The sequence below is a fragment of the Lynx rufus genome, unplaced genomic scaffold, assembly GCF_022079265.1.
Source record: "Lynx rufus isolate CCGP_SWC_20201006 ecotype Redwood Valley unplaced genomic scaffold, mLynRuf1.p SCAF_7, whole genome shotgun sequence".
Taxonomy (NCBI): domain Eukaryota; kingdom Metazoa; phylum Chordata; class Mammalia; order Carnivora; family Felidae; genus Lynx; species Lynx rufus.
The window spans coordinates 132,341,112-132,410,354 of NW_025814889.1; the positions used below are offsets into that span (position 1 = coordinate 132,341,112).

General features: G+C 56.0%; 3 protein-coding genes across 3 annotated transcripts in view; all 3 read right to left on the bottom strand.

The window, feature by feature from the left end:
* Positions 1-1,158: 1,158 nt before the first annotated feature.
* DNAL4 (dynein axonemal light chain 4) lies at positions 1,159-12,916 on the bottom strand. Its single transcript, XM_047066986.1, has 4 exons — positions 12,828-12,916; positions 5,221-5,431; positions 3,474-3,557; positions 1,159-2,253 (listed from the first exon to the last, which is right to left on the bottom strand). Exons 2-4 carry the CDS (start codon positions 5,287-5,289, stop codon positions 2,089-2,091), a joined length of 318 nt encoding a protein of 105 aa, XP_046922942.1. The 5' UTR covers positions 5,290-5,431; positions 12,828-12,916; the 3' UTR covers positions 1,159-2,088.
* A 12,306-nt stretch (positions 12,917-25,222) lies between these two features.
* On the bottom strand, positions 25,223-48,355 carry NPTXR (neuronal pentraxin receptor). Its single transcript, XM_047065787.1, has 5 exons — positions 47,744-48,355; positions 35,068-35,296; positions 32,543-32,790; positions 29,814-29,993; positions 25,223-29,473 (listed from the first exon to the last, which is right to left on the bottom strand). Exons 1-5 carry the CDS (start codon positions 48,353-48,355, stop codon positions 29,249-29,251), a joined length of 1,494 nt encoding a protein of 497 aa, XP_046921743.1. The 3' UTR covers positions 25,223-29,248.
* Positions 48,356-65,842: 17,487 nt separating this feature from the next.
* CBX6 (chromobox 6) overlaps positions 65,843-69,243 on the bottom strand; it is a 7,253-nt gene continuing 3,852 nt past the window's right edge. The window contains exon 5 of the mRNA XM_047065788.1: positions 65,843-67,978. Within this exon, the coding sequence (XP_046921744.1) occupies positions 66,977-67,978 (1,002 nt within the window). The 3' untranslated portion in view covers positions 65,843-66,976. The remainder of the gene's footprint in view (positions 67,979-69,243) is intronic.

Consider the following 69,243-nt stretch of genomic DNA (forward strand, 5'->3'; position numbering starts at 1 on the left):
TCACTTGCTGGCACCCGCGGGTGTGGATTCACGGAGAGAACAGACGCAAAGCGGGCGGTTAGCAAACCACGGCTATTCCAGGCCTCGGCGCCCCCTCTCCCGTCACTCCTCCCTGTGTGCCCCCAATCTCTCCAGCCTCAGAGGGGGGACCTCAGCTTCTAGTTCAGGTCTGCCTGTCGTCAGCCCGGGACCCTGCGAGGCACCAACTCAGCCAGAACTTAGGTCCACGAGTGACCACTAGTCTCTGCCCAGCCGCCCTGGTCTGTGTGAGCAAACCTTGGCTGCCTGAAGCCACGATGTCCCGCATGTCTGTTGACAGATCTACTCACGACTGGACTCAGCCTCGGAAGGGCATGGCTGGGCCAGGAGCCGAGACTCCCGGGACCCCAGTGTCCCGCGTGGGCCAGCCCAGGAGGCCCCGCAGGGTGGGGAACAGAGGCTGCAGGGAAGAGGGGCCTGCTCTCCCCGGGGCCAGTGTTTTAGGGTCTGAGACTGGAATTGAGGGGCCAGCCCGAGCCGAAGGGGCTTCATGGTCCCACAATGTGCCCCCCCATCCTCAAATCACTTTTGCCTCCGTGTCTCTACTCCCATCACCCCTCGGTCTGGAGCAGCCCCTCCCCCAGTAAAGCCCCCTCTCCCTCAAGAGTCAGCTTTCAGGCCTCGTCGGCCAGAGGCCCACCTCACTCCCTGGGCTGGGACCAGAAGCGCCCCTTCTCCTCCTGGGGTGCCCTGTCCTATCTTTCACATCTGCTTGTAACGACTGGGTTCAAGTGTTCCTCCACAGGAGACTGTGGGCTCACTGAGGGCAGGGTCTGTGGCTTTTCCATCTCCGGGACCCTGCCCCTGGGCCCTGGCATCCACCAGCTGTTGAATCAACACCTTTAAACTGAAACCACGTTATGCGAGACCGACGGCTTTACGGCAGCTCGGTCTGGCCATCGAGGGCGTCTCAGTCAGCGTCCGTGTGGCCCCAGCGACCGCACTCAGCCCCCACCCGGGACGGAACGGTGAACGGCGGGGCCTGGGCGAGCGGGGCTGTGTCTGGGCCCAGGTTCCCAGGAGCCTCGCTATTCAGCCAGAAGTCTCTCTGGGCTCCCGGGACCCACCACAGCCCGAGGATACCCAGCCCATCTTCCCCTAACCTCAAGAGACTGTAGCTCAAGGTCCATTTTTGGTCACTTTAATTGTAAAAACGAAGACATTTATATAAATAAGACCGCTGTGTAAAATAGGATTCACCCTTCTACTAAAACCCTTCTCCCCACGCTCAAAAAAGAATATAGAAAAGCCAGCAGAGATCAGAAGTACAAATCAGCATGCGGTCCCTGATGAGAAGTAACTGGCAGGCCAGGTTTCCCTGCCGAAACAGGCCTCGTGGTGAGCGCACTCCTGGCCCAGGAGCCTCGCCGGAGGCTCAGTGACACCCACGCCCTCTGCCACGGGAGCCCAAGTGCACAGGTGGAGGCGGTACAAAAGGTTCGCGGCCTGGCGGCTGGGGAGGGAGGACAGCACGTGGGGAAAGGCTGTCGGTCCTCGCGCCAAAGCCGGGGACGACGGAGCTAGCGGTCCGATGAGAGGCAGCGGTTTGTTCAGCCTGGGGTCGGGCTGGGGAAGGGGCTTCTGGAGGGTCACCTCTTCTCCAGAGGACGAGGGGAGAAAGCTGCCAGTGTCCCTTGAGAGGACAGGCTCCTCCTGGGGCCAAGTGCATATGGCCGGTGAGGACAAGGACAGTGCAGGCCGACCGCAGCGCGGCGGGGGGGCAGCGGGGGCTCCCGGGAGGCGAGGGGAGAGCGGCCCCCAAGAGAGGTGGGGCTGGCGTGTCCTTGTGCGAAAAATCCCACCTCCCCACCCTCCTACCCTGTCACACCTCCCACCCCTCCCCTGCGTCCAGAACGCGGCCTGCTCTCCCCTTCGCGCGCTGGGGGCCTGGGGAAAGGTGTCCACGCGTTCACCCGCTGGGCGCGGCTCGGGAAACTGTCATCAAAGGGCAAAAGGAAAGACCCCAGGCTCTCCTTTGCAAAGCGAGGGCCTGCCTGGGGCCGCTCCCCATCCCTGCAGGGGATGGGGGCAGGGGTGGGGGGGACGGTGTCAGGAGCACTTCCAGACACACACAGCCAGGGTCCCCCCGAAGTACAGGTACAGGAGGTTCTTCACCTCGTGTGTGATCTCAAACCCAAAGCCCTCGCCGATGACCACGTGCCAGGAGGAGCCGAACTTCTTGTCCATCGTCTCTTTGATCATCTTGGCAGCGCTCTGGAACAAAGGGGACGCTCATCAGATGGGAAAGCCTGGGGGGGGGGGGCACGAGCCAACCCCCGCCTCCCCCTGGGAAGCCGAAGTCTTGGCGGGAGAAGAGCCCACGCCCCACTCTTCTGCCTCCTGCCAGGGGCTGGGACACAGGGACGGAAGAGCAGACCCTACCCCACCAGTCAAGAAGACACTGGCGAGGCTGGTCGAGCAGGCCCTGGTCTGAAGAGGGAGCCCCGGGTCGGCGTCCGGGCTCCGCCGTTCAGTGCCCGTGTCTGGGGTCGGCACCGCGAGGCTGCGGTGGGGACCAAGCGCGGTAACGTGTGACAGCACTCCGCACGCCGCGTGCGGTCCTCGTCACTGCGAGGAGGTGTCAAGTTTGTCTCCAGGGAACAGAAAGGCTTTTCCCTAATGGGTCCGGGGAACTTCTGGAAGGGGAGTTGGACTGCTTCCCTCAGTTACGGCAACAGCCCCCACTCCTTCCTGTGCTGGCTCTTTCAAGAAGCTTCTTCTGAGAAGAGGCCTAGGGAGGGGCAGAGGACCCAGCCTCTGAGGGGGAGTCCGTGCCAGGCGCTTGGCCCGCGTCATCTCAGCACACACGTTCTCACGGCCACCCGGTGGGGAGGCGGCATCTGACTCCCCGTTACAGACTAGGAGACTGGGGCTCAGAGATGAGAAATGGCTTATCCGGGGTTAAAGAGCTCGGAAGGGCTGGAGACAGCATTTGAACTCGGGCCTGGGTCTGCCTCCCCACTGGCTGGGCTGTCGTGATGCTGACTTCTTTCTCACTCATCCCCGGGCTGATGAACGACATTCCTGCGTCACTGCCTGTTGGCCCGGCACCCAGAACAGTGACTGGCACCAGGGATGGCGTTTAACATCTTTTTTGGACGGATGGATGGATGGGTACGTGAATGAATGCCTGGGCCTCTGTTCTCCCCTGGGACGGAGCCAAGGGGGAGAGGTGCCCTACCCAGCAGACCCCGGAGACAGGGAACACAGGCAGGGGCACCCGAAGAGCCCTCTAGGGCTGGGCATGACCACCATCAGATCAGTGCCCCAGAGACAGCACCAGCCTCTTCCCTCGCTGGCTTTCCTCGGGCTTCGAATGCTTCCAAGGAAGGCGCCAGCCAGGCCCCAGTAGGACTCTCTGGAGCCGGCCGTGGGGACCGGGGCCACTTGATTCACCCACGGGCGTCACCGAAGGCACAAGGGGCCGCCTGTACCTCATTGTTGTTGGAGAATTTCTCACAGGCCGTGACACATAGCTCCATGGTCTCTACTCGCATCTCCTCTGGCATGTCCGAATGCTAGAGACAGGGCAGGGAGACAAACAGAGAGAGGCTTAGCCCACGAGCTGGCCTTCTGGGCTGGCTTCGCCGTCCCAAGCTTAAGGCATGGACATTGGGTAGCTGCCCTGGCACGGCCCTGGGCAAGCCCATCTCCTGACTCGGGGCGTGCGGCTGGGACAGAGGGCATGGGATCTGGCGAAGCCGAGTGGGCTTTAACGCCCGGGCCCCTCTGCAAGGGCCCGAAGCTTCCGGCATCACGTTCCAGCCAACAGACACGGGGAGAAGGCTGGCCCGGGCAGGAGAGGATGCCGGTTGCGGAAACAGTTTACATCGGCCCCAGAGCACAGCTGGATCTCAGCCGGAAGGGCCTGGAGAGACAGCTCCGGGTTCTTCCTAACTCTGACCGCTCTCTCTCATCCACTTGGCCGGATCCCCCTCCTCCTGATTGCGGGAGGGCCCTGGGCTTCGTCCCTACCCTGTCTCTTCGCCAGCAAGCTCCTCTCCAGGAGGTCCCACCCTGTTCCGTGGCGTCATGTATCTTCTACGTGAGGGTTCTTACATTTTCGCTCCCAGCTCTAACCTTTTTTTGTGGGAGGCTCCGGACTCCTATGGCCAACTCTCTACTTGACAAGCTGACTTAGACGTCTAAAGGATAACTCGACTTTCCCCACAAACCTACGCTTCCTCCTCCTTCCTTTTCTTGGTAACTGACACCATTTTCTCTCCTGAGTTCAGGGAAAAAAAAAAAAAAAAAGTCCTGGGAGTTATCCTTGACTTTCCTGTCCTCACACCTGGCACCCAATGCGCCAGTGAGTTCTACGGCCTCAACCTCCAAGATGCGTCCTGAGTCTGAACGTGTCCACTTCCACTCCGTGACCTGGGCCTAGCCGCCCCCTCGTCTCCCTGGGCCTCTGCAGTAGTGTCCTCACGGGTCTCCCCACTTCCACTCCGGTCCCCTAAAAATCCATTCTCCTTACAACAGCTGGAGCGATCCTTCGAAAACATCAAACGCGTCCCATCACTCCTCGGCTTAAAACATCCGCTGCTCCCTTCGGGCCCGGGAGAGCGTCCACACTCTTCACCATGACTGTCACAGCGCCTGGCCCACCTGTGAGGTCTGGCCTGCTGTCACTCTGGCCCTCACGTCCCCCCACCCGCCTCGGCACTCGTCGGCCTTCCTTCCGTTCCTCCAAAATGCCGAGCTCACTCCCACCGCGGGCGTTCGGGGCTCACCATTTCCCCTGCTTGGCACGTGCTTCCCAGACCTTGGCAAGGCTGTCTCCCTAACTTCATTCAAGTCTCTGACCGGAGAACTCTGTCCAGAGACTAACCCCTACTCTCTAGCCCCTGACACCTACTTTCTCTCTCTTGATAGCACTATTTACCGGAATTACGCTCCTTGAAACTTTTCTTCCTGTGGCCCAGGCCTTTGCCTGTCTTGCTCGCTACTGTACCCACAGTGCCTAGAAGAGAGCCCAACGTACAGTAGGTGACCTAAGTACTTGTCGAGTGAATGAAGGAACGAAGGAATGGAGCACTGTCAACTCTCAGACCTCCAGAGCTGAGCCAGGGGAGCCCTTAACTTCCTCCTCCTGCTGTCCTGCAGGGACCGAGCTCTCTGCCTCGCTTCGAGGCGGTGTGGGCCCTGCTGGCCGCCCTGCCTCCCTGCCCCGGGGCTTACCCTGACCAGAGGGAAGGTCTGCAGTCGCTTATAATCAGCCTCATCTTTCTTCCCTTCTGTTTCTCCCATGATCCTTCCACCGTGACCCCCGGAGGGAGAGAGTGGGCTCTCGGGAGGTGCTGGCGCTGGCAGTGAAGACCACACCCCGGGGATTCAGGAAGCAGGCCCTGCCAACTGGGTGGGAGCAGAAAATGTCTTTCCTCAAGGGGTGCTGTGGAAAACAGGAAAAACCAGGAGAAAGAGTTGGCTTTCAAACCATACATCACAAATTAGAAATGTCTCACTGACAATTTGACACCTCCCCGTCTTAACTCCTCCGCATCCTTTTCCAAATGGCCAGCAAGTCTGCAGACGGGAGGATGAGTCAACGCGAGATGCTGGGACCCGGCGGTTAAGAACACACTGGTATGCGGCTACAAGCCCACACTGTCATTATCAAGACAAATACTGAGTGCGGGCCAGGCCGAGGGTGGAGCCTGGAGCTTGCAATTAACACGCGCAGCTTCTCTGCATGCACACGTATGTACACGGTCCTTACTCCCCAGCACACGTAGCTGGAAAGGGAAATGTCGGGTCAGGGTCAACAATCCCGGGCTTATGTGCAAGCCGGAGCCTCTTCCACGGGTCCCTGATCTGCGGAAGGAATGGGAACAGTGATGGTCCGTGTCCTCCTCGGCTTGCCCGGCTCCCAGCACTTCCTGCCCCCTCCCCCTCAGGCCTGCCTGGTCCAGAAGCTGTAAGGCCTGGGCCTCCTGGTTCTACTGTTCCCCAGCAGTGTGGCCTTGGGCCTCAGGGTCCTCACCAGGAACCTGGGGGCAGCCACATCTATCTCGTGGGGCTGTTACGAGACTCAGATGAGAAGGTACGGGAAGCTAACCCAGGGCCCAGCACATGGCCACATACACGAGAGACTGTGTGTGGATATGAATGGAAAGTTATAAAGCCTAATACATATGTTTGGATTTTTTTTCTTTCCAAATCTAGCTATGTAAAAACAGATGGGACTTTTCCTAAAGAGAGGAGCTGGGTCCTAATGTCTGTGAGCACTGCTGGAAATCCTGGTTGTTTCTCCTTATTCTCCAATTCAATCTAGCCTGTAATTCAAGAGACTTTTTCTCTCGGAAGAAGGACTAACACAAGTGCCTACAACCCACCGTGCTGCGAACCCTGCTTAACCATCCACATTGGACACCTACAAGCAAATAATGTTACGCCAGCGTTTCTGACGTTTCCAAACTGGTTTGTTTTCATGGCACGGCCACCAAAGCCCGAAAACGCCTAGCGTAGCAACTAACGGGCAGTCGTGACAGGTGACGTTTGTCAGGTTTCCTGTCCCTAGTGCCCCACTGCTACAACGCCCCTGCGAGTTAGGGCCTGCACCAAAGGAGGCGTAAAGCTGCTACTCCACCGGCCTGAGGTCTCAGCCGGTGAGCAGCAGACCTGGGGTTTGACTCTGGGCGCGGTCTCCGGCGTGGGCCCCTCTCTCTCCTTCTCGTGGCACCGACACAAGGTAGGCGCCCAGTGTGCCACCCCCAGCGCGGGCCGTGTGATCCCAGCTGCGAAATGCACGTTTGACGTCTGACCGGTCGGTGACAACCATTCTCATGTGGACTCGACCGCGTGTGGCCAAGCACCGAGCCTTCCGCGTGCTTCTTCCGGGCTGTGCTCTCAACCGTCTCCGTCTCTCTGGTGCTTCAGAAGCCCTCGGCGCCACCCCATTTGGTGGGCTCCCTCGAACGAGGCTGGAAGCCTGCCGCCGACTCCACCATCCCGCGACACTGGTATTTTCTGGTTTCCCGGTGGACAGACGGTTCCTCTGAGCTCGTCAATTCTGGGCACCTGTACCACTCAGATATTAGCAGTTCTGGTTTGTCTCTACAGAGAAGTTGGCGAATGACCAGGCACGATCTCACTGGACTTTCTGCTAATGTTTCTTATTTCACAGAATCCAGGGAATCGTCTTGTCTCTGCTCGTTAATGTTAAGGCCCATCTCCAATCCCATCCTGTCCTGGCTTTCATAAAGGCCACTTGCTTGCTGCCTCCTCCCCGTTATCAAGGTGCAACAGAGGTGACGATCGAAGGATACGGGCTTTAAGGTGTGTTTACCTCCCAAGATTCTCAGCTTAAAATGCTGAAGCAGTCGCTGAGGCATTTCCCACCTAAATACTGAATTAAATATTTCAATCCGATCCAGTGCATCCTCGGGGCTCAAGAGTGCTGGCCTGGCGTGGCCTGGAAGGGAATTCAGTCAAGGGTGTGCCTGCCTGCCCTTGGGGAGGGCGGGGGCTGGGGCTGCTGGGATTCTGTTTCAGCATATGGAACCCTGATGAACCAGACTCAGAGGTCAGAGATATTACCAAAGTCCATTCTTCAGGAACAAAGGGGAAAAAGCCACCGGGACAGGTTTTTTTTTTTTTTTTGGACGGGGAAGGGCATGGGGAACCGAGAGGTGGGGTATTTAGGCTTGAAGACCAGTTCTATAACCAAAATGAATTTTGTTCCCTCCGTGCTTTGCAGCCCTGGGCAAGTAATTTAACCCGAGCCTTGGTTTCCGCCTCTGTGCAATGGGATGAACCCGTCTTCTTATTCTCAGAAAGCCACTGCAAGCACCAACGGTATGTATGTGAGGGTGTGGAAACCGCAAAGCTCTGTGCACTATTCTCATCGCGCTGCTCGCGCTGCCACCCTGCCGTCGGCCAGCACGTCTCCAACATTATTCAACCGCGCTTATTAAGGACCACGATTGCGAATGCCTTTTCCTAACCACTGCCGGTACTTCTGGGGATCCAAAAGGGATGAGACTTGCAGGATAAAAAAGGAACAGTTATAGATGACGTGCTTCCAAATACAGAAAGGTAGGAGAATCTTTTATGATGCTGTATCATTATAGTACAGCTACAGTCATTTGGCCACGATTTAAAGCCCGCCTGGAAGAATGCTGCCAAAAATAGCAGACCCAGAGGTTTTAATAACCTTATCAATCTCCCGTGCGGATGAGTGTGTGTCTGACAGCTCCAGGCCAGAAAGAAGTCCCATCAGGCCTAAAAGAGTGCCCTTTAATAATGTAAGTGTGACCACGGCCAGGGTACTTGAATCTGCTGGGCACCAAAGCTCAACCTGTCCTAGGGACGTCCTGGTGCACAAAGCCAGTGGCGGCCTCGCCCTGTCTCCCGTCCCTTGTTCTCCTCGCCCAAGGACGCCTCCGAACGCTTGGCACAGCCTCGCCCCTGTCTACTGCGAGGCTACGCCCGGGGAACGGGAGGAAAAGACAGGGCTCCTTCTGTCATCACCTTGAAAGACCCAGCGCCCCTTGTCCTGCTGTCTGTGCCTCATTCTTTCGGACACTGACCTCAGTCACCGTGTATTGTTTTGCTCCTGAAGCACTTGGGAAGAATCCTTAGGAGGGTTAAGCGGATGTGAGAGGGGTGGGGGGAAAATGAAGGACTCTGGGAATTAAGGCCGAAAGTGTCTGCCAGTGCCCCAGAGTGGGGGTGGGGGCAGCCACTCAATGCCTGGAACACTCCTGGCTTGTGCATCTCGGAGCACCCCCGGTCACCACCACCAGGATCCGAGAGGTGGGAGGGCACACTCAGAGCAGGGCATGGGGGTTGGTGGGTGCAGGCTCCGCGGGCAGGTCTGAATTCACATCTCGTGCCTCAGACAAGTGTTTCTCTCTCGGAGCCTTCGTTTATCTCGTCTGGAAATTGGGACGAAGAACAGACTACCTCACAACAAGTGTCAGCTCTTGTTACCGGTGCAGTGAGAGGGGGACCTGCGATGTCCTTCTTCATATACCAGCCCACTAAACACCTAAACGTTCAGCCAGACAAACCAATAGTTACTGAGTCCCCACTCCGCAAGCCACGCTGTAAGCACTGACGGACAAAAGTCACAAGGCAAGTCTGTGGAACACAGCTGGGGCCAGTGGTAGTTGGGGGGGGGGGGTACACCAGGTTTTCATTCATTGTCTCCTTTCATCCAGTAACAACCTGTGAGGGCAGCATCCACTCCCAGTCCTCAGATAAGGCACCCGGGGCTCAGAGAGGTTTGGGGGCTGGCCCAAGGGTACTGAGCCAGCAGGGACAGAGCCAGGATCCAATCCCATATCTGCCCTTCTAATTCTACCTTCTATGCCTCTTCCCCGGTCACAAGCAGGTAGGAGAAAGACAGAAACACAAGTAGCTTCAATTCTCGGCATCTGCCACCTGCCCGGGCACGTCTCCTACTTCCAGACACGTCGGGGGGACACACTGGGTGCCCTGGTCATACCCCCCGCCCTTCCCTGCCACGTCGACCCTCTGCCTTCTGGCAAACACAGAGCAAAGCTGGCAAGGTGAGGAGCAAGGAGGCTAAGGGAGTGAGGGCATTCATCCAAGATGCTGCGGGTGAGGTCAGGAGACAACACGGGAGACCCGGATTTCACAGATCAGTTTCAAAGGGGGGAAGCAAACACAGGATTGCGTTTTCAAGTTACGCTGAGAACAGTAAACACATCATCTACTATAAATGAAGGTTTTAATAGTTAGAAGGAGATGGTTGCAGAATAAAGGACAGTCCTCAGAAAAGACAGTTACTTTCCTCTCTCTCTCTCTCTCTCTCACACACACACACACACACACACACACACAGGAAGTTGCTGCTGTTAGTGTTGTTTTTAACATTGTCCTCGTTTTTTCTCGTTTTACTGAGGTCTAGTGAAGACTTCTGATGTGCCTTAGACCATGGGGAGGGAGGGAGGGAGGAAGAGGTGGGGGAGGTAAAGACATTTTCTTTATGTGTAACACGACATACTAAACAATATTGACTCACGTGGTCCCCCCCCACCCCCGCCACCACCACCAACATACCCGAATTTGGATGAAATCCCAAACCTTTTGTTCAAGATACAAAGTACAACAAAAAGTCACGGCCGTCACAGCTATTAGCTCCAAGCGAGCACAGATGCTCACCACACACAGCCGACTACGCAGTTTGCCGCCCCTCTCCTTCCCGCTCAAGAGAACAGATTTGAATGTGAGGGACGAAGAAGGACATTATTCCAGAAATAAATTGGAGTTGGCGCTGATTGGTTATTATTATTTTCTTTTAACCATTCGCAACTGCGAATCACTGGTGGCATGTCACAACCAGCCACGACTGAGCAGTTGTGTCGCGAGTCCAGACAGTCACCTGAGGCTGAAGGGTCTTCTCTCTTCCCCTGTAGATGCCCCAGGGCACTAGTCCAGTGTCTGCCACATGGCAGAAGCCCAACAGATATCTCTATTGTCGTTAAATTAGATTTCATTTGCTCCCTGAGAAGCATCAATCCATTTGAGTATCAAATTCATTCGATCGGATATATTGAGCACTGACCATAAGCAAGGCAACAGGACGGGTGTTCTACATCCAGGATCTCACTTACTGCCCCCTGTCCCCAATAACTCTGCTACACAGGTGCTATTATCCCTACTATTCTCATGGCCACGATGGCCGAGAAAAGGAAAGTGACTTTCTACCCAGCTAGTAAATGGAGGAGCTAGGACTCCCTCAGTATATAGGACTTCAAGATTAGGCTTTTTCGATGACTCCACTTTAAGCAGGAGACAGTCTCTGCTTTCAAGGGGGCTTATGATCTGAGAGACCACCACATACACAAGGAACTGACTATGGTTCACGACAGAAAGCAGAACATGCCACAAGGCAGATGCAGAGATAGAGGCAGGAGGAGAATTCTAGAAGGGGCAGGGGAGAGGATGGCAAGAAACGCTTGGTGGCAGGGGCAGCCTCAGAGTGGGAATCCTGACAAGCGGACAAGGTGAGGAAGCCGTTCTGGGCAGAGAGATGAACAAACACAGTGACTTCAAAGCAGTAAAGCTCAAAGCATTTTCTGGGAAAGTCCAATGGTCCAATCTGGCTGGGGACAGAACCTGGCACAGGAGAAGGGAGAAAAAAGGCTGGGAAACAATGCTGGGGGTGGGTTTGTGGAATCATAGAAAGGCCCTATAACCTAGGCCTGAGAAGCGTGGACATTTTTAGTGGGGAAAGAGAAACGCTTTGGAAGTCTCTCAGGGGTTGGTGACATTGCAGTGTTTTCAGGCAATTATTCTGGTGGGCTGGGTAAACAGAAGAGACTGGAGGTAGGGACACCAGTTAGGAAGTTACGACACTGGCTCAGGTGATCTGAACCAAACTGGCCGCTTCTGGAATGGAGATGTGAGATCCTCAAGGAGGCAGAATCAAAGCAACTTGACAACTGCCTGAGTGGGATGGGACGGCAGAGTGAGGGAGGATGGCCATGCCACTGAGAAAGACGGCATGTCGGGTAGGACAGACGGATGGTGAAGAAGCGGGCCGGTCTGATTTTAGAACTACGGAGTGTAAGTTGCTCGTAAGACACGGCGAAGAAAAGTGTCTCGTCAGGAGTAGGTAATCACCGAATCGCACGTCATCAGGCACAGAAGGGAAGCTATTGAGTCCAACCACCACAGCAATATATCACGCACTACCCTCACCCCCACTCCAAAGCATCCCGAACTATGAAAGCCCAGGAAAAAGTTCGGAGCACGGGACCTGGATTTCATGAAGGAATGACGGCTGATAATAAGGGAACTGATGACACTTCTCAGAGGGGGAAAATGTGGGGAAGAGACCAAGGAAGTGAAGTCACAAATGCTGAATCTACATTGGACCAGACTCTTTAAGAAACAAACAAACAAACAATTCAGTTTATTTATTTTGAGAGGAGGGGCGAGGGGCAGAGAGAAAGAGAATCCCAAGCAGGTTGGGGGTATCCAGCGCCCAGCCCTAGGAGGGGCTCGAACTCACCAACGGTGAGATCATGACCTGAGCTGGAATCAAGAGTCCTACGCTTAACCGACTGAGCCACCCAGGCGCCCTGGACCAGACCCTTCATACTTCAATTCCTTATCCTCAGAATTCCCCCCAAGGCGACGTATCCTGATTTTATATATACTCAGACTGGAGTCCAAGGAGGTTAGATAACTTGCTAAGGTCCTGTGATTGGGAATTCAAATTAGGTTTGTCAAGTTCTGCTCACTACACCCATGGGTAAGCACATCCTCAGGGAAGCCCATGGTTGGATCAAAAAGCACATCCTAGAACGTCAGGGTCGAAGAGGCCTTAGAGATTATTCAAACCAACTTCTATTTACAGACGGGGAAACTGAGGCCCAGAGAAGGAAATGACCAGCTTGGGGTCCCAGCACGTCACCAACGGTCCAAATCAAGCGTCCTGGGCCAGGGCGATGGCGACCACCGGTCCAGCCGCGGGAGCGGGGAACTGCTCCGCGAAACGTGGGGGGAGATTAAGGTCCTGGGGGGAGTCGGGTCAGGGAGGATGGGGGACCGCGCAGCGTGACGGGGCTTCGGGTGTGTGGGGGAAGGAGCGCCCCGTAGAGTCGCCACAGCTAATCGGTCACGGCCCATTTCCCAGGTCCCCGAAGTGAGGGGGTGGGGGTTGGGAGGACCGGGGGCTGGGGACCAGCAGGCAGGAGACTCGAGGTGGGGCCTCCGCGGTGGGCGAGGCCCCACCCGCCCCGCGACGCCTCGCGGCCCCGCTTCGGGCCGGCCCTCCCCGCCCGGCTGCCCGCCGCGCCCCAGGGCCTCACCTGCTCCCGCGGGGGCCGGAGCCGGGGCCACAGCTAGCGCACCCCCGCCAGGGTTGTCAAGGAGCGAAACAAGAGTGTCTTAGCAACAACAAGGAAGTCCTGCCCCCTCGCCGGACGTTGACAGGGATTTCACTTTTTATTGGTGAATAAAAGTGTCAATCAATGTTAAAGGCCCCTACAACGTCATGCTGGTACGGAAAGGGGCGTGGCTAGGGGCTGGGGAGGCGGAGCTGCGGTTATAGTCGTCTTAAGTGGGCCTGAGGAGCCGGGGAGGTACGGAAGTTCTCGTTTGAGAGAAGCAAACTGGGAAGAGTGGTGTTACTTTGGGCGCTTCTTTGAGCCATTTGAAATTTACAAATGCAATTTGTTGGTGTCCTGACCCTAAGATACTGCTTTATTAGAATCTCAAAGGCCTAATAATAACTAGCAGTTATGTAGGCTTCGCAACGAGTATTTCACGTGATTCTTCACATCTTTTTTTAGGTAATCATATTCGTAACCCCATCTCGGAGGGGTTAAGTAACTTGTTAAAGGAATGAATCAAAGTAAAACTCCCTGACGTTGAACCAAGCCCTCTTTCCACCGTAGCACACCCACATACTGTTTCCTAATTCCGTAGGAGATGTTGTACCATCTAAAGACACAGTTGTCCAGAGCGTGCCTTTTCTTCCTTTTAGGAGGGAAAATTGATCTGAAAGTCTTAGTGTAACTAGGGAGAAAGGAAAGCGAGGAGGAGAGAAGAACCCGCAGATTCAATTATTTGATTGGTGGGCCAAAGAGTGGGCGGGGTGACTCCATAATTTAAACATTTACTTTTTCATGATGGTACTTCAGGCGAAACCCCACTTCACATTCACTGGCACCTGCTGGGAACTCAGCCCCTGGCCAGGTGCTGGTTATTCAGAGAAGAGGAAGAGGAAGACCTTGGCCCCAGAGAAGACACAGTCCAGTGAGGGGAGAGCTGTGTCAACAAATAGATATAGAAGACTTTATTCTACCTGTACTCTGGTATAGGTGTGGGGTGCTGGTTCTCTCCAAGGAGGGAGTAACTAACTCTCAGAGGAGGTGGTATTGAGTTGGCTGCATCTAAGGCGACTAGTAGGCTAATGAGGGTGGGAGAGCACAGTTTACTGGGGAACTGCCAGCGACTCCATGAAACCTGGGTTCGGGATGAATGTGGTACAGTGGGAGGTGGCAGTGAAAAGGGTGGGGGTGAAAATGTAGAGGGAAGTAGGGACCACAAGAGTCAGAAGGATTTTGAATGCCAAGTTCAGGGACTTGGGTATTCCTGGGAGTGTCCTCTGGGGTCTTTTAGGTGAGAGTGGAGAAACTAGCTGTGGGACAGTTCCAAGTAGGGCAGAAATATGGTCAGATCTTTTTTGACCATTGAAAGATCACTTGGGTGATGAATATGGTGGATCAGACTTGGAGTGGGTAGACAGAATACGGGCACAGTGGGTTTGGTTTTAAGACTTGGCAGCTTGAGGTGTGCTTGGCCCTTGCCGATTCCCAAATCGCCTTCCTGGTGCGTTCTGAGGGTCCGTGGAATGTCTGACTCAGCCTCCAGATTTCCCCAATCCGCTTTGCCAAGTTTCTCCAGGAGATGGAAGTTGGCCTTTGAGGGGGATGGAGCTCTCGCCTCCGCCTCTCATCCAAACTTCTAAAAGGGGTCCACGTTTGCTGTGTTCTCTTTCTCACCTCCTATTCAGTCTTCAGCCCACTACAATCTGGCTTCCACTCCCACGCTGCCACCACCGAAATTACCTCTTCCATGGTTACCGGTGACCTCCTGAAGAGTGGAATCCAACAGACCCTTTTAGTCTTTATCTTTCTGGACCCATCCCCTCTGCTAGTGTAAACTTGTCGACCACATCCGTCTTTGTGAAATTCTCTACTCCAGAAGTAGTGCCTGCAGAACTCAATTTTCAGTGCAGATTCTAGGGCCCCATGGCATCAGAATAGTGATGGGCAGGAATCTGTATTTTTCACAAGTACCCCCGGTACACATTCACAGTTGAGAATCACTGCTCTATCTTAACATCTGGGCACTTCATTCTCCTGGATCTCCTTAAACCTCTCTTCCTTTCTGGCTCCTTTTTCCTTGGCTCTCTGTGCCCACCTTGACTCTATTTTCTTCTTACCGGTGTTCTCAAATTTCTTCCTACCCAAGGTCACATCCTCAGCAGCAAGAGTTACCCTTGGTCACACTTCCTAGGCTTGATACTCTGGAAAAGCCCCTCTGGTGATTCCAGACCCTCCCAGGGAGTTATGCCACCCCATGCGTACCTTGTTTAGAATTGCTGCCTTAAGACTTGTCCTTTGGGGATTTCATCTACTCCCATGGTTCCATTGTCAGTGTCCTAGATTCTGATGGTTCTTGTGTTTCTCTCTCCAGAGTAGGCTTCTCACTGGAGCTCCAGACCTAAATATCCAAATGCTCCTGGCCATCTCCACCACCAGAATGTCCCACAAACCCTTCAAAGTCAATATGTCCCAAATTGAATTGATCATCTCCCTCTGATTTGCTCTCTCTGTATCCAGTATCTCAATAAATGGCACCACCAGGTTGCCTGCATCAGAAACCAGAGAATCGTGCCCTTCGTACTTACCACCCCCCTGCCATCCCCCACCTGAAGTCAATCACAAGCTTCTTGATTCTGACTCCTAACTATGTTCTGATTACAGCCCCTTCTGGCTGTCTTCATGGCACTCCCCATGTGCACAGCACTATGATCCCATCTGTATTATTGCAACATCTTCCTAAAGGGACTCCCCGACTGCAGTCTTACCCTTCTCCAATCCGTCCTCCACGCCACTGTCAACGCGGTGCTTCAAAACCCAGTTTCACCACTGCGTTCCTCTAACAACTCCTCCCCTTTGTCCACAATTCCCCATCGCCTTCCAGGTGACATCTAGATGCCCCAGCCTGGCATTTGAGGCCCTCCCATGGCATGGCCCATGAGTGCCGCCATCTTTTCTTCCTGCTCCTTCTCCTGGGCTCTGCACCCCAGCTACACCAACTCTTACGGCTCTCCACACCGTCCACACTGTTTCTCACTTTGTCTTTGCTCACACATCCTGTTGGCCACATTCTCCCTCTAGCCTTCCAAAGGGCCCATACACTTTTAGTCTAGGTTGTATACACTGGGATTCCACCACTTGCAATCAGAAGAGACCTCTGTGCTCCCATCTCCTCTGGTGCCTGTTCCTGTCTTTGCTCTTCTCCACAGTTTAATTCTCTGTCTTCCCCTGTGAGCTCCTGGAGAGCAGGAACCTTGTCCTACACATCCGTATAACCCTGTGCTACACACAGGATCTAGCAGAGAGTAGGTGCTTAGTCAATGTTTCATGAATGGATGTCTGAGTGAGTGAATGAAGTGGATAGGGTCTTACCCTACTTCTTCAGACTCAGCTCGTGTCAATGCTCAAGATTCAGCCCACATTCCAGCTACACCCTTTCATGTACTGTTCCCGATGTTTAACCTGGCTGTTGGGGGGACACCCTGGAATCAGTTAGCAACTGGATCGGCTGCAAGTAACAGAGTGACTTAAAACAACATAAATTTATTATCTTATAGTTCTTATAGTCAGTCAGATGACTGACATGGGTTTCACTGGGCTACACTCAAAGCATCCCCAGGGCTGTGTTCTTCCTGAGGCTATAGGCTATAGGTGAGACTGTTTCTTTTCCCTTTTCCAGTGTCTAGAGACTTTCCACATCCCTCTGACCCTGCCTCTTCAGCCTCCCTTTCATATCTGAGGACTCTTGTCATCACATCGGGTCTATCCAGATAATCCAAGTTAATCTTATCTCCCGGTCATCTGATTAGCAACCGTAATTCCATCTGCAGTCTCGTTTCCCCTTGTCACGTGACTTAACATAGTCACAGGTTTTAGGGATCAGGAGATAGACATCTTCGGGGGACCATTCTTCTACCTACTCTTGTCAGTTTGGGTAAATCTTCCACATGTAACTGAAAAGATTATATACTCTGCAGTTGCTCCGTTAGGTCAAGTTTGTTAATTGTTTTGTTCAAATTTTGTATACTCGTACTGGATTTTGTTTGCTAGCTTTATAACTTTTTGAGGGAGGTGTGTTAACATATCCCACTACAGTTGTGGATTTGTCAAATTTTCCCTTTGGTTCTGTCCATTTTTACTTTCTATTTTTTTTTTTAATTTTTTTTTTCAACGTTTATTTATTTTTGGGACAGAGAGAGAGCATGAACGGGGGAGGGGCAGAGAGAGAGGGAGACACAGAATCGGAAACAGGCTCCAGACTCCGAGCCGTCAGCCCAGAGCCTGACGCGGGGCTCGAACCCACGGACCGCGAGATCGTGACCTGGCTGAAGTCGGACGCTTAACCGACTGCGCCACCCAGGCGCCCCCATTTTTACTTTCTGTAGTAGGAAGGTGTGTTAATACATGCATCCAGATGTAGAATTGTTATATCATTCTAAAAGACTGACTCTTTATCACCATGAAATGTCCCTTTTATCTCTAGCTGTGCTTCTTGTCTTAGAGTCTAGTTTGAACTAACACCAGCTTGCTTTGAATTGGTGTTTGCGTGGTACATATTTTTCTGTCTTTTAAATTTCAACCTGTCATATAACCAGTTTTGCAAGATTAAAATTTTTGTTGGAATACTTCTCTTCTTTAAAAAAATATTATTTTGGGGAGAGCACAAGCGGGGGAGGAGCAGGCAGAAGGGGACAGAGGATCTGAAGTGGGCTCTTTGCTGAGGCTGACAGCAGCGAGCCTGATGTGGGGCTTGAACTCATAAACTGCGAGATTATGACCTGAGCTGAAGTCAGATGCTCAACAGACTGAGCCACCCAGGCACCCCCGGAATATTTCTCTTTTACTATTTAACGTAATTACCCACTTACAATACCTTCATGGTTAAATCCGTCAACTTACTATTCATTTCCTATTTATTTCACTCTTTGCGTATTCTCTTTTCTTCCCTTTTTAAGCCTTCTTTTGAATTAGTTTTATTATTCTTTTTTCTCATGTTGTAACATGTTGGTTCCATATTCTTTTACAATCCTTTTAGTGATTACCGTAGGAAAATAAAATATTGATCCTAGATGTATCAAACTCTAATATAAGATCAATACTCTCACTACATTCAGGACAATGCAAAGGAATTAGAATATTCTAACTGCATTTATCTCTTCCCACCTTTTATTCTGTTACGAATTTAAAACCTCACAGGATATAGCTGTTATTATTTTTTTCAATCGGAATTAACTTAGATTTATCCACATGCTTATGCTTTCTGTTGTTCTTCATTAGAATTTCCATCTTTTCTTTCAGGACCATTTTCCCTCTCCTTAAAGAATTTTCTTTAGTCCTTTAGAGAAGCTTTGTTGGTCACAAAACCCATCGGTGATATTCTCATTGTTCCTTGTCTGAAAACGTCGTTAGGTCATTTTTATTTTTGAAGAGTTTTCATTGAATATAGAATTCTAGAATGGTGGTTATGTCAATACTTTGAAAGTATCACTTCCTCATCTTCCTTTTCCCGTTCCTTCTATGGAGAAGTTAGTTGTTCTGGCCATCGCCCCTTGGAAGGAAACGCGTCTTTTTCTCTGTGGGAACTTCTAAGATTTTTCTTTTTTGTCATTGATTTTAAACCTATTTCACTATCAAAGTCCTAGTTGTGGTTTTATTTGCATTTTTCACGCTTGGTGTTCCCTGAGATTCTTAAATCTGTGGCTTAATGTCTTTCAACAGTTTTTGGAAAATTCTCAGGTGTTGTCTGTTCAAATACTTTTTCTGCCCTACCTGCTGCCTCTACTTCTGGGGCTTCTTCTTGTGTGACCTTTTCACGATGTCCCATATTAATCTTATGCCTCCCCTCCCTCCCCCCCCCCCCCATTTACTTTCTATTTTCCCTCAGTTTTTACTCTGGCTCATTTCTTTTGAGATCTCTGTGAATAGAGTACACAATTCCTTCTTCAGGTGTGTCTGACCTGCTGTTAGACTTATTTATTGAGTTCTCAAGTTCAGGTAATGTGTTTTTCAGCTCTGGAATGTTCATTTCATTATTCTTCATAGTTTACAGTTCTCTGTTGAAATTCTATGTGTTATCTACATTTTTCTTTTTAAGTAGGCTCCACGCTCCATGTGGAGCTTGAACTCACAACCCTGGGATCAAGAGCCAGATGCTCTACTGACTGAGCCAGCCAGCCATCCCTGTCATCTAAATTCTTAAATATATTAACCATAATTATTTTCAAGTCTGTATCTCATAACTCCACCATATGGATCTCTTAAAGAGGTCTTAAAAAATTTTTTTAAATGTTTATTTATTTTTGAGAGAGAGCGAGAGCGTGAGTAGGCAAGGGGCAGAGAGAGAGGGAGACACAGAATCTGAAGCAGGCTCCAGGTTCTGAGCTGTCAGCACAGAGCCCAAGGTGGGGCTTGAACACACAAACCATGAGATCATGACCTGATCCGAAGTTGGACACCCACCCTCCTGTGCCACCCAGGCGCCCCTAAAGAGGTCTGTTTAAAATGAGACTTTTAATTTTGAGATCATTATAGATGCACATTCAGGTGTAAGGAGTCATACAGAGAGATCTCACGTGTCTTTATGCAGTTACCACCAATGGTAGCATCCTGCAAAACGATAGGAGAGTATCACAGCCAGGACACTGACATTGATACGCTATTATTCAGATTTCCCATTTGTACTCAAGTGCGTGTGTGAGTGTTTGTTTTGTCCCATGCAATTTTATCATACGCGTAGGTTTGTTGGCCTTTAAAAAAAATTTTTTTTTTGCCTCTTGATTTTTAGTCATTCAGTTTTGTTTCCAGATACGTCTGGTGATGCCAAACCTTGTGTAACAAAAATGTAATGTGAGTTTGGATGATATTGTCATCCTTCCTCCCGAGAGAATTTACTTTTGCTTTTGGCAAGATGTTGGTGAAAGAGCAGACACCTTAATTCAATCAGTGACTGAGAGGATCGGAAGCCAAGATTCCGTCTTTGGAGGGCTGGAATATTTCCAATTTACCCTACTCTCAGAGTGTAACCTTTTGGGGTCTCGCTGAAAGCCTGCGTCACTTACCTAGAGCCCCTTATCCTGAACCCCAGTTTTTGGCTGGAATCTCTGCTTCTGTTTGTCATACGGTTTCTTGGATCCATTAACCAGCTGCTCAGCTACTGCCCTCTGCTCAACTTAGGCACTTGGTGTAAGTGGACAGGTGCCTCAAGAGGAGCATTGGAGCCCCCAAGTCAGGCTCCCCTCTCTGAGCTTCTGTGCTCTATGGGATCTTTGGCACTTAACTCTCACCTCTCTTGATGCCTCTCTGATGCCTCTTCTTGGAGGTTTCAGGTGGGGTGTTTGGTGTTTCTAGCTTTTCTCAGTGGGAGAAGTAATCTGCATCAGAAATCTACATCAGCCTTTGTTTCTCAAACCAGTATTTGACAACCCGGAGGGGCTAAGGGGGAGCCAAAGTCACAGAGCATACAGTGCAACATTTGAGGGCTTGCTCTGGAGTCAGGAAGGATTAAAATCCCAGTGTTGCCACTTCCCAACTGGATGACCTTGGACAAGTGCCTTCACCTTTCCGGGCCTGTTTGCTAGCAGCCCTTCCCTCCCAGGGTTGAACAAACAAATATGTGTCGAGTGCTCAGAGCAGTGAATGCCTGGCATACAGTAAGCACTTAATATAGATCAGTTATTAGTATTCAGCGAATACATAGTAAGCCCTACTCTGCCAGATGCTGGATGCACACTGTGGTGGAAAAGACAAATACAGTCCTTTCTCTGGTGGGGCCGACACTCTGGGCAACCTACAATTTTTTTTTTTCTAATGTCTGTTTATTTTTGAGAGAGGGAGAAAGAGCGCAATCAGGAAGGGGCAGAGAAAGAGGGAGACGCAGAATCCGAAGCAGGCTCCAGGCTCCGAGCTGTTAGCACAGAGCCCGAAGCGGGGCTCGAACCCATGGACCCGTGAGATCATGACCTGAGCTGAAGTCACTTAACCAACCGAGCCACCCAGGAGCCCCTCTGGGTGACCTACATTTAAAAGTAAATAAACAAGGTCATTGTCAAAGAGAGGTTCGTGCTATGGAAAGAAAGAGGATGATAGAGCACATCACCCCGATGATAGAGGTTTGTGTCCAGGATGAGTAGGTAAGGCTCCGTTCCCAATTCTGGGGTCACAGACAAGACCGAGTGAGTCACAGAGGGTGACCAGGCAGCGACCGAAGGCTGAGGGGTCGGCGAAACATCTGCGATTGTTGCTTGACAAACTGAGACCTAAATGACAAGGGGGAGCAAGTCCTCTGAGAATAGGGGAAGGTGCCTTCCAGGCAGAGGGAACCTGTGCAAGATCCCTGGTTCTGGCATGCTTGGGGGACAGACGGAGGCCTGCATGTCCCGCAACGTGGTGGGAGAAAGAAGGAGAGTTACTGCACAAGACCTGAGAGGTGGGCAGGGGTCAGATCACGCAGGGCTTTGTAAGTCAGGGTGAGGGTGTGTATCTCATTCTAAGTGTATCAACAAGCTTCGGAGAGTTTTATGAAGCAGAATGATAGTATTTTGATTGCAACGTGTTCATTCTGGGCATTGTATAGAGAATGGATTTTTTTAATTTTTTTAATGTTTTATTTATTTTTAAGACAGAGAGACAGAGCATGAGTGGGGAGGGGCAGAGAGAGAGAGGGAGACACAGAATCCGAAGCAGGCTCCAGGCTCTGAGCCGTCAGCACAGAGCCCGACGCGGGGCTCGAACTCACGAACTGTGAGATCGTGACCTGAGCCGAAGTTGGACACTTAACCGACTGGGCCCCCCAGGCGCCCCGAGAATGGATTTTAAGAGGGGCTGTTGCCGTTGTACAATCAAGAGGCGATGGCTTGGGCAACCGGTTTGGACAGGCTGGTACCGGAAGTGGAGAGGAGTGGGCAGGCTGGAGATGCATGTTAATGGTAGAGTCAGAAGATGGACGTCCAAGAGAAAGAGGGAAATCAGTGATAACACTTGCATTTCTGATTTGAACAACTGGCAGATGGTGAGCCTATTCGGTAAGGGGAAGGCTTGGGGCAGAAGTCGAGGGGGATCAGGAGCGTGGGACATATTCATTCCGAGACTCCTATTAGGCAACCTGAATATATACACGAGGAGTCGAGGGAAAGGTCTCGAAAGGAGTCATTGTGGTCTGAAAGTCATCAGATGATAGCCAGAGCCATGAGCCTGGATGAGATTGCCTAGGCAGAGTGTCTGAATAGAAAGAATAGAGGTGCCTGGGGGGCTCAGTCGGTTGAGCGTCTGACTTTGGCTCAGGTCACGATCTCGCGGTCCGTGAGTTCAAGCCCCGCGTCCGGCTCTGTGCTGACAGCTCAGAGCCTGGGGCCTGCTTCGGATTCTGTGTCTCCCTCTCTCTGCCCCTCTCCCACTCATTCTCTCTCTCTCAAAAATAAATAAACATTAGAAACAATCTAAATAGAAAGAATAAAGAGAGGCAGGGCTGTGCCCTGGGGTACTGCCGATTTAGAGGATGGGGAGATAAAGAATCAGAAGGAGCCTGAGAAGGAAGAGGCAGTGAAGGAAAACACGGGCCAGGGACCAGCAGCAACAGCATCCCCTACACTTGTTAGAAATGCTGAGGATCAGGCCGCACCCCAGCCCTGCTGCCTCAGGCCCAACCAGGGGGGAGGCCCAGACACCATCAATGCTTTCACTGCACTGCAGGCTAAACCAGTGAGCTGGGAGGCAAACCAAGGAAGGGTGTGTTTTGTTTTGTTTATTGTAAGAGAGACAGAGCACAAGCTGGGGAGAGGGGCAGAGAGAGGCGGGGGGGGGGGGGAGAGGGAGAGAGAGAATCCCAAGCAGGCTATGCACCGTCAGCGAAGAGCCCGACGCGGGGCTCAAACCCACTGGGCTCACTAACAGTGAGGGCTTGACCTGGGCCGAAATCAAGAGGTGGCCGCTTCACTGAGCCCAGCCAGGTGGCCCAGAAAGGTGTGGTTTGAAAGGCAAGAGAAGGAAATCTTTGGAGCAGGAAGGGTTAACTATGTGTCCGTGCAGCTGGGAGCTCAACGCAGATGAATACAGAGGCCTGGCCATGACGTTTCATAACGTGGAGGTCACCGTTGGCCTTGACAGCAGTGATCTCGGTGAGCTGTGGGGGCGATGGCGGAGTGGGAACCGGCGAAGGAGTGAACGCGAGGAGTGAGTGGCAGAAAGACTGTGGACCCCGTGTGCAATAAAGGGTTACCCCGGCCACCTTAGGGTGCTCAAACCCTGCACATCCCCCCCACCCCCCAAAGGCCTGCGCCTTGACTAGTGGCTGCGATGTGAGCCCTTGGAATATCTTGCCCGATAAGGGTCCTATCAGAGAATGTAGGATACCCAACTGATTTATGGGAAGCACCTGTTTTTCTTTGCCTGGGGCCCTGTATCGGTTTTAACCCCCCCCCCCCCGGTGGCGGGCGGTGGGGTGGGGTGGAGACTGAGTAGTTGAGGCTCACACAGGTCCTCGTGCCTCCGTGACTGACCCCGAGTACAAGCCCTGGACACCAAGGCTCAGGTGAGTTTCCCTGAATGATGATTTTCTGTACAGGTGTCACACATCGTTGCTGGGGGTGGGGGAATGAAGCATCGTCTGTGACACCCCCCCCCACACACACACCAGAAGGGAACACCTGGAGGCTTGCTCCCGGTCCCTCCCGGACTCTGCCCCATGTGCCTTTTTCCTCTGTCTCTGTTCGCTGTAACAAACCATAACCATGAGGACAGCCTTTCTGAGTCCGAGTCCTTCCAGGGAATCATCCAACCTGAGGGTGGGTGGTCTTGGGGACCCTGACACACCGGCTTTTTCAAGAAGGCTTGCAGTGAAAGCAGCAAAGAGAGACCAAGAGCTGAAGGAGGGTGTTGGCTTGGGGTGGGGGAATTTTGTTTGAGATGCAAGGGCATATTCACAAGCCTGTTGGAACGATGAAACAGACAAGGCGAAGTCGGTGATTCAGGAGAGACGTTCTTGAGAGGGCGAAGGGGTACACAAGGACCCCTAATAAGGGCAGGGACAGATCCCTCTGAGTGGCAGGAGGGCAGTCAGAGAATGTGCAGCTTTGTGGACACCCTTGGGGAGGTGACGATCGCTTGGTTTCGTCAGTGGGCTATGGGGTAAGGCCACCCTTGAGGGGGCAGGGCTCCAGGCGGTCCGAGGAGAGAGGGAGGGCGTGATTTTTTAGCCATTTTGGCGAGCAAGCCCCTCACACAAGGCAGGTGCTAAGATCGCGGGGCGGGCAGAAACGCCTCTTGGAGATCTCCGGCCATGGGTTTAAAATGAGCGTCAGCGCGGGTCAGAGAGCCCCGTGCTTTTCTGCCTCGGGGTTCAGCTGGGCAGGTGCTGGCACGAAGCAGGTGGGCAGAGGGATGACACCGGGGTTGGGCACGGCCTGCTGAGTGGGACAGAGGGAGAGAGGGTGTTTGTAAGTAAATCAGGACAAGAGAGGATAAACAAAGTATCTGCCGGCAGCTTCGTTCTGTTCAGTGGAAAGTAATTAAAAGCAATATTTTCAAACAAATCTGGATTCATTTCGGAGAATGAAGCACATGAGCTCTGCAGACAAGCCTCAGATACGTTTTTCCTGTTTCAAGTGCTGCTTCCGGCTATATACCCTCCGGTCCTCACGGGGTGAGGTCACTTAGGTGGGGAATCTGGGAAACTTTGGAAAAGTCTGGGAAGGCATGTCCTACTGGAGTGACCCCCCCGCCCCGACCCGATTGGGCCCTTGGCGTTTCACAGGGGCTGTCTGAGGACGTGGCCCAGCTACGAGCAGTGACAACATTGATGGAGCAGGAGAATGGAGGCCGCGCCCCTAAGATGGGGTGGACAGGGAGGGCTGGGGACCAGATCAAGGCCTCCTGGGGGTAGCGTGGGTGCTGGAAGGGGGCGTGGGGGCAGCAGACCCTGACACAAAGAGTCCAGCCTAGAGGCCGAACGAGTCACAGAGATCCAGGTAGACTGTGGAGCAGGGGCAGGCTGAAATACAACCGAGTCCCTCCCTCTCTCCTACCCCATCTCTCTAGGACCCAAGGGAAGCAAGGCTCTGGGGGTCCAGGCAAGTGATTCAGGCACACTGGGTCTCAGAGAACAAGTCAGGGACCTGGTTCCCAAAACTGGGGCACGAGGTGGGGATGGGATGTCGGGAATGAGGCCAAAGCCCAGTTATCAGAACTGGGACACTTTCCATGTGGGACTTACATCCTTCCTGCATAAATCCTGGGAAACGGGGTGTGTCTGCACCTGGGAGCTGGCAGGACTCTTCGTTTGAGAGGCAAAAGTGGGGTTGGGTGCGGCTGTGGGACATCAACGTACCACCTGCTCTGTCCCGCCCGGCACCCCAGGCTAGCTCACCGTTGGAAGAAGAGCCTCAGAGTAAACATTGTTTATTTTGAACATTCAAATTTACAAAAACAAAAAAGTAACAAAAACCCATGACATAGCTCACACACATACACATACACACACACACACACACACACACACACACACACGTTGCATCTCATGTCACTTTATGTACAAAATTGGGCAAGGAGAAGGGGGCGGTGGGTCACCAGGAGGGTACAATAGTTTCACAGTGTCGGACAGCTGGACGCGCTCACTCACTGCTCAGCCTGGGCCCACACGAGCCCCTTCCCCACCCAGCAGGGGTGAGGTGGGATTTGGGGTGGCAGGCAGCTGTGACAGAGGGGAAGAGAATGATCCCATCTCTGGGAGGAGACCCCTTCTCCAGTCTGCTCAGGGCAAGGTGCTGGGAAATGTAGAGGAGCAGGGACCCAATTTTGGGGGGGGCGGGGGTAGGGGCCACTGCGTTGTGGGGAGTCAGAAAGCTGAGATCAGGGCTCCAAGGGTCCTGGCCGGGTGGCCCTCGAGGGGCGCTCACCTTCCCTCATCTGTAAAACGAGGCGTGGGCCTCTTGAAGAATCCTTCCTGCCCAAAGCTGTGGTCCAAGGTCACGCACAATTATGGCAAGGTGATCAGCCCCCTTGGGATGTTGACTGGGGGTACAACGTGCCACAAAGGTGGGGAGATCTGGCAGATAAGAGCTGTGAAGCACCTGGCGCAGGGCTTGGCCCAAAGCAGGAGTCTGAGAAACATCATTTTCCCCCTTCCCTGCCTGGGACACTTGGGAGACTATCTAGCTTCCTCTTCCCTTTCATTTCTCCTGGAAACTCTAGCCAGGAGGGCTGAGGTGGCGGGCACACTTCAGAGGCACATGTTCCCTGAAGGGGCTGAGACCCCTCCCATGGCTTCACCCAAGGGGACCCTGGCCCTGGGGCCAGCCCATCCCGGGCCTCTGCCTCCATCACAAACCCTGTGAGGGTAGTGAATGGGGTCAAGCATCTCTTCAGGCCAAAATCCACCCGGAGCAATGATGCTAAGTGTCACTCCCTACAGAGAGCAGGGGTGCCCGTGCCTTTGCAACCTGTTTGGTTTGAACGCTGGACTCCATCTTCTGCCAGCTGATTGACACTGGGCAAGTTACTTAACCTCTCTGTGCCCCAGTTCCCTCCCTTGTATAACGGGGCCCCAAACCGTTCCAACCTCATAACTGTGTTGGGAGGATAAATGAGATGATGCGAGGTGCTCAGCGCAGCGCCTGACAAGGTTGTAAGGAACACGGGCCCTGGCACCGTCGTTAGCCACAGCAGCTCAGGGACACAACCGAGCGACATTTCTAGCTCCTCCTTCCCCGTCTTCTCGGCTGTGCCCAGGAGCAGCTGAACAAGACCAAAACTGGAGTCCAAACGGCAGGCGTTGGGCAGAGGTGAAGAGCGGTCCATGGATGAAGGAGGGGTGGGGACACCAGGCTTGCATCTTCCTGGAATGGGAATGGTCACCCAGGCCACTCGCCGATGGCCCGGACTCACGGTCTGCACCTTGACGCCTCGGGTTTGCTCCTGTTCCCTCTGGAGGGCTGACCAGGGTGACTCAGCACAGGACCGAGGTCAGATGTCTCATTATGACCATGACAAAGCATAAAGGACTTGGGAGGACGCCTCTGGGTGGGCTCGGCCATCAAACAAGTTCTGTCACTTTCCTCCTAAGACCCTTTCTTTCCCCCCAGGCCTCCACAAAAGCTGCTTCCTTAAAAACAATAACAGAAACCCAATAAGGCCCAGTGTCCCCGAAATCGGAGTTCTGAATTCCGCTGTCACCCCAGCAACAGCATATGTCATTAAGAGACGCCTGACCCAGCACTTGGGCTGATGTCATTGGCTGTTACCGGGGCAACCTAGGTCTCAGCAGTCTGGCAGAAGCGCGCCATCGCTGCTTCTTCTAGGGGGAGCTGGGCTGGAGGTGCCCAACGGTCTATCTGTGCTCTTGAAATGGAAACAAGGATCTGGGAGGTGGCGGCAACAAGTTCTGGAGAAGCCTCCACAGCAACGGCCCCGCAGCCTACAGCTCATGCCTCAGGTTACGTGCTGGCGGGGAGCAGAGACGGGAAACAGAAAGCGGGACAAAAGGCACCTGTACCTGCTCGAGCCCGGTAGCCTGCAGCTGCCCAGACACCTGGTAGGTGACTGGCAGAAGGGACACCTGCCTTTTCAGCTTTCCACTCCTGCCAGGGTGCCTGGAGATCACACCTGTCCTCCCCCCTACTTCCTGGCGGGGCCGGACGCCAAGATGTTTCTGTGCGTCATCAGGGAAGATGTTCGTGTTGGAAAGCATTCTGACCTCCCAAACGTCCATCCTCTCAGGCGAAGGCTGGACTCGAAGACACTCGTGGACAGGCAGAATGGCGTAGGAGGGGAAGAGCCCTGAAGAGGGATTCAGAAGCCCTGGGTTCTAGTCCTGGCTCTGCCCCATTGGGCTCTGTGATCCTGTGCAAGTCATTTGACCTCTCTGAGCTCTTCCCCAGCTATACAAGCAAGAGGTCAGACTGGGTGGCTTTAACTCAGCTTTTACATCCTTCTACTCTCTTGGGGGAATCGGTGAGGACTCAGGGTGAGACACTCTCAAACAGGCAAGGGTGCCAGGCTGCTGGCAGGGTGGGGGGGGGGCGTTGGAATCCAGAAAAGCTGGTTTTTACAATCTGTGCATGAAGTTGGCCTGCCTAGTCCCTTGCCTTGGCCCCTGACTCTCTGGAGCCAGCTGCTGACCCTGACCCATGCCCAGCCAGATCCCATCTGCTGCCAACTCTCAGAATCTACCCCTGCTACGTCCCCTGGTTGCTAGGCAGCTTCAGGCTGGCCCCACCCTGTCCACGTGGAATCACAGACAATCTCACGTTTGATCTGGAGAGCTCTCGGCAATGACCACAGCAAGGGCCTCAGCTCACAAATGAGGAAGACGAGCCCAGAGAGAGCAGGGACTTACAGAAGGCCACACGGCAGGTTAGCAGCGGGGCTGGCTAGGAACCATGGGTTCCTCCTTCTCATCCAGCGCTCTGCACACCACTCCACCCTTCTCCCCTCTTTGCCTGCTCAGTTCCTTCCTGCCTTCCTTCCCCCAGAGGCTGCAGGGCCATGCAGAAGGGCTAGGTAATGCGACTCTGCCATAGCCTGGGTCCCAGGGCGCAGTGCCTCTGCCTCAAGCTGCTCCTAGGCCAGGCTGAAGTGGCCCAGGTCCTGTCCTGGGCACGGAGGAGGAGAGGGGACCTGCCACTTAGCACACATGTGGGCGAGCACAAGGGGTGACTATGGCCTTTTGGCCTCCTAGGGTCTTGATCCCTCAGGCTGGAGCCGGGAAAGGAATGTCCTGGAAATTGAGGTGGGGGTGGGCCAGGCGTGGAACCAACATTCAAACCACTGCACACAAAGAAACAAGGAAAGAGGAAGAAGAGAGGGTGCGGGAGGCTCCATCAAGATCCCATTGCCCCTTCAGGGGCAACTGGTGGGAAGATGGAGGAGGGGTGAGTCTGAGTCTCCTATGTCTCTGTCATGCCCTTCTAGGCTGAGGGGACAGCTCTAGAGCTTGTTGTGGCCCTGAAGGGGATGGGGCCGGGCCTGTTGCATGGGGGACAGGAGCACTGAGATAGCAGGCCCTTCCCGCCGCCCCCCCCCCAACCCGGTGGGACGTGCCGTTGAGATCAGCGGAATCAGACATGGCTGATGGGCCAGGGTGGGTGGGGGTAAGAGACAGCTCTAGTCTAATGCCAAGAGAGCGGACAGAGCTGTGGGCACTGTTACCACCCTCCACCAGGTCCTGGACTCACCCCAGGCTTGACCTGTTGGCTTGAGCTGCTTGTCCCCGTCCAAGTGGGGGTAGGGGACAGCCATAGCAGGGCAGGGCATTCTGGAGGTGTAGGTATAGGTGGGGGAAACAGGAGGCACGGCCAGGAGCAGGGCAGGAGGGGGGGCAGTGTGTGGGTAGGCTGAGGAGGGAATGTGTGCCCCCAAAATAAGGTCCCCAAAATGGCAGGCAAGGGAGGGACCCTGGATGAGGTGGCCCCTCATGCCTTGGCCCTCCCCTTGCAGACATCAAAGGTAGCCTTTTTTGCACCCCCGAAGGCCTCCACCAGCTTGTCTTCCCAGGGAAGGACGTTGCCCAGCAGTGGCCCGGTACAGTTGGCAATGCCCAGGACCTGGGCAGGTGTCAGGGCGTGGTCCCACAGGTTAAACTGGGCGATGTCACCCACGAAGGCCTGAGTGGCGTCAAACCGGCCACCCAGGGCATCCTGGGCCAAGAGAGGAGCAGAGAAAGGAGAGAGACATGGAGTGAGGCAGGGGGAAAGACAGGCAGGCTGACTCAATCAGGGCCCAGGTCCTGCTGAAGCCCCGTCCCCAGAGTTCTAGCCCCGTCCCCAAGTTCCAGCCCTGTCCCCAAGGTTCCAGCCCCTTGGGAAGGTCTCTAGTCTCTCTGGGTCTCAGTTTGCCCACCTGCAGAATGGCTGGGTCAGACTGAGTGATCACTGCTGTGCTCTTAGGGTCCCTCTACCTAACCCCTCCTTCTCAGGGGCCCTGGGTGAGTGAGATATCTACTTAGGTCTCATGCCCCCATACCACCCTGAGCCTTACCTGCTCCTGGCCCAGGATAAGGATTCCATGTGGCTTGATGGGGTGCCAGGCAGCCAGGTTCTCACCGGAGCCCTGCAGCTCCCCATCCTGGTAGGCAGACCACAGGCCGTCCCTTGTCGTCCAGGAGATGCAGATGTGGTGCCAGCCATTGTCCTTCAGGCTCAGAGGCAGCTGGGCCACCTGGACATAGGTCCCGCGACCCCGGGTCAGAGGTGCCACAGTCCCAAGGCTGGACCAGTGAGGAGGCGGGGGGACCAGGAGACCCGTGTTCTTCTCTCCAGGGACTGGCCCAAGGCTTGACCCTCCCGTTCCTCCCAGCCCAGCATCTTTCGGACCCCTTTTTCTTCTTTCCCCACAACTTAACCAGGCAGCTTCTCTCAGATCACAAGGGACTCTTCGGTACTGGTTTTCAGGTGTTTCCAGCTAGTTTATTCACCCTCTTACAGGGTGCGGGGTGGGAGCCACATCTCACCATCTCTGAACACCTCACACAGTGCCTGGCACGCAGCTGGGCTCACACTGGCAGTGGCAGAATGAGCCTTGGACTCTGAGGCTGGGCACTGGCACCCAGCCCTGGCTCTCCCAACCAACCTCCCGTGGGACCTTGGGGAGGCTGCTCTTTCCTCCCTGGGCCTCAGGTCTTCATCTGAGAAGTAAGGAGGTCAGGCAAAGGGTGGCAAATGTGTGGCCACCTCTGGCTCCTCCACCCAAGGCAGACATGGCTAATCAATTACTAACCTAGGCTCAGCCTCGGGATCTTTCCTACCACGGGGCTCTGGGAAAGCTGCTGGTGATTGATTCAAATTGGCCCGTGAGATGAAAGGTACTTGCTGCCTATGGATTTGTGACTCCCGAGGGGCTCTTTCATCACCTAGTTCTGAGATCACACTTGAATACAACACTATCTGAGGCCTGCTTGGGGCCAGGCCTTGTTCTGGACACTGGGGATATGGATCCGGTCTCAGCTATAAATGAGTCTGAGTCTGCACGGGAGGGAAGAGCTTCAGGGCAACATTACAAGACAAAAGACCAGGGGCCATTTGGGAGGTACAGAGGCTGTGAAGGCCCATAGGAAGAGGCAGGTGTGGGAACAGCAGATACGGTATTCGAACACATCTGGAAGGACAATGCATCTGACCATCCCAGCAAGTTGGGGGCACAGTAGCATCAAAGGCTAAGAGGCTGGAATCAAAGGAGAACTGAGTAATCCCTGAAGTTGACCCTCAAAAGGACTCTTGAAGTTCCTGGAACAGCGCTGTTCACTGCCCTGTCCAGGGTGCTGAATCCTTTCCACAGAGACCTGAGTGCTGAGTTTGCGCAGGGCCAAGGATGGCAGCCAGGGGGTGTATGAAGGGGACATGGCAGCAGGATCTAGATGTTGTCCAGCTACCCTAGGCTTCTTAAGACCTACTGGGCTACAAGAGAAACTCCTGTCCCCTGGGCCCATCTCCTCCTCCTTCATCCTCCTCCAGGACACCCATGAAAGACACCTCCTGCGAGCTGGGTTCTGATGGGTGACAACCACTCCTAGCAGATCTATGTGGCTGTGGGCTGGTCACGAGTGGGTGTGGTAGGTGGTGCCTACATTTCCAGGGGGGGTCTTAAAAGACCACCATGGCTGCAAATCCCAAAGCAATATGGCAGGCGAAGGAGGATATTTGAGGGGAATGAGGGGGATAAGACACTCCCTCTTCGGCTCAATCACCGTGCCCCTGCCACACCACTCCCCCATGTCCTTGTCCTGCCCTGCAGATAGGCGCAGGGAGGGCTGTGGGGCTGGGGGTCCAGGCATGGGGAAGATGGGTGGCCCAAGGACAGAACGGTGGAGGGGTTCACGGGGGGTTTCTGCAGCCCCAAACCGTGAATCATATCAGCACCCCTTCACCAGCTGTGTGGGCCTGTGTGCATTCTTTGCCCTCTCTGAGCCTCAGCTTCTCCATGTGCAAAATGGTAATGATAAGGGTGCCTACCTCCCAGTGCTGTTGGGACGGTCAAGGGTGATAATGTGAGTAAAGTGCTTATGAGCACTGGGCCTGGAATAATAACAACAGCTCACGTGGCTCAAAGCTTGTTAAATGTTAGGCTTGCTCACGCCCCTTTACATGTATGTAAGCCACTCATTTCTCACCACAACCCCACGGTAGAGACTACTGCCAGTCCTCCTTGGCGGATGAGGAAACTGAGGCACGGGGCGTGTAAGTGACCAGTCTAATGTCACACAGAGGGTAAGCAGCAGAACCAGAATTCAAATCCAGCGTTCAGGCCTGACCATGGCCCATTCTACTCTCCCTATGAGGAGGGCGGCAGAGGGGGAGCTGCAGAGGAGGACGGGGGCAAGGAGTCCACCAGCGCTCCCTCCCCAAGTAGGTCCTTGGGCCTCATTGGCTTCTCTCTTTGCCCATGAGAGAGACAGCGCCCTGGGGCAGACATCTGTAGCCATGTTCCCACAGCTGGGTCACTGGGGAAGCCCCACAGGTCTCCTCTGTAAATGGACATGCCATCACTTACAGCTCTCGGATCCAGGCCCCTCTGCAGCCAGCCCCAGGTCTGGCTTGTCTTTGTACTCCTAGAACCCAGCCTGGCACACAGTAGGCATTTCATATGTGCTGAAGCTGCTGAGCAGGAGAACTCAAAGGGCCCGCAGGCTTGGGACCCAGCACAGTGCAGGTGCTCCTGGAAGGGTCACCCGGCCCCCCACTTTCCTCCCATTCTGCCCAGCCTCCACTCACCTTGTCGTTGATCAGCAGTTCCATGGGGTCGTGGCCCGCCTCCAGCAGCACAATCTCATTGGCCTGCCCGGGCACGGAGTAGGAGAAGGGTGTGCCCTGGCCATTGCCACCCGACCTGGACCGCAGCCACATGCAGACGGTGAAGGCGTAGAGCTCAGGCAGCGCCTTCCGCACGCGGGCGTACATGTAGTTGTTGCGGATGGGGATGCTGATCTTGAAGGCATCTGGGGGGCTGTAGGCTGAGGACCCTGAGGGGGGTGGGCAAGGTGGTCATGGTGGGAATCAGTGGCCACTGATGGGGATGGGCAGCGCGGACCGTAGAATGAGGGCTACTAGTCCCTGGACATCTGCCATGTACCAGATGCATTTGCAGCCTTTTCTACCCTGCCATTGTGTTGACGGGTGTGGTTAAGGTCCAAGGGCTCTGGACCTGAGACGTCCTGAGTTCAAATCCTGGCTCCACACTTCCCAGCCACATGACCTTCCACAGTTCAACCTCACCTCTCTCGGCCCTAGTTTGCTCAGTAAAATGGCATAAATAAGATTTCCTCCCTCTCAGGCTTGTGTGAGGGTTGAGTGGGACAAACTATGTAAAGGGCCTGGCCCAGAGTAAATGCTCGACAAATGTTAACTATTCCAATGATCATTGTTTGGGGTTCTTTGCCTATTATTTACTTTTTTAAATATTTATTTTAGAGAGAGAGGGAGTGAGCATGAGCAGGGGAGGAGCAGAGAGAGAGAGAGGGAGACGGAGAATCCAAAGCAGGCTCTGTGCCGTCAGCACAGAGCCCAATGCGAGGCTTGAACTCACAGACTGTGAGATCGGGACTTGAGCCGAAGTGGGACGCTTAACCAACTGAGCCACACGGGTGCCCCCCTTTGCCTGTTTATTTGACAAGCGCTCTACAGTGCCTTCTGCATGGCAGGCACTGTCCTAAGAGCCTTTACATACATGACCTCCTTCATTCTTATGACAGCCCTATGAGGTGGACACTGTTGTAATCCTCAGTTTACAGATGAGGCAACCTTGGCACGGAGGGATTGGGTAATCTTCTCAAGGCCACACAGCTAGCAAGTGGCAAAGCTGGGATCTGAACAGGATCATCCTGGCATTCCTTGATATCCAGGGCAGCACAGAGTTTCAGGGATTCTATGCCTTAAGTATTAGAGGGCTTATCTGCAGGGGCAGACTGGGGAGTCACCATCTCCATGGGCAGGGGGGTGACACCCACCACACCCACCTCTGGGATAGGAGTTCCCCTCCTCCAGCTGGTTGTTGAGGGCTGGGGTTAGGGGGTTAGGGCTGGGAATGGTGGGCCCAGGTTTCCAGGTTCGGTTGGGGCTTGGGGTGAAGGCTGATGTGATGATGCATCACAGTAAGAGAGGAAGGGGCTCGGTGACGGTCCCTTGAAGCCTGTTTCATAGATGAGGAAGTCGAGTCCCAAGAAGGGACTTGCCCACAGGCATACAGACATCTAGCCTAGCTGCCTCCCTCTTCTCTGCCCGACAGCCACTGGAGGGGGCATTTCCCCCAATCCCTTAGAAGATGCAGTATAGGGGGGCCAGTGGCAGGACTGAGGAGGGATGAGTTGGCCTTTCTTGTCTCTGTGCTCCAGCCGGAAACCCACCAGGCCAAGCCTTGCCTTCAGCTGTGCCCCTGCTATGGCCCCTCCACTCCACAACTGACTCTACCTCTCCCTGCAAGGACTAGCTTGAGGCTCACCTCCTTCAGCCTCTTGGATTTCCTTCTCTGAAACTTCTGTCCCCATCTAAGCCAGTCCCAGATAATTACTCAGGATCCCCCCTAACTTGTCTGTAAGCCTCTGACACGATGCTCCTCCCAAGGTTTCAAAGATGAAAGTTCCCTGAGACCTCCTGAGTCCTAAATCCCCGCATTTCAGATGAGAAAAACGAGGCCTGCGGAAAGGAAGCAAAATTCAAAAGTCTCAGCGCAAGCCAGTGACAGCTGTGGAGCCCGGAGCCAGGTCCCCTTGATGCTCATACCCGTGGACTACCCATTACCCTGACCCCTGGAAGCGCCAGGCCCAGGTGTTTAACAAGTGACAAAATCTGGATTCACTGAAGGTGCCATTTTGTGGGGTGGCTAAATGCACGGACTTTGGCAGGAGACCCACTTTGAGGTTCAGATCCACCGTTCACTGGCTGTGTGACGTTGGACAAGTCACTTGACCTCTCTGAGCCTCGGTTTCCTTTTCTGTGAAATGGGGATAATAACACACCATCCCTGTGTGGTTTGTGAAGGTTAACCCAGCTGACGTGTCACGTACTTAGCCCACTCCCAGAACGTAAGTGCCAGAAAACGCTAACCGTTAAAAATAATAATCCTGATGATACTCCCCAATTATTCTCACCCTCTTGGGTTCTGCAGCCTCCTCCCCCGCCATGCCACCTAGCTTTAGCCTCTGGAGAGCATAAAAACGTTTTCGAGTGAATCTGCCACTTTGAGGACCCATCTGAGAACCAAGGCCTCGCCTGCTATGCCCTCTGCGGGGCCCAGGACCCACCGTGCTCCAGTTCGGCCACGCGGTCCTGTAGCGCGTCCAGCTCCTTCTCCACTTCCTGCCGCTGCCGGTGGCTGCTGTGACTCAAAGCCATGCGCTCCTTCTCCAGGGTCAGCACCTTGGCCAGCAGCTGGCCCTCCAGTTCATCCATCTTGGAGTGCAGGGCGGTGGGCACCGCGGGCGCAGGGGCTGGCGCGGCTGAGAAGTTCACACGGGCCGGGAGCTCCTGCTGCTTACGGGGCAGAAAAAAAAGGGGGGCATGTGAGGTCACTTGCAGGGAGGAAGGAAAGAGACACGGGGCTCAGAGATGCCTACCACCCACCCCTGGTGATTGACCCCAGGTGAGCCTCAGCGTCTCCATATGCAAAGTGATGGTGAGCTGACCTCAAGAACATGTCGGCCTATGGTGGGGTCGGGGGGCCGGCAGTGGAGAGCTCTGAAAGCTCCCCTGGGTGGGTCTGATGTTGCCATCGGGGCTGAGAGCCACTGCTGAGTCCTTCTTAACTGAAAGACTGGACACTGATGGGTCTTTAAAGGAATGGATAGTCTTCACTCATTCACTTGGCCAGCTTCTCTAAGACGGTGAGAGGCTCTGCGTGGGCACTGGGCAGATAGATGCAGGGGCACAAACCAGGGGCTTCTGGAATAGAGCTGCAATGGCGCGCCCATTCCAGAGTAGCATGTGGTTCAAGTCACAGGCTCTGGAGTCGGACAACCCGGGGCCCAAATCCAGCTCAAGAACCAATCTGCTGTGTGACCCTAGGCAAATGCCTCCACCTCTCTGAACCCCTGTTTCCTCACAAGCAACAGGGGACAAGCGTATCTATTTAGAAGGGTTGGGGGATGATTGGGCAGTTAACGCCAGTGAACAGAGCCTGGTTATTGCAATTACTGTCTAGGGCAGAGTGTTCTAAGCTGGTCTCTGACACCCTCATCCTGCCTGGGGTGAGGGCGAAGTGTTTAGAGTCCCCCTTTTCCTGTCTTAAGACCCCAGGGGGCAGGAGAATTGAGACAGGAGCCAGCGGGGGGGGGGCTCTCCTCCCCCTCTCCTGCTGGAGGAAGCCCCTTCTGGGGTGGAAGAAGGCAGGCAAGGCCACACGTCCAGACTCTGGGAGGGCGTAGTCTCTGGCAGGCACCGGGAGCATCAGTAGAAAATTAATAATTCAGCGAGCTTCTAGGAGCCAAATTAGACCTTCTCTGTCCCCTTGGCTTTCTCCACATCCCCAGAGGCCCAGGCAGTTCCCGCTCAGTCAGCCCCGGGCCTTGTCCGCAGGCTTAGCCCCAGACCCGAGCTCACTGAGTTCTCACGAATCTGTAAGTGAGCGAGTGAATGGTGAGCGCCTACCGCGGGCAGGGCACAGGGTGCTGGCGAGACAGCTGAGGGTCAAATGGACAACCAAGGTGCCCTGTGCCTCGCAGGGACGGCCCCTCGGCTTGGGGCAAGCACCCCTCCCTGGCCCCCACTGGCCCAGCCCACTTGCTGGGTGAGACCGGGTGGATCCCTTCGCCTCTCTGAGCCTTGTTTTCTGGCCATGTGATGAGGGGGAAAACGTGTCCCCCGCCTCAAAGCGCTGGGGGTGGGGGAGGGCGGTGCCTGAGAGAAGCTGCCAGGACCTTACGCTGAGGAGCTGGGGGAGGGGGACTGACGCGTGGTTCTGTCACTCCACCTTGAGAATGGGAGCAGGTGGGCTAACTTCTCTGGGGTCATTTTCCCTCATTTATAAAATAAGGACTTGGAATGCCCAGCTTGCCGAGCTGTGGTCAGGATTAAATGACGGTGGGCAGGAGAAGGGCCCAGACCAAGCCACCTTTATCCCCCACCACGTCCCACATAAGGGGGCACAGCCATCCATCCGTCCGTCCTCTGTGTAGTCGCTTGCTTGGCCGGCCGGGCTGGGCTGGGCTGCAGGCCGAGGGAGGTGGGCGGGCGGGTGAGGGATGAGCAGCTCGAGCGCACCTGACCCCACCCGTTACACGAACCTCCCATGTCCTATCTGGAGGGCTCCTGCTGACTCCCTGGGTGCCTACGAATCCTGACTCTGGGTGACTGAAAACAAAGCCTCAGTTTCCCCTTCTGTAAAATGGGGACAACCAGCCCCAGGACAGATGTAACGATGGCAGAGAGCAGTAACAGGCCCTCGTGGACTATGAGAGCAGAACGCAAACTGTGAGCCTTGGATATATCGGCCAACGAAGAGCTCACTACCTCCAGAAGCTTCCCTGGACCAATGCCGGGGGGGGGGGGGCGGGGCTCTGGCTGGGTGTTCTGGGCTCCGGCACCCTCTATCCTCAGTTTCCCTCTTTTGACAGTGCCAAGCTTGGCACGAAGGGCACACATCTGAGTGAGACCGCGTGCCAGGCCCATCCTTGGCACTGCACGCGTATTTACTCCTCAGTCCTCACAGCCGCCCTTTTTGGTTGGTACTCTTACTGCCCCCATTTCACCGATGGGGGAACTGAGGCAGAGGTCCTTCTGAATTTTCTACAGCAGCGGGGCCGGGCAAAGCCGATACCTCTGGCGCTCTCTAGCAAAGCGTCCTCCTCCCGCGGAGGGAGAAGGGGCCTGGCAGGAAGGAACAGGACGTCTAGTGCTATTTACACAGACGCTGCGGTGAGCGGGCGTGCAAGCTGTTCTTTTGTCGGAGCCACCAGCTCTGCCACCGGCAGGAAGGCCAGGGAGGAGGTGGGCTCTCCAGATCGTGTGCGGCCCCCTCCCCACCCCAGTGTCTGAATCAGAAGAACACGACTCCCCCCCACTTTCCCCATCTGCTGCGGGCTTAGGCTCTGCCGCGTGGGCTCCCGGCTGATGCCAATCGGGCCCCTGGCCCAGGGTGGGGGGGAGGGATGATGATGCCATCACCCCCCACTCAGGTCCCGAAGAGGCAGGAAAAGGGGGGCTCCGAGCCCACAGGCTGTTGCGCTGGGAGTCTGCGTGGGGTTCGGTGTAAGCGCACAGGCCCTGAGCCAACGCCGGGGTCCCGGTCCAGCTCAGCGCTAACGGGCTGGGCTCATTAGCGCTCGGCAGGGAGGAGGCGGGCAGAGGAGTTGTCCTCGCCGCCGTCACTGCTGTCACTACCGCGTGCCAGGTCCCGCACCAGGGAAGCACCACGCGAACACTTCACAGCCCTCTCGGCGATCTGGGGAGGTGAGGAGGCCCACTCTACAGACGGAGGAACTGAGACAGTGAGGTGCAAGAGCCCCAGCCCAGGCCCTTCTGATTCCAGAAGCTGTTCCCATTCTTCCCTCGCAGTGTGGGTCTCGGGCTGCCAAGTGGGCACGATGCCGGCCGCCCTGCCTGCCAGGGGGGCCAGCGGAAGTGGTTCTAGTGGCCACGAAAAGGCTGGGAGGGTCTGGCAGGCTATGTGAGACCGTGGCGGGGGGGGGGGGGAGGGGGGGCGGCAGCCTCACAGAGGGGGCCCGGATGGGAGGGACCTGCCCCGGCCGGGTGGCTCTGAGGCTGGGAGGATGCAGAGAAGACCCCAGCCGCCTTGTCCCCACGTGGGGTCTGTTCCTTTCCTGTGGGGAGCAGAGGGAGGGTGCTGGACCTCAGTGCACCGCTCACCCCCCACCCCCCCGCCCCCCGGACCACGCAGGGCCCGCAGGGGCAGCCCGGGCGGGTGGAAAAGAACCAGCTTCACTCACCTCCCCACCTGACCACCCCCAAGTCTCGTGTGACTCTGCTGGGCTCAGCTCGGTTCCACCAGCCCGGTGACCTTATGTACAGCTGCTGTGCCTCAGTTTTCCCAGCCGAAAGGGGACAGCAATAATACCTCCTAGCATATTAGTGATAATTGAGTTACATAATGCCCTTAGGGTAGAGCTGGCCTACGAAGGGCTCTGCAAGTGTGGATGATATTATTATTATTATTACTACTTGATTATCTCTTGAAGGGACCCACCCTGCTCCAACCCCGACCATAAATCTGTCTGTTTAACCATTACAGTGAGAGAAGAAGCAAGTCTCAGAAAACAGCTACATACCGTTTATACAAAGTTGCAAAGACTCGAAACCGGATCATGGATTTGTAAAAGCAGGAAGAAACACAGGGGCGAGAAGGATACAAGTTCGGGACAGAGGTGACCCTCTCTCCGGGGTGGGCGGTCTGGGGCTGGGAGTTGGGAGGCTCTCCGGGGCGTGAGCTGGCTGTAAATGTTTTGGTTCTTCTTGAGCCTGGATCCCTACCTGGACGGTGTTCTTCATACCTGCGTGTAGGTCTCAGATACTCTGCATTGATTTTCTTTCAAACAAAAACAAAAACGAAAGCCGGAAAGGGGCGCCTGGGTGGCTCGGTCGGTTAAATGCCCAACTCTTGGTTTCAGTTCAGGTCATGATCTCACAGTTCGTGGGTTTGAGCCCCACGTCGGGCTCCACGCTGATGGTGTGGGGCCTACTTGGGATTCTCTCTCTCCCTCTCTCTCTCTCTGCACCTCCCCTGCTTGCTCGCTCTCTCTCTCTCAAGATAAAAAAAAACAAAACAGGCAAAAGTCCAAAAGCAGTCTTTGAGCGTAGAATCTAACCCTGAATCTTAATGGTAGCCTTACTTGGCTCCTCTGTCCCTCTCTAGTCCGGGCCACCGTCACCTCGGCTCCTACGCCGGCCCTTCTCCACACCGCAGCCGGGGGCAGCCGCCTAACTGCAAATCCAACCATGTTGCCGAAAATCCTTCAACAGCTCCCTTCCCCCACTGATAAAGTCCCAGCCCCTCTACGCTCAGCCCTCACTCCCCACCCCTGCAGGCTACACTTCATTCCCACCTAAAGTCACCAACGGCCCCCAGCTCCTTTCTCACCCCAGGGCCTCCGTACATTCTGTTCCTTCTGCTAAGAACACACTTCCTGTTCCCACCCCACCTCCCCCCGCCAAAGCCTGCTCACCCTCCAGATGGCAGCTTTCCCCACACCTGATCTAAGATGCTCCAAACGGAGAAGAAAGAGGGCTTCTGTGGAGAGACTGAGGGTCTCGATTCACTCAGTCCCTCCCTCACTCATTCGTCCACCCATCCACATACGCTGTGGCGACTCGATGTCACGAGCACAGGCACGACTCACATCAGACGGGCCAGCGTCATTCCCAGGCTCCCCGCTTACTAGATCTGTGGCCCTGGACAAGCTGCTCAACTCCTTTCCTCAACTCTAAAATGGAGATAATGGGGCGCCTGGGTGGCTCCGTGGGTTAAGCGTCCAGCTTCGGCTCAGGTCATGATCTCGCGGTTCGTGAGTTCAACCCCCGCACCGGGCTCTGTGCTGACAGCTTGGAGCCTGGAGCCCGCTTCGGATTCTGTGTCTCCCCCTCTCTCTGCCCCTCCCCCGCTCACATTCTGTCTTTCTCTCTCAAAAATAAACTTTAAAAAAAATGAAAAAAAAATAAAACGGGATAATAATAGTCTCTACCTTCTGGAATATAAGTAACGACAAAACGAAAGAACGTACGTGAAGACTGGCACACGATGAGTGACTGATAAATGGTTATAACCATTATTATTATTTGCGGCTACTGAGGGGCAGGAGAGCACAGTGAGTAGTGACTGTGCGGGGCGGGGGGTGGGGGCCTGGAGCCGGCTGTCAAGAGGGAAATCCCCACCGCGTGACCTGGGCAAGGTCAACCCCTCTGAGCCTCCGTGTCCTCACCTGTGAAATGGGAGCAGTTAAAAGTCCCTTGGTGCTTATGGGGACTCAGTTGGAAGGCCCCTAGAAAAGGCTGGCACAGAGGGTGCCCTATGCCCTGCTGCCTCTTCCTGAGTGACAGGTGCAATGGCTCCAGAGGTGGACGAGGCCTGCACCGGGCATGGGCCGTGCTCCCAGCTGGGGCGGGGGTGTGGGGGGGAGGCAGACTGGGGGGGTGTGACAGCACGAGAGCCCTCATGGAGGCACGGGCTCTGCGGGGCGGCAGGGGTCAAGGTGAGTCAGGGCAGGCCTCTCCCAGCAGGCCCTGAGTCTCCAACGTACCCAGCGGCGAAGGGGCAGGAAAGCAGGCCATAGAGGCCGGACTGGTCTTCGGTCCTGGGCTCTGAGGCCTCAGAGTTAAGTGATAGGTCACCCCCAACCCCAGGCTCCCTTGCCTCTCCCTTCAAGTGCTCCCTGTCCAGGGCTGCATTGCCACAGAATCCCCTCTCGGGCCCTGCTTGTCCACATACTTCTGGGCCCGGGGCCAAACATCTACAGCAAAGACTGGGGATCCCCCTTCCCCCCTCCCAGCCCATTTTAATAGAAAATCCTGGCTGTGAGCTCAGCTCAGCTTCTGCCGTGCTGTGTGGCCTTCGGTCACTCGGGCTCTCTGGGCCTCAGCTTCCCCTGGAGTCAAATGAGGGGCATGTGGGGGCACATAAGGGTCTCCACCCCGGGCTGGCTGTCTCAGCCCCTGCCGCTAGAGTTCTATGGGGGGGACCGTGCGCCCGAGATTGTCCTCGGGGAACCCCACCACACTGTCACCTGGTGAGGAGCGCCAGCCCCTGCCTGACCTCTTTCCGCCTCCCATAGGCAAGGACTCCACCAAATGGCCAATAAACAGAAGAAAAGGTGCTCAACGTCGTGAGTCATCAGAGATACACAAATTAAAACCACAGTAAGTTCACTGCACGCCCACCAGAACGGGGAGGGTTTTAAAAATAACCACACCAAGGCTGGCAAGCTTCACACACAGGTGGGCATGTAAACGCTTACTGCCACTTCGGCAAAGTGTTTGGCATCACCTCCTAAACGCTACGTAAATGTCTCTCCCGGGACCCAGACACCCACTCCTGGGGATGTATCCAGGAGAAATGAGGGCTTATCACCACCAAAAGATGTCACAAGAATGTTCGTGGCAGCCTTATTTGTAACACCCGGATGTCCATCCACAGGGGAAGGGGTGAGTAAATGTAGGCGTGTCTATGCACCAAAACACTACACGACATGAAAAAAATCACAAGCCACTGTCACCTGCCCCACGATCAAATGTCAGCCATCACGTACAACAGAAACACCAGACATAAAGGGATGCGGCAGTCTGGGGAAGTAGGGACTCCAGGGGTCCCAGAGGAGCCTTCAGGGACACTGGAAATGTCCCGCTCTCGATCTGAGCGGTGCTCTCGTCCACACGTAAGTGTGCACTGAGCTGCACATTTAAGATCTGTGTGTTTTGTAAGTGAGAGACGTGAGCTCTTACGTACGTCAAACAGAAGATATACTTCAAAAGAAAAAAAAAATCCCAGGTTAGGTGCTGCCTTCTGTTCACGTAGCGCCTGCCGAGCTTGCAACAGCAGGAAGGGCCTCCTCCCCTGGGGCAAGGCTTGCCAGGGACGGGAGGCCACCAGGGCACCGTACGACGGGGCAAGCTGGCTCCTCGGAGCGCCATGCGCACCCCTTACATCTGACAGATGGAGAATCTGAGGATCAGAGAGAAGAAGGAATTTTCTAAGGCCACAGCAAACAGGTGGCAGAACCGGGGTTTTTAACACCCGGTGCCTTGCTAGACAAAGGCGTGGCACAGGCAGGAGTAGGGGTTAAGGGCTGTGCAGTGGGACTGTATCACCTAGAGATGGGGGAGGCCAGCCACAGGGAGAGGCGCCATCTGGGGCTGCAGGTGGCTGGTGGGCACCATATCCTCAAACAGAAGGCCGACGGGCAGAACCCCTCTTGCTGTAGCGCGCCAGCCCCCTTCACGGCCAAAAGAGGTAGGGTCAGGGAAGCAGCCCTCACAGAGCAGTGACTTTAGGAAAGGCACCGATAGATTCTCTAAGGCGCTGTGTTTCTCTGCAGATTTCCCTCAGAAACTGGAGGCCTGGGAGTGGGTGGGTGGGGGCTCGGTGAGGGCCGCGCACACACTTGTAACCGCCCTCAACTCTCCCCCCTCCTCCCCGCCACCGCCAATCCCTAAGCAGGAGGCATCCGCCCAAGAACTCCCAACGTAGAGCCCAAAGGGCCGGGCCCAGATCCAGCCTCCCCCCCTTCCACCCACTTTACAGATTAGAAAACTGAAAAAAAAACAGAGAGGGAAGTAAAGAGCTTAGAGTCACAAGCAAAAAGAACTCCACTTTATGCCACCAGCCGCACTACCCCGGAGAACACTTCGAGCTGAAAGGTGTTTCGCGAACATCTGGCCCGCTGTATCATTTCACGGAGCGGAAGCCGAAGCTGGCGAGTGGGGGTGGGGTGGGGGTGGGGCGGGGGTGGGGCGGGTTGTCGGGTTCTGGTTCTTCCACGCCCTTATCTGTAAGAGGGGAGCGTGTACAGCCCATTTCACAGGGCCCAAGACTGAATGAGCTAATCAGTGTTACTTAATACTGTTATTTATTATTAGCAAAACCGCCACGTGAGCCTTCTGCCGGTCCTGCCGGCCGGCAGGACAAGCCTTTGGGGACTGGCCCTCATCACTCTGGCTCTGGGGGCTCTGACACAGAAACGGTCCGGGGCACCGTCTAGCAAGAGGCCCTGCCCCCCACCGGCCTTTCCCACTCTTCCTGAAGGTAGGTGAGGTCTGACCTCTCCAGATGGATCTAGAGAAAATGATGCCCACTAAGGGCTCTGGAACCAGACACTGACAGGCTCCCCTGCTGTGCGACCTTGGGCCAATTGCTTAACCACTCTGAACATTGGTTTCCTCATCTGTACAAGGGGGATGAAATGGTTACCTCCCTTATGGAGATTTGATGAGGATTAAATGAGATAATGCCCAGTGCCTGACACACAGTAAGTGCTCAGCAAGCATGAGCTATAATTGTTATCAAGGCCAGGGTCCCCTGTGACCATTGTCAGGGTGTTCCTTACCCCCATCTTTCCACCCCAACATGGAGGCAGGCGACCAGCCTGCTAGGCCGGGTTAAGGATGTGGTTTAGTCAAACAAAGAACTGCTGATGGAATCAATCTGAAAGCTTCATTTTCCACATACATTAAATTAATGCAAAAAAAAAAAAAAAAAAAGGAACCCTGGAACATGTATGCGTGGCTGGTTGCCATGTAAATGGTTCAACCCTTTTGGAAAGTGGTTCTTGGCCACAGCCATAAAAAATCAATATCCCCTGACCCAGTAATACCTCTCCTGGGAATTCAGCCTAAAGAAATAATTCAACAGACTTCAAAAGAAAAAAAAAAAAAACTATCTGCATGAAATTGATCCTGCAATGAGCATCTAGAAGAAAAATAATTAGGAACAACCTACATCTCCAGCAAAAGAGAAGAGATGGTCAGAGCAGTGATGGATGGAGGAGCCAGAGATAGATTCCAGCATATCATGGCCATCATTAAAATGGTAATTACCAGCAACCGGTAATTCTGGAACAATGTCTACATCTGGATAAAGGACCAGAAGGGGCTGAAAAAATGGATGAAATGGTGGAATTCAATGCGATTTTTCCCCCCCCAAAACACATTTTGACTTTTTTTCCATTAACAGCCACGACCACAACAACAAAAACAAAAACACAGGCAAGAAGATAAATAATTTCTCCTAGGCTCACAAACAGGGTTCTCACTTGAGGCCTCGAGGAGAGGCTGGGCCAGTGTGACCTTCCCTCCCCTTTGGTAGAGGGCTGGTGGGGTGAGGGAGAGGGTGATACAGAGACGTGCCAGGTGGGGACGGGCAGGGATGCGCAGAGAGCTGTGGGAGCAGGAATGGGGGTAGGAAAAGGTCAGTGTGCGATCAGGGAGGGCCTCTGGGAGGAGGTGTCCTCAGAGCAGACTCTTGGCTGATGAGTATGGCTACTCTGGGGGTAATCTGGGCAGAGGCAAGAAGGAAATGGGAGACGGGCCAGCTCTGTAATGAGGGCCTGGGAGCAGGCTGAGGGGTTTGCACCATGAGGAAGCCCCATGATGGGCTTAAGGAAGATCCTTGGGGCTTAAGGAAGATGGATGGAGGGGTGTGCCTGGAGTGGGAGACAACTGAGGAGGCTGCTGCGAGAGAGAGGTGAGGTCGACTGGAAGGAGGGCAGGGCAGGAACTAACCATGGCTTATCAGAGCACACCTGAAAAGCGGGTCGGCGGAGGACCGGAGTCCAGGTTGGGGCACCATGAGGGCGGGGGGCCAGTGTGACGTCCAGAGGGAGGTGCTCAAGAAGCGGTTGGATCTACCGGTCTGGAGCTCCGGAAAGAAACCTGGGCTGGACAAAGCTGGCTGGGGCACCACAGCGGACTGGGCATTGGGAGCCTCCGGGTGTGGCTGAGTTCACCCAGGGAAAGTGAGAAGAGAGCCAGGAGGGGTGCGACCGATAAAGGAGGAGGACCCCGAAATGGGACACAGAAGCAGAGAGGGAGGAAGAGCAGCTAAGAGGTGTCTAGAAGCCAAGGGCCCGGAGATCTTTAGGAGGGAATGATCACTGGGGTCAGATGTCGGAGAGGCGTTCATCAAGGTAAGGACAGAATCGTTCCCATTCGATTGATCGTCTTGGGTGACAGCCCCAGAGCACGTTCAGCGAGCTGTAAGGGGAGAGAGGTGAGTGGCGAGAAAACAGACCCTGAGAATCCGGGGGCAAGCTTTTGAGGATATCGGATGAAGAGAGGGGAGGAAGAAGACAGTAGCTAAAGAGAGCACGCGGTTCCGCTGAGCTCAGGAGTCTGACCCCACAACTGTCAGGGTCCAGACCCCAGTCCCTCCCGAAGACCCCAGGGAGGTTGGCTCTGGGGCTGCCAGGCCCAGAAGGCAGATCTGGTGGGCAAGCAGACCCCCGCCTTCCTGCCTCCAAGTCTACTGCGCTCAGAAAGCAGGAGGGGCGTGTGTAGGGAAGCCAGGGCTCTCCCAACCCGGGAGGCTGGTCTGGTGACAAATCCCAGGCGCCAGGTTCCCCCCAACCTCAGCAGGCTAACTGGAGGGGAGCCCACCCTGCCAAATGCACAGGTGCTGGGGGAACAGGTCCAGGGCAAGCCCAGCCCTGCCAGCCCCAGACGTGGGAGGAACCACGGTGCCATCTGGGTGTGGAGGCAGGGGCTGGGGCAGGCAAGAGGAAGTTTATTGAAAACCGAATCTTTTTTTTTCTTTTTTTGACATTAATAAACTCTTTTTCCTAAAAGGGGGGGGGTTGTTCCCATTTTGATCTTTGGCTACTTGAAAAATTAGCAATATGATTGCTTAATGATAAAAATAGCCATCGCTCAAATTCATGGAGCACATCTCTGCCCGACGCCGTTCTGGGCCGTTCACAAAGATGAACTCACTTCATCTTCCTAACGCCCTGACGAGGCAGGTGACATTACTGTCCCCATTGCACGGGTGGGGAAACTGAGGCTCCCCTTCACAGTTGCGCTTCAGTGTTTCTCTGATTATCTCCCTGCTCTTGGCTCTCGCATCCTAGAAATGCCCCAGAGGTGAAGTAGGAACAGGGGGTGTTGGCCTGGCACACAAGCCTCCTGGGCTCTCCTCCTTCCTCTGTCACTCACCTTAGGAGGGCCCTGAGCCCCAAGTGTCTCACCAGTAAGATGACAGGGCTGGCTGTGATGGCCTGGCTGCCATGTGACAACCCCCCCCCGCCGACCCCCCCCCCCCAGAAGCGGGTGCTGACACCTGCACAGACTCCCTGGAGGGCCACTGGGCCACGGCAATGGCCAACCTTCCACACAGGCATCATTTGGTGCCGCTGGGCCGGAGGTTGATCTGCGAGAGCCATGAGGAGGGGGGAGTCCCTACCTTCCCTTCCTTCCAGCCTCTCCTCCCTCTGCCTTCCCTTCCTTCCAGCCTCTCCTCCCTCTGCCTTCCCTTCCTTCCAGCCTCTCCTCCTTCTGCCTTCCCTTCCTTCCAGCCTCTCCTCCCTCTGCCTTCGCCAGGTGCACCCGGTTGGGGGAAAATGCTAAAGGAGCCTTTGGCCTCTTTCTCCCCGTCTCTTTCCACAGACTCAGTTTTGTTGCTAACCCCCTTCCCTGCCATCTGGAAATCACGGATGGCTGGGGGGTGGTCAGTGTCTTGCAGCTGTCTGTCCTTCCTAGTCTGCCCAGCTCCCGCTCCGGGGGGCCCCAAATGGGTTTTCACAGGGAGGTAGGGGGTCTGGAGACTTCAAATGAGAAGCCACTGGTGGCGGAATCACACCACAGCCCAGAGCCTACTCCCTTTGTTACATCCCTTGTGTCTGACCTGAGCCAGGGACCGCTGAAAGGGGTGTGTGGAGAAGGAGCCCGCGGGAGAGCCTGTTCTCTGGTCAGTCCCCACCCCAGAGCTGCTGGGTGCCCGGCAGTAGAGGCTAGGCCAGCGCTATCTAAGCTCCTGCGGTTGGGCCCCGCGGTCTGGGCCCGGGGCGGGGGCGGGGGGCGGGGTACGGGGATGGGAAGCACTGAGGGGCAGCCGGATTTGGCTTATGGGACACTCCCTTCCCTGCTCTTCGGCAGGACAGCAGGTTCCCCAGTCCCCTGGACAGCGCTTCCTATCTCCTGACCACAGGAAGTGAGTGGGACTGGTCCCGCGTTGGGGGGGGGGGAGGGTGTCTGGAAGAAAGAAATGAAACGGGCATTTAAGGAGGCCCTAGGACGGGCCAAGCATTTCATACACCTACATTTTACTAAATCCTCAGTACAAGCGGGCACTCACGCCCATTTCGCAGAAGCCCAAACCGAGGCTTACGGCAGAGGGTGCCTGGAGGAAAAGGGGAGCGGAACGAGCCTTTCCCGCGCGCCCCCTGAGCCTCAGTCACGGCGTCGGCCACGGCCGGCCTCCCCGGGGCGCCCGCGAGCGGCCCCTCCCACCCCCGCCCGCCCGCCCCCGACGGCGCGCGCGGCGCTCACCTCGATGCGGTCCAGGCGGTCCCGGAGGGCTCGCACGGCGTCCTCCAGCTCGAGGATGAGGGCCGGCGAGTCCCAGGGCCCGTCGGCCATGGCGTCGCGGCGGGGCCCGGCGTCCTGGAGGCCGCGCGGCAGGCCGCTCTCGCAGCGGCCCAGCTTGCCGGTGAGCTCGCGGATGGTGTCCTGGTCGGCGCGGATGCGCGCCTCCTGCTGCAGCGCCGTCTGGCGCAGCTGCTCGGCGGTGCTCTGCAGCAGCAGCAGCTCCTCGCGCTCGCCGGCCGCCGCGTCGCCCTGCTCGGTCCCCGACGGGCAGGCGGCCGCCAGCGGCGTGCACAGGAAGCGGCTGAAGAGGGGCGCGGGCGGCAGCGGGTGCGCGCTGGCCGCCGGCGCCCCGGGCAGCGCGGGGGGCCCGGCCGAGCCGCCCGCGCCGTGCAGCGCGCTCAGGCTGCGCTGCGGGCCCGGGGACGCGGCGGCGGCGGCGGCGGCGGCGGCGGCGGCGGCGCTGGCCGAGGCGGCCGAGGCGTTGTCGGCGCCGCCGGGCAGCGCCCGCGCCGGGCTGGCCGCCAGGGGCACGCTGGCGATGATGCAGATGACGGCACCGAGGAACGCCAGCATGCCCGCGGCCAGCAGCACGGCCAGGAACTTCAGCGTGAGGCGGGCGGCGGGGGCGCCCGAGGCCCCCCGGCAGGCGCGGCGGCGGGGTCGGGGCGCGGGGCCCGGGCGCGCGGGGCCGAGCGGGAGCCGGAGCGGGAGCCGGAGCCGGAGCCGGAGCTGTTGCCGCGGCCGCTGCTGCCGCCGCTCTGAGCCCGGGCGGCGCGAGGAGGAGAAGGCGGCGGGCGGCGGGGAGGGGGAGCGGGCGCGGCGGCCCCGCCCCGCCGGCTCCCCCGGGGCCCGGCCGTGGCCCAGCCCCGCACCCGTTCCGTGCCGGGAGCCGAGGCCGGGGCGCCGGCGAGAGCTTTAGCCCGGCCGCCCGGCGCCGGGGGCGGCGACGCGATGGCCGCGCGGCGGGACGCCCTGGGGACCCCACCCCCACCCCCACCCCCCCCCCCGCCCCGCTCCGGTGCTCCGGCCCCCTCCCCGAACCCGTGATGCCGACAGCTACCTCGCGGGGAGCTTTTCTTCGTGCCGGGCCCAGTGCCGAGCGAGCTACAAGCTCGGGCACAATTAAGCCTCACGGTGGACGTGCTCCCCGTGGAAATGAGGGGACCGAGGCCCACTGGGGTCAGGTCGCCGTCCAAGGTCACACAGCTAGGATGCGCTGGAACAGCGTTTGAGTTCAGGCGCTTCTGACCGGACTCAGGCTGGGCGACGGAGGTGGGGTGGGCGTGGGGAGAAGAAGAAGAAGAAAAGAGGTCAGTGTTGGGGACAGGGGACTGGAGATTTTGAGCCACCTTCTTCCTATACGGTGGCCACCTGCCTGTCACTTGCCACCCCCAAGCTAAAGAAGGAGTAGAGTTCACTCCCCTCCACTCCCACAAAACAAACAAACAAAACACACAGGACACAACACACACACACACACACACACACACACACACACACACACAGAGTGGAAAAACAAAGAAACAAAAACTTCCTGTGATCTCAGAGGGTAGTAGAAGTTTCCTCTTCTGAATCCTGAGGGGTGCCAGAGAAGACCCCCTCTCCCCACTGCAGTCTATATTAGGAAGGCAAAACCCCGGTGAGCAGGTGGACCAGGCGCTAGAAGGAACCAGAAGGAATGGGAGTGAGCTGTGGTGTGGGGGTGGTTGAGGAGACTTTTACTTTCTCCTATCAAAAATGTCTATAGATATATATTGTGTTGCAAATGAACTTTTGCAATTAAAAACTTCAAAGAAAATCATACCATTCTTCACAGTTCAGGTCCCCTCCAATTTTCCACAAGGCGTTTTCTGACCAGCGTGGCTTCCCAGGGCTGGAAGGGCATTCAGAAGGCTGTGGATGTTCATGGCTGCAGCCTAGGCTGGAGGAGAGGGGCTGTGGCACCTGGGAGTCATGGGCCAAAGCCACACCCAGGTCAATCCTGAACCTAAGCCACGCCCAGGCCTGTCTCCCTTTCTAGCGTGGTTCTTGACTTCAGGGGGAAGGCACAAACTGGGGCTCTGAACCACCACGGGACCGTGTGGTCTCTGCGTCGTGCTGGTGGTGGGGAGAGACCGGAACATTTCTCAGAAGGCCACAGCCCCGGGGACCATCTTTGACCACTGGGATCCTGAGATCACATGCTCCACACACCCCGCCCCGCCCCCAGCCCCAGGATGATGCCTTCTCTGCTCCCCGGATCTCTGGGAGTCAAGGATCACGAGCTGTAAAGTGGGAGCAGAGCAAAACGCAAGCCCTGTACATGAACCCCCCAGAGCCTTATGTGCGTGGATGTGAGTTCGTACTCATTGGAGCCGTGACCTGGAAACCCCGCCCGGCGTCACAGCTTCGAGGAAGCATCATCTCCCTGATGGAGAGGTGAGCCAGGCTCTCTGAAGGCAAAGGCAGGCAGGAGGAGACCCATGAGGTCCTGAAGGTGCATGAGGCACGGGAGTCCTGGCTACCTCTACACGTGTTCTGTGAAGACAGAAACATGCACAAAACATCCGAGGAGAAACCGTCGTAGAAAATCCAGGGAAGGCTGGGAGAGGGGGCTGCCACCAAGGGCAGCAGAGCCACTGTGGCTTGGGTGCCAAATGGTGCCACTTTTATATGAGTCGCCCCATGAGATTTGAGGACTGTTGGATAAATGGGCCCAGAGGCTGGAGTCTCATCTTGTTGAAGATCGGTCTGTTTATCCCTTAGGCTGGCTTTTTAAGCCTCTTGATAGGAACAGGCCACTCTCCTGCTTATAAATCCATAGGTGGCTCCCCATCCCTTATGGAATAAATTCCAAACCCCTTAGGGAGGGGCAGGACTGCCTAGCGGTCAAAGGCATGGGTTCTGGAGCCAGAAGGCCTAATTCTGGCCCTGACTGCCCCCATTACCAGCTGTGTGACATAGTTTGCAAGGAGGGTAAAGTCTCAGGCCTTTCCCAATTCTTGACACCCTCTCTCTGTGCCTCAGTTTTCCAATCTATAAAACGGAATAGCAGTAATACACGGAAAGCCTCAATAAATGCCGGGCCTTATGCTAGCTAGCTTCTTTTGGTTTGTGAGACTGTTGTCAATCTGGACACTGCTCACCCCTCCGGCCTCACCTTCTATTCCCCACCCTGTTTGGAACAGTATCCAACGAGGCATAATGCCCCAAACTCACCAGAGTGTCTCCTCTCTCTGCTTCCTGCCTGGAACAGCTCCCCTTCCTTGGCTCGTCTCTGTCCTCAACATTCAGCACGGGGCCCCTTCCCAGGGTGGCTTCTTGGTAAATATTTGCAAAACTAGTTTCCCCATGGGCAGCACTGGCTGCTGCTGGAGGCAGAGGGGAGGGGAGGCCAGGACAGGGAGGTCCCGAGACCCGTTTCTCCGGGGCTGTGGGAGAGACACCTCCCTCCAGTCCTAACACAGAATTTCTCCAGAGATGGTCAGAGACAGAGTCTCAAGGGGGAACTTCCCTCAGAATTCAATTGTCCCCACATTTCCTCTCTAAAGTCTCACGTCTCTGAGGCTTTTTATTTCTTCACTTATATTCCATTCTTAGGCTAAGGGGAATTCTGCCCTAAATAAACAAGTATAATTATTTATTCAAAATACATGTTTTGAGACCGACTTTGTGCCAGGCATAATATCAGGCCCAGGGGAGAGCTGGAAATAAGACAGGCTCACAGTTCATAATCTAGTCGGGGAGGCAAACAGTAAACAAAAGAATAGTTAAATAAACAAGTTAATTTATAATAGTAATGAGGACTACCAAAAAAATTTTAAAGTAAATATTATAGAAAGTTGTAGGTGGGGTGTGTGTGTGTGTACGGTGGGGGGAGTTGGGAGATGGGCATTATTTATAAAATTGTCAGAAAGGTCCTGCATACGAGATTTGAATGACCTGAGAGACCAGCCATGCAGAAGTCTGGGGGAAAGACCGAGTGCTCTAGGCAGAGGCAACAGCAAGCGCAAAGGCCCTGGGGCAGAAATGAGCTTGGTATGTTCCAGGAACAGAAGGAAGGCCACTGGGGCTGGAGCAGAGTGAACTTCAGTGGAGAAAGATCTGGAGAGAAAGGCAGGGTGAAGTCATGTAGGACTTTACAGGCTAGGGGAAGGGAATGGGTTTGGTTCTAAGCCCAATTGGAAGACTTGAAGCAGGGAAGCGACATCGCGTGGTTTGTGTTTGTAAAAGATCATTCTGATGGTTGTATGGAGACTGGGTCATAGCGGGGTAGGAGAGGAAGCAGAGAGACCGGGTGGGGGCCGTGCAACCATCCAGGTGAGAGGAATGGAAACTTGGGGGTCATGGTGGCCAAGAGAATTGGATGGATTGTGGTTTGGTTTTGAAGGTGAAGTTTGCCACTTGGGTCCTCCAGGAAGCAGACACTGAGATGGGCTGGGATGTACAAGTGGTTGATCGGGGGGCTAAGGGCTGGGAGAGCCTCAGACCCCAGTGCAGATCTGCCAAAGTCTTGGTCAACCCACCAGGGAGCTCCAGGGTCAAGACTGCCCCATTTGGGAGGTTTTGCATTGTGCAGAAATTCCCAGGCCCTAACACTCTTTTCATGCCCAGCCATTAGTTGGGAGTTGCCCCACAAGAAGGTGGCTTCAGCTCAGAAGCCGGGGTCATGTCCACCCAAAAACCTACGCACGGATGTTTATAGGAACTTTACTCATAATTGCCCAAACTTGGAAGCAACCAGGGTGTCCTTTGGTAAGTGATCGGGTAAATAAACCAGTACATCCAGACGATGGAATATTATTTGGCAATAAAAAGAAATGAGCTACCAAGTCATGCAAAGACACGGAGGAAACTTAAATGCATATTACTAAGTGAAAGAAGCCAGTCTGAGGCGGCTACATGCTGTATGAGCACCTATGTGACATTCTGGAGAAGCAAAATCAGTGAGGACTGTAAGAAGATCTGTGGTCGCCGGGGCTTATGGGGGAGGGAGGAATGAATAGGCGGAACACAGGATTTTTAGGGCAGGGAGACGACTCTCTAGGATACCATAATGGTGGAGAGGCATCATTCTAGATTTATCCAAACCCAGAGAAGGTACACCGCCAAGAGCCAACCCCATGTGAATTACGGACTCGGGGTGACAATGCCATGTCAGTGTAGATTCGCTCATTGCAACAAATGTACCACTAAGGCGGGGACATTGGCAGTGGGGGAGGCCACGCATGTGTAGGGCGGGGGATGTGTGGGAAATGTTTGTACCTTCTGCTCGATATTGCTAAAATGGCTCTAACAAACAAGAGCTGGGATGGCTCCTGAAGGTGCCGCATCTCCCACTTCCCCTGTCTCCCGCAAGACTGCCAGCCCCTCCAGGGCGGGGACCAGCTGCATCACCCTCATCTCTGTGTCTCCGGGACTGGCAGGAGACTGGTGTAAAATCTCCTGGGGACTCGGGGGTAAGGACCATTCCTCAGCATGATTTTTTTTTGGTATGCCCACGGCACAGCACTAAGTGCCTGGCACTTAGAAAATGCCCAATGCAGGCTGTCCCTTCCTTATTTATTCCTAGCACATATTAGGTGCCCAGTAAATGTTAATTTCCTTTTTTTATTTCCTTACCTTTATTCCCCAGGTGCCTATAGTGCCTTCCTTCATAGGTGTTCTGTTCTTTCTTCTTTCTGCTCCCACCCCCTTTGTGAACAGGGTGGGGAATCATTCAGCCTAAGGCTCATATATGTGTTCAACCAAAGTACCCCAGCCTGGGACCTTCCGAGGGGAAGCAGGCTCAGGTAGGGCCCAGAAATGTTTGCGTAGCAACAGTAGATTCCAGGACTCGAGCCCAACCAGAGAGGAGGGGCAGAAGCCAGGGAAGAGAGAGCTTTCCTCTCTGGGGAAGCCCGGAGATTTCCATCCAGGGTTGCTGCTTCCCTGGAAGCCAAGCCACCTTTCAGGCTTGGGCAGGAAGCGAGGACATCTGTTCCCAGCTCAGGAGGGGCCGAGGACCAAGGAGGAAACGGGTGTCCTCCTTGCGGGGGGGCCCGGCAGTTGGCTGGAAGGTGTGTGCCTGCATCCAGGCCCAGCCAAGAGAGACCAGAAGGAGTGCCCAGCCAATAAGGCTGCGGCCTCTTTCCATAGCGGTCAGGGCTCTCACCATCTTACCCCGTCATCCTGACAGCCCCCGGGGTTCAGTCCGTCCCTCCTCCCCACACTTCGTACTCTGTTACTTGCCCTGGCCACCCTGGAGCTCCACATTATAATCTTCCTTATTTCACAGGTAACACTTGAAACTCAGAGAGGTTCTGTAATTTGCCCGGGGTCCCACGGTCACCGGATGTGCACCTGGGATTTGAACCCGGAAGTTTTCAGACTCCACATCGCTCGTTCTTGCTGTCTCTCAGCATCCATCGGACCCCGACCAATGAGGAAGCAGCCAAGGACATCCCGGGAGCCTCACTCCGCCCTGGGCTCAGTCGACCCCCTCCTCCAGGCCCTTCCCGGACCCCATTAGCCAAGGTGGCCCGCCCCTGCCCTCCCCCGGTAGTCCCTGCACCGGTTTCTGTTGCACGGGTCTGTGACTTGTGTTTCCCTCACAAGCCTGAGAACTTCTTGAGGTCTGGCACCGTGTCTGTTTCCTATCTGGGTCACTGGCACCTAATGTGTGCTCAGGGTGTATTTACTTCGTGCACAGCGGAACCTAAGGGCTGATGGCCATTTCTCCAGCGCCTCTAAGGAAAGGCAGATTTCTGATGACCACCCCGCCCCCCAGGATTCTGTAGATATGGCACTTGAAGGCAGGGAAACTGAGTTTTAGGGCTCCAGGAGGGCAGACCTTGCTGTCTATGTATATGATGGAAGGCCTGTGAAAGAGAAAAGGTCTCCCTATGAAGGAGGATCACTGAAGAGGGTCAGAGCAGAGGCTTGTGATGGGGTTAGAGGCAAGGGGGTGGGGGCCTGGGACCTCACCTGGATGACCGTTCATGTGTATCCAGCGAGGAACAAAGGGTACAAAGGAACAAAGGAACAAAGGGCAGCTACTCCTCAGATACCATCTGTTTCCTGATCTAGTCGGGGGCAGGTTGGGGAGACTCTCCCAGAGGCTGGCAGAGGGACAACGCAGGAGAACAGGGTAGGGCGGACCGTCCTGCTGGCTGGACCCCTGATCCTGCCCGCTGGCCTGCCAGCCTTCCTCTTGCCCCTCCTTGGGACGGGTCTGGGCTCGGGGTCTCTCTCCTCTAAAGTTCGGTACAATTCGCCACTAGCGAATTGTACCCACACCCAATTTATTTTTTCAGATACAGAAACTGAGATTCAGGGAGGGAAAGGGACTTGCCCAAGATTTCACAGCCAGGAGGAAGCCTTTGACAGTAATGATGACCCCTAACGCCGAGCGGGTTCTTGCTAATGTTCCTAAGTGCATTATTTGTAATCATTTGAAGCCTCACGGGTACCCAATGGAATACAGACAGTGATGCTGAAGTCCAGAGAGGTCAAGCAACGTGTTCTAGGTCCCTCAGCTGCCAAGGCAGGTCGCTGGGATTCAAACCCAGACGTTCGAGCTCATGACCACTAGGATATACCGACTTTCTGGGAGGAAGCGCAGCGCAGGGAAAAAGCTGTTCTGGCAGACCCGAGCCCGATGGGCTGGGACAGGGTTCAAGGGTAGGGCGGCAGAAATCACGTTAGTCTTTCCCAGTGGCCGCCTTGTCAACCCGCTCTGTTGACCCAACCTTTCCTGCTCTTGGATGAAATCTCGGGCATATCTCCTGACCTTTCGGTCACTTTTAGGGTTTACCTTATTTTTTTAGATATGAAAATAGTCTAGTCTAGCAGCGAAGCTTTAAGCTCCGTTCAGCTTCTCCTTTCCCTCAAGTCTGCCCTAAACTCAAAGACCCGTATAACAAGGAAGGAGGCACTCCTTCTCATTAGGGGGGTTCTTCAGAGAACCCCCGTCCCTATTGCTGGAGATCTCCCACCTGCAGCTGCCACCTGGGCGAAGCGTCCCCAGGCCGGCTGGGCTAACAGTCCCCTCCAGCACCTGTCTTTCTGATAGGACCTCAGGCCCCTTCCCTGCTTCCCCCCAACCCGTGCCCTTGGCACAGGTTCCTAATTCAAAATGACCTCAAACCAGCTACATTCTGCAAGGTTCCCTCTGGGGCCCCGGGAGACACGCTCGCATCCTGGCCCCCAAATGCTGGGACCGCAGGCCATTCCCAAAGCAGCTCGGTCCTTGTCTCATAGCAACAAGGAAGCCTAGGCAGCCTCTCCCTCCCCTTGGTCACCTCACCCTCAGAATTCCAGGGGACACATGCCATACCCTCGGGTTTTCCGAAGCCCCCTCACTTGCCTTGAGGTGGGGGGGCGCCCTGCCGACTGTTTCTTTCTTTTTTTTTTTTTTTAATTTTTTTTTCAACGTTTATTTATTTTTGAGACAGAGAGAGACAGAGCATGAACGGGGGAGGGGCAGAGAGAGAGGGAGACACAGAATCGGAAACAGGCTCCAGGCTCTGAGCCATCAGCCCAGAGCCTGACGCGGGGCTCGAACTCCCGGACCGCGAGATCGTGACCTGGCTGAAGTCGGATGCTCAACCGACTGCGCCACCCAGGCGCCCCCTGCCGACTGTTTCTAAAGAGAGCGTCCCCCTCTCCAACCGCATCCCCCCTCCAGCTACTTAGCCCCGCAGCCTTGGACGGATGAGAAATGAGGGGCACTTTGGGTCCAGCCCGTTTACAAGTCTACACGTTGGAATGGGGGTACATGGCCCCCATCGTCCTCAGCTCTAGGGGTCTGGACGGGAGCAGGCAGTAGGGCTGAGGAGGAAGGGGGGGATGGGTGTCTGCATTCAGGGGTCCTTCAGTCACAGATGCTGGCAACGGGCCAGAAAGGGATGAGTCACAGACAAGGCGCAGGGTTCGGGCCCCCTCACTGGAAGGTGGTGAGTCAGGCAGCCCATGGGGGCCAATTTGCAGTCTGGAGGCCCGTTTTGAACGGAGTTTGAGGGTGTCACGTGGGGGTGGGGCAGAGGGGTTGAAAGCACGGGCTTTGAAGTTAGGGCGTTTGGGCTTTAATCGCTGGTCCGCTACTTACTAACGGTGCCACCTGGGCAGGTGACTCAGCCCCTCTCTCCAGTTTCCTTGGCTGCACCGTGGGAGCGTGTCCAGCTCAGCGCCTGGCTCCTGGGGCCCTCAGCGGGGTTCCCTGCAATCCCATGAGGAAGGGGGTATTCCTTTCATCTCCTGTTTTGCAGCTGGGGAAACTGAGGCACCGTGGAGCTGAGCAATATGCCGAGGCAGGCGCACCCAGTCAGGCAGCCCGGCTCGAGTGGCTGTGCCCTCGCCCACCGTGCTGTGCGGGAGGATGTTGGCACGGTGGGAAGGATGGCCGCATGGGTTCAAATCCCCTCTCTACCATATAGGAATCTGTGAGTTACTTCACCTTTCTGGACCACAGTCCCCTGCCCACCCCCCCACCCCCCCGTTTCTATATCATGGTTACCGCACTGTCCGGGTTGTGAGGAGTTGATAAGTTAAGCCTCGTAAAGTCCACGCTGTACGTGTTAGTTGTCCTTCTGAGAGCAATTCTGAGGTGGAGGGAGAATTAGAGGCAGCAGCTCTCCCGCTTTGCAGAAGGGGATGCGGAGGCCCGGAGAGAGTGACCGAGAGGCTTGAGGTCACACAAGCGGCGGGAGCGGGGACTCATCCACTGTCTCTCAAGTGTCCTGAGGCCGTTACGTGGGAGGAGGTATTGAGATCTGGTGAGCAGACAGCTGGCACACCCAGACCGGAAGTGGGAGGAATGGTCAAGTCCGGGTACATCCATCTGCAAAATGTCTCTTCTCACCCAGGCCGTGCTGGAACAAAACGCTTTCACGCGCTTCGCCTCAGACCACCCCCTTCCCCACCCCACCCCCACCCCTGCCAGGAACCCTGCGAGGGAGGGGCTCCTGGCTTCTGATGCTGCTAAGGAGCACTGGGGGCTGGAGAGGGGAAGTGACCCGACCACCTGAACCTGGACAAGGGTCTCCTGATGGTGACCGAGGCATGAAAGGCAGGCAGGCAGAGGAGGGATGAGTGTAGGCGAGCAGGTCAGGGCTGATGAGAACAGAAAGCCTCGGCCGGGGACACTCCGGCAGACCCTGGGCCCTGTGTCCCTGCGGGGGTTGCCAAGGGAGCCAGCGAGATGATGGTCACTTTAATGAGTCCCTGTGGGGGACAGAGTCTACATTTGCCTTTTCCAAAGCGTGTCCTAATGCCTTGCTCACAGACTACAGGAGCCTTAACAGAGAACCCCTAGGGACCTCGAAATCCACCCCAAAAGAGCGTGTTGCTCATGCTGGGATTTCACATCAGGAGGCAAGGTGGGCAGAAGGCTGAAGGGGGGGGGCCTGTCTTTATGTCACGGCACCTGCTTTGTCCCATTTCCACCAGCCCATCCCGGCTCTGCATAGATGGCTCCCTCTGGCTCCTAAAGGCTGACTGCTAGCAGCTGTCGCTTAAATAGAGGCTCCCGTCTTTGTCACATTGTGAGCTCAGCCTTTGGAAGGAACAGAGAACGCTTTGGTCTTCTGCTCTAATGAAGGTCATATTCCGTCTAGAGGGACCAGGGGGGGACCGGTTCCCATCCAGCTCTGTCTCAGATTGGCCGCCCGCCTCCCGTGTGTGTCTGCCTTCTATTCACAGTTTCACATTCATCCTGAGTCTCTTTTTTCTAGAGATTTCAGAAGTTTGGGCAGGGAGCAAGATCCAGGGGAAGGGGAATGAGAGATCTGGGTTACTATCCAAGTAGACGAGCCTTGGGTTTTCAGTTCTCTTTTGGCTATTGATTTGTAATTTAACGATAACGTGGGCTGTGGTGACAATTTCTTGAAATTTATTGGGAGTTGCTTTCTCTCGTTACCACGCGACGTACACGGCCATGTCTGGAAATCTTCGGTGTGTGCTTGGAAATGACGTGTTCGATGTAGGAGTCTGTACGGGCCGTTTGTCATTCTGCTGTGTGTCTTCATGGGTTGCTTCTCTGTAGGTCTTGTAATTTTGGGTGGCAAGCTCCTGTTAACAAGGGTTTTATCCGTGAGCCTCCCATGTGGCTTTTACTGTGGGAATGTCCCCCCCGGGGCAGCCTTGCGTCTGCTATTGCCACCTCTCTGTGGGTATAACCCACGGCCACGTTGGCTTTGCGTGCTAATTACCAGACTTGGGAGTTCTGGGAGCGTGTGGATAACACAAATCTAAATCTCAAATGCGCGTTAGGCAAGTTCTGGAGTTACAATTTCTCGGGGGGAAGACTTCAGTTTTATTTTTTCCAACAGAGCCAGAAACAACTTCTCCGACAACTTTTTTTGTTTTGTTTTGCGGAAGGGTGATTTTTCTCCTCCATTTGCCTTTCCATTGAGGATATGCCTTATTTGGGTGTCTTGGTTTGAAATTTCTTCTGGCAAGGGCTCAAGGCCTTGTCTCCCCGTGCCTGTATAGATGTAAAATAGGCTCCTTGGTCACCGAAGGCCAGCAAAGGCCAACGCCTCCCCACACCTGACCCTGGGTCATCCGCAGACCCGCCCTGCAGGGTTAGGGATTGGCATCTGCTTAGCACTCTGAGTTTGGCTTCTTCTTTGTTTATGATCCCCGGGGATTTCTTCAGTGTTTTGGAAGCTCAGCTGGGCATTTAAAGGAATGTTTGCTCTGCCTTAGCTAGTAACTCTAAGTATCTAAGCCAATCACAAAATATCCAATATTCCAAATCTCTCTCAACTCCAGCCACTTCCAAACACCCCCACAGCCTCAGCTGTGTCCCCGCTCACCAGGGTTCCTTCCTGCTTCATCCCTCCTGTGACTGGAGATGCCCAGAGCCTGTGGATGTCTGGGGGAGGGGGGAGGGGGAGGTGCCTCAGCCCTGGCTTCCTTTGCAGACCCCCTGCGTGGACCAGGCGGCCTTGAGCTCTCGGAGCCAGAGCCCTCTTTGAAGTGCGAACTCTCGCAGAAGCCAGCAGCCTGAACAAAGAGGGTGCCACGGGCACCCAGGCCTGTGATCTGGCCTGAGGGGGTCTTGCCGTCTGGATGCAACCACGCTGACCGCCCCCCCTCCACCCTTCACTTCAGACAGAGCTCGACGAGGGCAGAAAAACCGCTGCCCTTACAGCTTTGAAAAAATGACAGAGTAATTGTGCACGCTTGTTCTCGCCCCATCCCGGCACCTCGTGGCTGACCCGTACCCCTGGAGAGGCCCACGAATAGTAGGTAAGGGCGGGGGGGGGGGGGGCTAGGTCAGGCATCACCGGGCAGATGAACTCTGTGACACCAACAGTGACCCTGACGCACTTCAAACAGCACAGCCTGCCCTCTGAGAGGACTTGCGTGGTGCCCCCCCTCCACCCCGGCCCCCAGAACGAACCCTCCAGTCCTCCTTGAGAAGCCGTTGTGGTCACACTCACTCACCGGCAACTAAGACACTGAAGCTAAGCAATGGCACGGCTTGCGACGAGAGACAGCAGGGACTCTAAATCTCTGAACGCACCCGCCTCACGAGGGCACACTCTTGTTACCGGTCCCAGAGAGCGTGGGGCTGGAAGCCGGGAGTCTGGAGCAAAGCCCCCTCTCCTACTGAGGGCAGTAGGACTTCAGGCAAATGACACAGCTCCTCATTTGAGGGGGAGGGGGAAGGGGGAGGGGAAGCCGGGAGAGGGGAGGGGAAGCCGGGAGAGGGGAGGGGAAGGGGTGAAGGGAGCCAGTAAAGCACTCACTGGTGCTCCGCGGGTAGCAGGTGCGCTGGCCAGATGAGCAGGTGGCGTGGAGGAGGTGCCACGGAGGAGGGCCAGCCCTCACCCACCTTCCCACCCATCTGCCTGCCAGGGACACACTCCCATTTGCCCTGCCGGCCGGGGACCAGTTGGATGAGTCCCACTGGGGCCCCAGGTCTGCTGCTTGGCCACTCCCCAGCCTCACCGACCCCAGTGGGAGGTGGACCCTTGGTGACAATCAGAGAAACGACCACTGGAGGGCCTAGCGTCTGTGTCTCAGGCGCTGGGCTGTGAGACGCGACCCCGCCCTTAGGGACCTGGGGGGACAAACCCACAGGTGGGGGCCTGGGAGGCACCTGGAGAGGCGCCAGGGTGGGAGGGGAGAGCACCGTGGCAGGCTGCCAGGTGGACGACTCGGGACACGATCGGGACACGATCCTGAGGACAGCGGGCTCCCCAGAGGCCTGAGGCAGGGGCTGCCAGCCCCCAGGGGCACTCGTGTGGAAGAAGGAGGGGGAGCGCGGGTAGGAACGGAGGCTGGCACACCAGAGAGGCTTTGCCAAAGACCGGGCGGGACTGGTGGGGACTGTGCAGGGTGGGGAGACATCTGAGAGGCGAGACACCGGGGGTTTCATAAGGGGGTGGGGGTGCTGTAGGAGGGGAGGATTGGGGGGGGACACCTGCTCAAGGCCCCGCAAACGGGGGGGGCAATGGATGGACACAGGTGTGGCTCAGGAGCAGAGCGACAGGCCCTTGAAGAAGGTTTGGGTTCGCCTGGGGCCGCTGCTCTTGAACCCGTGAGGCCGTGGGGAGAGGGCTCCTCGTGGCTGGTCCTCTCCCAAGCTCTGTGGCAAGAAACTTGTTAGGGACGCAGCCCTACAGACCCCTCCGCTGCAGCCACTGTGATTCCAAGTGGGGAGCGGGCAGTGGAGGGACCTCCCCCTCCCTCGTGCCCGCCTGCCTGGCCTTCTCCAGGTTCGGAAAGTGGCAACACCTCAGCCTTACCAGCCTTACCTGTGTAGGGTCCTCCCCTCCAGCTCAGTTCACTGGCAGGTGGTGGGGTGGAAGGAGGGTGGGAGGTGGCGAGCTCCGAAATGGGCCACAGCTGGAGGGGCAGCAGCCCCTCCCCTCCCCTGTAGCAGGAGAGGCCCTGATGTTTTGGTGGGACTTTTTTGAGATTTTTTTTAAAAGTAGGCTTCACGCCCAGTACGGAGCCCAATACGGGGCTTGACCTCGTGTCCCTGAGATCAAGAGTTGGATACTTAACCGACCGAGTGGCCCAGGCACCCCTGGCCTGATGCTTTTATTTATTTTTTAAAGTTTATTCATTTATTATTTCTGAGAGAGAGTGAGAGAGCACACAGGAGGAGAAGGGACAGAGAAAGAAAGAGGGAGGGAGGGAGGCAGACAGACACAGAATCCAAGGCAGGCTCCGGGCTCTGAGCACAGGGCCTGACTCGGGCTCGAACTCCCAAACCGCGAGATCGTGTGACCTGAGCAGAAGTCAGATGCTCAACCGACTGAGCCACCCAGGTGCTCCAGGCCTGATGCTTTTAAAGGCCACAGTCACAGCCTGTTAGAAATGAGACAGACACACGCCCACTGTAGGGGCCGGACCTTTGCTTCGGAATGTGACAATTTATTTGGGGGGCAAAAGAGGCTTTTCACTCCCCCTTCCTGGCATTGATACAACATTGAAAAGCAGCAGAACGAAACGTACAAGACGAGAGTAATCGGCACAGACCCCCCTCCCCCCGGCCCAGAAACAACCGAATCCAGAACAGAACCGAAACCCACACCCAAAACGAGCCGTCTTCTCCACCCGCCACCTCGGGGAGGGGGCAGGTGGACTGGGGGCCCCACCCCGGCGTGGGGGTGGGGGCTCCATTTCTGGTTCCCTCTCTTTCACCACTGGAGGCAAAGTTTAGCCAGCTGGGAGCTGGATGGTTGAACCACAGACAAAGGCAACAACACTTCATTTTTAAAATGAGAGAGAAAAGAGACCGCGCCCCTCCCCAGATATAGAGCTATATATGTATATTTTTATATATATAGAATTCATTCGTGCACAGTTCATTCAATGAGCTTTTCAAAAACTAAAAAAAAAAAAAAAATCATACGATACGTTTCTTTAGGCCTTTGTGTTTTTAAATTAAAAGAAACAAAAAGTGCCCATCTGCACTCCACCCAACAGCCAGGGAAAGGCCCCAGAACCCGTTCTTTCTACCTTGACCTCTCGCAAGGGGTCCCCCCGTGACACCATCCGCCTCACTTTACCTAACTGAAGCTCTGCATACAGTTGGCGCTCACTCGCCGCTCGGAGTGGGGTACCGACTCCTTCAAGGTGGGGCAGGGAGACCCCGCAGGCCTGGGAGCTGGGGTCCTCTGTCCCCGCTCGGCCTGTCACCCTAGTTCGGCATGTTGGTGACTGTCAGCCAGACGGAGGCAGGCGAGGGAGACAGGCTCCTGGTTCTAGCCCCAACCTCCTTTCTGAATCTGAGAGGAGATGCAGACAGAAAAAAAAACAGAAACCTTTAAACACTTTCCTTGTCTTTTTCAAAGTGATTCCTTAAACCATACAAGCCCCCAAGAGGCTGCCTTGGGCTAGTGCATGGGAGCCGGAAAGTGGAACTGACCATGTGGGGCTCCACTGTCTGGCGTGGGCCAAGTGCAAAAAAAAAAAAAAAAAAAAAAAAACAAACCAACCCCCCCCCCAAACCAACAACAACAACAACAACAACAAAACAAAGCCCCCAAAACCCACCCCAACCCAAAAAACCAACAAAACCCAGAAAGGTGAGAAAAGGTGGTATGTCCACTCGGGTCCCCGCGGAGGCTGAAGAGGCTGGTGATGACCCAACCGCTCTGGCCTAACTGCTTCCTCCTTGGGGCGGACCTCTTGCCCAGACCGCCCGGCAGCGGGGAGCCGGCCAGCTCTCTAGCAGCTTCGGCACCCGGGCCCCCACCTTTGGAAGGGGCTTTTCCCGAAATACCAGGGCAGCTGGGCGCTTCACCCCGCGAAGCAGCTTTGCCTCGAGGGGCCCTAGTTTCCAGGTCTCTTAAGCGGGGCGCTCTCCGCCCACCTCACGCTGACGTCGGGCCTTGATCAGCCCTTCTTTCCAGAGCAGTGGAAGGATGCAGCTCATTTTGCCCCGGGCCCCTTCGGGGGGCAAGAATGAAAGGGGGCTGTGGGAAGCTAGAGGCCCCAGCGCCAGCAGCCTCGACCGCCACCGGATCCTCAGCAGCTGCCTGGACACCAGCGGTGCTTTACGAAGGGGCCTTGCCGCCCAATACACCCATTTCACAGAAGGGCACGCTCAGGGTCGGAGAGGGAAATGGAGACGGAGGTGTCCCAATTTCCCATCTCAAACCAGAGACACGGGACCTCACCTGTTTCCTATGACACGCGGGCGGGGAGGAGGAGGTGGCATTAAGGGGAGAATGACCGATGCCCCAACCGCTACTGAACACGGGAAGAGATCGGGCTTTGAGGGATATTTCACATATAAAAATAAAGCGAACCAGAATGCGACTTCTGCTTGGTAGTTAGGTAAACGGAAAAGCAGCAAGGGGAGAGGGAGGGCCCGGAGAAGGCTGATTCGTGCAAGAGTGTGTGTGTGTGTGTGTGGGGGGGGGGGTTATGGGTTTCCCGCTCAGAGCCACCCTCGGAGAGGTAGGAGGGCTCCGCTTGCTCTGGACCCTGTGCCCACCTAGACCCCCCCCAGGGGAGGTGCCCACCTCGAAGCAGCGTGCGCGTGTGCCTCTGCGTGTGCGGAGGTGGGGTGGGGCCACGCGGCGGAGGGGCAGGGGCAGGCATTCCCTTCCCCCCATGGTCACCCCCAGTCCCTCTGGATCACCGCCTAAGATTCTCCCGGAGTCTACAGCTCCTTCTTCCTGAAGCCTGCAACCCCCACCCGGCCAGGCAAACTCAGGGGCGTCACGGTCTTTGGGGTGATGGGGAGGGAGGGACCAGAGGACGGGACACGCTGGCAACCAAACGGAAGAGAGCAAGGAACCCAACTGTATCCACTCACCAGCCTTCCTGGAGAAAGTCACCGATGACACAACAGTGGGGCTCCCGCTGACCCCCACCCTCCCCAAACGTGGGCTCCAAGCCCCGGGCCCCTGCAGTTCTGGCTAGTTCCCTTGGGGACAGCTGTCTTCCTTCCCTTTGAAGGAGGGTAGGTGTGGAGTGTGGGCCCAGGACAGGAGGGAGGCCTCCCCACCTCGGGCCAAGGAGAGAGAGCAGGGACCCCAGGGATCGGCAGCCGGGTCTGGGTTTCCGTCCCCGGTTCCTAACATTGCCACCTCGCCTGTGCAATCATTGCTTCACTAGTTTTTCTTTAAATATCTCTTTCTCTCCCCCCCACTCCCGCCCCAGCCCCATAGGAATCCCACGATATTTTTTTCTATTTCTTTTTTTTTTCCTCTTTTTTTGTTTTTTGTTTTTCTGCAAAACTAACTCTTTCACTTTCCTGTCATAAAATCACCTCTGAAAACACAACTTCTTTACAAAAAAAAGTCACGAATGACACGGACTCTCAGGAAAACACATTTCTATGGTCTCTGGAAACACCTGTAACTGACACCCAGGTGGTCGTTCACCTGGGGTGAGGGGTCGGGTCGGGGGGGAATCCCCTCCGAGGACAGAGGAGAGATACCAGCCCTTCTTTGGGGAGGGGGGAAGCCAATTGGCACTTGGACGGCCACAGAGCCGACACAAAGGGCAGGGTGGGGAGGGGTCTAGGAGTGCCAGCCCCCCAAACCCTGTGAGGGCCCTTGTTCTACATCCTGGGGTGGGGAGGGACGGGGGCCACGCCACCGCCCCCCGCAGGGAGATTCGGAAGAACGAGTCCTCCTGTACTTCGGGCAAAGGCATTTGCTACCTAACAGGATTCCCTTTCTGCCTCCTTCGACCACCTTTTGCCATCGCGCTTCTGGGCTGACACATCCCTGGCCGCACACACTACGAAGCTCCCCTGGGCGACGCACAGGGACAGGCCATTCAGGCCAGACTGACAGCCGGGGCCGGCCGGCAGGGTGGCCTCCCGCAGGGCACGGGAGCCCTGGTCTCGCCCACCCTCCCCCTCCCAAAGAACACAGGCCCCCTCTTTGGTCGCCCCCTTTGGCCTGCCTGCCCTCCCAGTGCCCGGCCTAAAGCTGGGGTGGGTCTCTGCCATTGGCACGGACGGCCATTGGCATGGCCCGGAGCTACCCACAGCTTCGAGCAGGCTGTGCTGGGAGGAAGCCTCAGCAGTCGGACGCGAGAGAGAGGGAGGGGGCGGGCGAAGCCGGAGGCCCCCCACCCCCACCCCCAGAATGGTTTCCAGGCTTCCTCTCCCCCTCCTCCGCCCCTCCCCCCCACCCCAGGGACAGGGGAAGAAGGGGATGGCCCGGGCGGGGGTCTCCCCCTTCCACCTCAGTCCCCACCATGCCGTGTCTGCAGCAGAGGCCCGGCTGGTTGCGCCCACCACCCCGAGGAGGAGGGCTTGGGGGCACACACAGCAGCACTGGGGGGCTGAGGGGATCAGGCTGTGGCCCCACAGCAAACTCCTCGAGGCCCGGGCCAGGTCTGGGCAAGGAAAGGTCCAGGCCTTCGACGACCCTATTCCGTGGAACCCTCAAGGGGGCCGCCTGAAAGCCCGGGCCCAGCGCCCATACGCGTAGGCGCACAGACACGCCAAGGGGCGGCAGATGAGTGCGCCAGCCGGAAGTTTCTACAGCAGGTTCTTGTAGCACCTTTGGTGGAGAACTGAAGGGGCCTTTAAAGATGCTAGGAGGCTGTGGCAAGGGGAGGTCCCTGCCAGTCCCTCCCACCTTTGAGATGGGGATTGGGAAAGAGACTGGGTGGGGTGGAGCCTAAGGGGACCTGCTTGGGTCTTGGCCAAAAGCGGGCAGGAAGACCCAGGCCTCCGGTCCAGCTCCTGCTGCATTCGTTGATATGGAGGGAGGGGCCGAAGCTGGCCTCACCTCAACCTCTGTCTGGGCTTTGCCATCCCTGCCCCTCCTGCCCAGGCATCTGGGGGAAGGAAAGAGGCAGTGCCCATACGGGGAAGGGGTCTCCTAAGGGGCCCCGCAGCTGCCGGGTTAGCACCGAGAAATCAGATGCTGTGTGCGCGAGCTGGAAGCAAGCCGGGGGAGAGAGAGCGGGATGTGGAGGAGGCAGCCAACTCTGGGTTCCGGGGCTCCCCAGGAGCCCCCCAGCGGGCCCCACCATGCATGGGCGGGGAGGGTGCCAAGAGACAAGGAGGAGGACTTCTGAGTGCCCTGGCCCCACCCCGGCCCAAATCCGTTCCGGGACGGCCGCTCCCCCAGGCTTCGGGGGGTTCCAACCGCCCAGCCCCCTCCCGGGGTCAACACCGAGCCATCTGAAACAAGCAAAGCACGGGCAGAGGTGTCTGAGGGCAGGGGTGGGGGCAAGAGCAGGGCTCTGGGCAGGAGGGCCCCCCCAGCCCCCCCCCCCCACCTCGGTGGAGCCCCTTCACTTGCTCACCCCGCTGCCGCCACCACCCCCAGTGGCACCTGCTACCCCAGTAGCCACCTTCTCGAAATCCTCAGGGTTGCAGAATTCCTTGATAGTGACTGTCAGAAGGTTGCTGGTGACATCGGTGACGACCACGTTGGAGCAGGGTGACATCTCGGGGCGCCAGTCCCCAGCTTCGGGCTCAGAGGAGGCGCCGGCGGGCTCAGGGGCCACGGGAGGCGCCTGGCCCGTGGCAGCCGTGACGTCGGGAGGCACCCTCTTGCTGGTGGCCGCCACCTCGGGAGGGATGGACAGGTCGAGCACCTCAGGCTCACGCCAGTCGGGAGCAGATGGGCTCATGGTCTCAGGGAGCAGCTTGGGGGGCGCGTCATCGGGGTCGGAGGAGGACTGCGGTGCCGGGGAGGGGCAGCCGGAGGAGCTGGAGCTGCGGGCGTCATAGGGGGCGGCGGGGGCCGCCAGCAGCAGCCCGGGGCCCGGGGAGGCGGCAGGGTCGGCCTTGCCCGCCGGCGGGGGAGGCGGAGGGCCGGGCGGGGGCTTATTGTACAGCGCGAAGGTGCCGAACTTCATGTGGCGGATCTGGGTGCGCAGGATGCTCTCGCTGAACTTCTTGCTTTTGCCGATGACGCGGTTCCTGGAGGGGACTTTGGGGCGAGCGAGGGCTCCTGCCCCCTGCCCGGTGCCCGCTCCACCCGTGCCCTTGTCGATCACCTTCAGGTTCAGGATGATGCGGTTTCGCTTGGGCTCCCGAGGCTTCACCTTGCGATTGATGATGCGCACCGTCTCAGAGAAAGGGGAGATGGGTGGGCGCAGGCCAGGGCTGCCTCCCTGGGGGTCCGGGCGGGGCAGCGGGCGGCGGGACATGCGGTGGCAGCGGCGGATGTCCTTCTTGAGCCGGTGCACGGCCGCGCTGGAGTGCAGCTTGGGCGAGGAGGCGCTGGCACTTGGCTTGACAGAGAAATGCACGTCACTGATGCGGAGGGCCTCAGCCTGGGCTCGCGCCTGTGGGGCAGAGGGAAGGGCTGAGCGGGGGCTCGGCTTCCTGCTGACCTCCTCCGGGTGCTCCCGCGCCAGCCACCCACGAGTACGGTCCCGTTACGCTACCCTGCGAGCCCTTCAGAGAATCAGCTGTGCTCCCGACCCCGGCTTAGAGATAAAAGGAAGCCCATTCCATTCGGACAGGTGAAGCAAAGTGCACGAGGCCTGAAAGCAGGTCGCACCCCCGTTGGGGCCCGCCACGGCTTGGCGGTGGGGCCCTGGGACAGATAGGGTGGGGGCTGCCCTTGCTGACACAGAGGAGTGTCCTCGATCAGGACACGACCTGGAAAGCACACCCTTTGCTCAGAAGCCCCGGACCAACTCTGCTCGGTGAAGGATCCCAGCCTAGCCTGGCACCCCTCCGCAGACCGATACTCGGGGACAGAAAGAAGGGGGAGGCTCCTCCCTGCTTCACTCCACACCCCAACGCCACTGACCTACTCGCAGGGTCCCAAATGCTCTGTGCCCTGTCTCTGAACGGGCTACACTTCCAGTTTGGGTTTGCCTCCCCAGGTGATCATCACCCCTGGGACAGATCCTTAGCTCTCAGCCCCCCCTGTATGCTCGCATATGCCCTCCTGTATGCCGTCCTTCCCTTCCCGGGTCTGACTCATGTCTGCCCAGGATCTGGCTCGGGGCCTGGGTCCGAGCAAATCAGTGCCAGTGAGTTCCAAAGCCGGCACCCAAAGCCTCGGTTGGAACCCACCCCAGCGAGACATGGGTTTGGCGGGGATGAACCAAGAGGTGGGAACAGCTCCGAATCCGTGCCAAGGTGGCCTGAGGGCTGGATGGCTGAGTGAGTCTGTGGGGCCAGCGAAAAATGTCCCCGGCTGCCGGGCTCAGCTGCACTCCCAGGTGTGAGGCGTGCAAGGCCCCAGGGCTCTGTAGGAGCTCACCTCACTGAAGATGTGGGGTGTGGCAGGGCCCCCAGAGTCCTCAAGTTCAGGGCAAGGGACTCACGAGGCCATCAAGACCGTCCTCCATGGCCAATCCTTCCTTCACTAACAAAACACTAGTCACAAGCCAGCTGCTTGGAGCTGGAACTATAACCGCAGCCTCTCCCCTAGGGGCTGCCCCCCATGGAGAAGACAGGTCACAGACAGTTATGACACTGGGTGACTGACTCAATGTAAGAAAGACTCAATGTAAGAAAGGACGTACGGGGCCTAGAGGAGCAGAGATCAGGCGCACGGGCCCGTCTTGGAGGATGAAGCCTAAGCAGGAGGGAG

Coding starts and splice junctions, on each gene's coding strand:
- DNAL4 (XM_047066986.1), bottom strand. CDS start 5,289: ATGGGAGAAACAGAAGGGAAGAAAGATGAGGCTGATTATAAGCGACTG. Junction 3,558..5,220: donor AGACCTTCCCTCTGGTCAGG/GTAAGCCCCGGG, acceptor CCCTGTCTCTAG/CATTCGGACATGCCAGAGGA. Junction 2,254..3,473: donor AATTCTCCAACAACAATGAG/GTACAGGCGGCC, acceptor CCTTTGTTCCAG/AGCGCTGCCAAGATGATCAA.
- NPTXR (XM_047065787.1), bottom strand. CDS start 48,355: ATGCTGGCGTTCCTCGGTGCCGTCATCTGCATCATCGCCAGCGTGCCC. Junction 35,297..47,743: donor ACCGCCTGGACCGCATCGAG/GTGAGCGCCGCG, acceptor CTGCCCCGTAAG/CAGCAGGAGCTCCCGGCCCG. Junction 29,474..29,813: donor TTATCCTGGGCCAGGAGCAG/GTAAGGCTCAGG, acceptor CTCTTGGCCCAG/GATGCCCTGGGTGGCCGGTT.